The following is a 70,385-nucleotide window of genomic DNA, read 5'->3' as shown; positions in this document are numbered from 1 at the left end:
AGATCATGGCATCTGGCCCCATCACTTCATGACAAATAGATGGAGAAACAGTAGAAATAGTGGCAGACTTTATTTTGGGGGGCTCCAAAATTAATGCAGATGGTGACTGCAGCCATGAAATTAAAAGATGCTTACTCCTTGGCAGGAAAGTTATGACCAACCTAGACAGCATATTCAAAAGCAGACACATTACTTTGCCAACAAAGGTCCATCTAGTCAAGACTACGGTTTTTCCAGAAGCCATGTATGGATGTGAGAGTTGAACTATAAAGAAAGCTGAGCACCGAAGAATTGATGCTTTTGAACTGCGGTGTTGAAGAAGACTCTTGAGAATCCCTTTGACTGCAAGGAGATCAAATCAGCCAATCCTAAAGGAAATCAGTCCTGAATACTCATTGGAAGGATGGATGCTGAAGCTGAAACTCCAATACTTCGGCCATCTGATGAGCAGATGAAAAGACCCAGATGCTGGGAAAGATTGAAGGCAGGAAGTGAAGGGGACGACAGAGGATGGGATGGTTGGATGGCATCACTGACTCAATGGACATAAGTTTGGTTAAACTCCAGGAGTTGGTGATGGACAGGGAAGCCTGGTGTGCTATAGTCCATGGGGTCGCAAGGAGTCGGACATGACTGAGTGACTGAACTGAACTGAACTGAACTGATGCCTGATTAAATGAACATGAAAAAAATTATGGAAACATACACACCACTTGGTTAAAGTAAATTACTCGACATGGTGGGAGAAGAAAGAAAAAATGAGAAGAGGAGAGAGGAAAGGGACAAAAAGGCTGATTTTAGAAAGATGTTCATGGTACAGAGTGCACACAATTGAAGTCCCAGTGATGGGAGATGTATTGGGTTGGCCAAGAATTTCCTTCAAGTTTTTCCGTAACAATTTATGGGAACGCCCATCCCAAAGGCATCTGTTGATCTTCCTGAGCCAGAAGTGAGTGACAGGGAGAAGGCAGCGTGGCCAGGTCCTGCCCCTTGGTCCTTTATGTGTCTAGCTCATTCAGTCCTCATGACAACTCAGAGAAGTGGCATCTGTTAGTATCCACATTTGACAGAGAAGGAACAGAGGCATAGAAAGGTCAAGTACTTGCCCAGGACAGCAGCAGGGGCAGCACAAACCTTGGGAGTCTCGCTGTGGGGTCCACGATCTTCACTTCTGCCACTCTCCATAGTAGCTGTGGGACCCTGGGCAGCTCATCTGAACTGCTGGCCTTGAGCTGTGGGACCCTGGGCAGCTCATCTGAACTGTTGGCCTTCAGTTTCCTCATCCATAAAATACAGCTGAATATCCTGCCGTCCGACCCCCAGTGAGCGTGTGCGTCCTTGACTGAGCCCATAGACATTTCTTGTGGGTGTGTAATTGCTTTACAATATTGTGTTAGTTTCTGCTGTACAATGAAGCGCATCAGCTATATGTAAGCATTCACCCCTCCCTTCTGAGCCTCCCTCCCACCCCACCTCCACCCCCACCCCGCTAGGTCATCACAGAGCACCAAGCTGAGCCCCCTGTACTGTGCAGCAGCTTCCGGCCAGCTCTCTCTTTACACACAGTAGTGTGTATATATGCCAATCCTGCTCTCCCAATTTGTCTCACCCTCCTCTTCCCACCCTATGCCAGCGTATCCATTCTCTTCATCTGAGTCTCTATTCCGGGCCTGCAAACAGGCTCATCTGTACTATCTTTCTAGATTCCATACGTATGTTTTCATACATGATATTTGTCTTTCTCCTTCTGACTTACTTCCCTCTGTATGACAGATTCTAGGTCCATCCACATCACTACCAACAGCCCAATCTCCTTCCCTTTTATGGCTGAGCAATATTCCATCGGATCTATGTAGCGCATCTTCTTTGTCCATTCATCAGTCGATGGACATTTAGGGTGCTTCCATGTCCTGGCTATTGTAAATAGCAGCACACAGACTTGAGTCTCCTTGGCCCAGCCCTCTTCCTTCCTCTCCACCTGATCCTGCACCCCTGGACCTGGCTCAGAGTTGGACTATCTTGTGTTTGTTCCTATTGCAGTATGCAATCACACAGCCCAGAAAGACAAGGATACATAGGTACTAGTGTCAGGCTTGGCTGCAAATCTCCACTGTATCAGCAGTGCGCCTTGAACAAGTCGTTTATCCCCTTAACCTCAATTTCTTCATCTACAAAATGAGGACAGTAATCTCCCCTCTGCCACATTGAATGTGTTCATGGAAGTACTATTTGCTGTTTATTGACAGATGTAGGAACATGCCCCAGAGAAGTACTGAACAGAAGTCCCGAACAGAAGTGCTGCCTGGGATGGGGCTGGTTGGTGGGATAAGCTCCCAAGGGGTGTCCTCAGGCAGGAGTGAGTGTGGGATGATCTCTCAGGGATGACTCTGTCCAGCCTCCCTGCAGAGTCACCCAGGTTCCTGAGTCACGGCACCAAGGAACTCATGGGCCCTGCCCTAAAAGGCTTCTATTCAGCTGTCTGTCAAATGAACCCCGCATGTCACCCTGGACTGTGACACCTACTCTCTTTGTGACCTTAGGCAGGTTACATAACTTCCCAGGGGGGAAGGAGGAGGGCAGGCCAGTGGGAAATGGGGGCATTTGGCCAGGGAAGAGCTACCTGGGGGGACAGGAGCCCTGTCTGCTGATGGCTGAAGGTCTGCATGGGGGAGGCGGTTTGTGAAGATTATGTAGCACTGCAAGATGTATTTTTTCAACACTTTAACTTTTCAAAGATTTCAAATCTGACACCTGGCAGAGACTCCTGAGCACGCCTCCCCTCTTTCTGGTTTTGCCTCCAGAGGCTATTGCTTTGAACACTGTTGGGCATTTTTTCTGGTATTGACTTCAGCATTTCCAGAACAAACTTGTGATGCTATATTATGATTTAATGCATTAAACATCACATACTTAGTTTTTAAATGAGGTTCTATATCTCCTCACTTCTCATCAGTCTTCCCAAGATCAGTTCAGTTCAGTTCAGTCGCTCAGTTGTGTCCAACTCTTTGCGACCCCATGGACTGCAGCATGCCAGGCCTCCCTGTCCATCATCAACTCCTGGAGTCTACTCAAACACATGTCCATTGAGTCGGTGATGCCATCCAATCATCTCATCCTCTGTCGACCCCTTCTCCTCCCACATTCAATCTTTCCCAGCATCAGGGTCTTTTCAAATGAGTCAGTTCTGCGCATCAGGTGACCAAAGTTTTGGAGTTTCAGCTTCAACATCAGTCCTTCCAATGAACATTCAGGACTGATCTCTTTTAGGATGGACTGGTTGGATCTCCTTGCAGTCCAAGGGACTCTCAAGAGTCTTCTCCAACACCACAGTTCAAAAGCATCAATTCTTCTGCGCTCAGCTTTCTTTATATCCATACATGATTACTGGAAAAACCATAGCCCTGACTAGACTGACCTTAGTTGGCAAAGTAATGTCTCTGCTTTTGAATAAGCTGTCTAGGTTGGTCATAACTTTCCTGCCAAGGAGTAAGCGTCTTTTAATTTCATGGCTGCAATCACCATCTGCAGTGATTTTGGAGCCCATAAAAATAAAGTCAGCCACTGTTTCCACTGTTTCTCCATTTATTTGCCATGAAGTGAATATCTTCCCAAGATATTTTATCACGATTTTACTTAAATCAATCATTCCTTACTTTATCATGACTATATAAAATACTGTTTATTGTCTTTCATCTATTATCTTTGAAATTATTGGGAATACCTAGAGTTTCTTTTTGAATTAAAGAGATCAAGGGGATCTCAGTAGTCTGAACACCTATTTTTGTCCTGCAGAACCCATGATCAGCTGGCTGGAGCAAGGATTCCTGCAGACCTGACAATTCTGACCCCACTGGAGCCCTGCTGTCCATGATGGTAACCGTGTTGCCTCAGAGGCCAAGTGTTGCTACTTGACCTGTACCATTCCAGGTCCTCCCCGCCCCATCTCATCTTTCCCTTTGAAATCGGAAAATCCATTTCCACTGTGGAATTTCCCTCCTTTTTCTCTGGTTTAGAGAGTGGTTTTCAAAGATGCTAGTATTCCCTTTGCTGATGTGATTCTCAATGCATTTCTCAGTCCTTGGAGGTGGCATGGTCTTCTGAACCTCTATAAGAAACATAGTTAAGTTTTAGCTCAGCAGCTTGTGTGCTCCCCTAAATCTCTGGATTCCTTCCTTTGTATGAATTTGTGGCATTCAGCCTCATTTACCCTAGGCCACCGCAGAGTTCAGGTTCATCTAATCAACAGAGCAAACATTTGGAACCACTCCCAGAGGTAAAGCAAGCATCTTGATGGTTATTGCGGGTAAAGTAAACCCATATGGATTGTGTGCGTGCGTGTGTGTGTGTGTGTGTGTGTGTGTGTGTGTGTGTGTGTGTGTGTGTTAGCTGCTCAGTCATGTCTGACTCCTTGCGGCCCTGTGGACTGTAGCCTACCAGGCTCCTCTGTCCATGGAATTCTCCAGGCAAGAATACTGGAGTGGGTTGTCATTCCCTTCTCCAGGGGATCTTCCCGACCCAGGGATTGAACCCAGGTCTCCTGAATAGCAGGCGGATTCTTTACCATCTGAGGCAGCAGGGAAGCCCATGGATAAACTGGTCTGATCTAAAATTATGTTTCTCCCTTCTTGGTCTAATTCTCACACAGATTCTACTGGTTTTTGTGACTGTAAATTGGGTGAAAACTTTAGATTATTTTGGCTTGGCACTGTACCCCTTAAGGGTTTGACATTACTGGGGTGCCCTTGGGATGTGCTGCTAAAGAATCTGAAGCAATGAGGGGAGTGCATCAAGAGATAGAGAGTCAGAAACAGCCTGATCAGTGCCAGGGAAATGGGTTAACTGTGTTGACAAGGGAGGCTTGATATACTCTGCGGGGTTGGGGCACTTTGAGACATCTAACTCTCTGATATATCCTGATTACAATTCTTAGGGTGCATGCTTTCCAAGTCAATTCTTCAGCTTTTATATAAGACACCAGAGGCCTGATACAGCTATGAAAATTTTAATCTTAAGTGTACAACTGAATGAAGTCTTCCCAAGTGGCCCAGTGGTAAAGAATCTGCCTGCCAATGCAGGAGAAGAGAGTTCGATCCCTGGGTCCAGAAGATTCCCTGAAAAAGGAAATGGCAACCCACTCCAGTGTCCTTGCCTGGGAAATGCCATGGACAGAGGAGCCTGGTGGGGCTACAGTCCATGGGGTCACGAAAGAGTCAGACGTGACTTAGCAACTAAACAACAACTGAATGACTATATATATGTATACATAAATACACAGATTATGTACATGAACATATGCATACACATATATGCATATATATGAAGATGAATATATGTGCAGATGGTCCGCAGCTTGAGATGGTTTGACTTAAAAGCTTTTGACTTCATGGTGTGTGGAAGTGATACACATTCAATAGAAACCATACTTTGGATTTTGAATTTTGATCTTTGCCTGGACTAGTATATTCAGTACCATACTGTCTTGTGATGCTGAGCATGGCAGCCACTGCTGCTCCTGCTCAGCCATCAGTCACAAGGATAAACAACTGATATATTTACAGCCATTCTGTACCCACACAACCATTCTGCTTTTCACTTGCAGTACAATACTCAATGCATTATATGAGGTATTCAACACTTCATTATAAAGTAGGCTGTACGATATGATTTTGCCCAACTGTAGGCTAATGTTAGTGTTCCGAGCATATTTTAAGATGAAAAAGTGAAAATGAAAGTCACTCAGTTGTGTCCGACTATTTGCGACCCCAAGGACTATACAGTCCCTGCTGGAGTGTGTAGTCTTTCCCTTCTCCAGGGGATCTTCCCAACCCAAGGATTGAACCCAGGTTTCCCACATTGCAGGCAGATTCTTAACCAGCTGAGCCACAAGGGAAGCCCAAGAATACTAGAGTGGGTAGCCTGTCCCTTCTCCGGGAATCTTCCCGACACAGGAATCGAACCAGGGTCTCCTGCATTGCAAGCAAGTTCTTTACCAACTGAGCTATCAGGGAAGCTGATTTTAAGGTAGTCTTGGCTAAACCCTGTGGTTCAGTAGGTTAGTGTATTAGACACATTTTCAACTTGTGATGGATTTATTGGGACACATGTATGAATGTGAGAGTTGGACTGTGAAGAAAGCTGAGCGCTGAAGAATTGATGCTTTTGAACTGTGGTGTTGGAAAGACTCTTGAGAGTCCCTTGGACTGCAAGGAGATCCAACCAGTCCCTTCTGAAGGAGATCAACTCTGGGATTTCTTTGGAAGGAATGATGCTAAAGCTGAAGCTCCAGTACTTTGGCCACCTCATGCGAAGAGTTGACTCATTGGAAAAGATGCTGGGAGGGATTGGGGGCAGGAGGAGGAAGGGACGACCGAGGATGAGATGACTGGATAGCATCACGGACTCGATGGACGTGAGTCTGAGTGAACTCTGGGAGATGGTGATGGACAGGGAGGCCTGGCGTGCTGCGATTCATGGGGTCGCAAAGAGTCGGACACGACTGAGCGACTGAACTGAACTGAACTGAACCCCATTGTTAGTTAAGGAAGATCTGTATGTATATTCTGTATCACCACTGCTGTAAGATAGAGCACATTTCTAGGGGAACAGAAGGCTCTCTCGCACCCTTTCCCTGCCCATAGCTCCCTACCCAGAAGTAATGACTTGTCTGACTACTGTCAGCATAGATTAAGTTTGCATGTTTTTGAACTTCATATAAATAAAACCATAAAGTATGTACATATTGTTATTTTGGGCTTGCCTTTTTTTTTTCTCTGCATTAAGTCTGTGAGGGTCACTCATATTTTTACAATTAGCATGATTATTCTTTTTCATACTGTGTGGTGTTTCATGAAATATATGTGAATTTATTTATCAGTTCTATGATTGATTGACTTTTAGACTGCTTCCAGCTCAGAGATATTATAAGTAAACTTGCGTTCATGTCTTTTGGTGGACATATTTCTATTGAGTGTTTCTTGTTTCTTTTGGGTATATACTCAGAATTGGAATTGCTGGGTTATAGGACAGGTGCATATTTAGGGTTAGTAGTTGTGTGTGTGTGTTGGGGGCGGGGTGAGGTAAGGCTGCAAATTTAACTGGTGCAATATGGCAACTTGCATCCTCAGACTTTTATTTCCATTATTGATCTCTTTATCTCTTCAGCAGCAAGGGGTAAGAGACTCATCACAGTTTACTCGTATAAAGTTCCTGATCCTCTGGCCATGTCTGTGCCAATAATGTCTCTGAGCTTGCCATATTATTTTCCTAAATTCTCCAGGACAGGTAGAAGTTACTCCACCCCAAATCCTTGTATTCCTCCTGCCTCTTTTTTGCCCCCCACCTTTTTTTTTTTTTTGCACTAGACATTTGGTCCCTAGAGCCTTACTTTCGATGGGAACTTCATTCCAGTTGACAACAGGCAATAATTTAATTAGCCACTGCTTCATCACTACACACTGTGGCTGCTCGAGTCTCTTTGGTAATGCTTGCCAGTCCTCATTGCCTTCAGTTCAGTTTGACGGGGCCCAGGGCAGATTTCACACATTCTGGCTGTAAGGGGCCCTGGGAAAGTTGGTTTCTTGCTTTGGCAATGGAGAGATGGGACTTCCAGAAAGGATGCTCAAAGTTGGTGGGCATCCACAAGGCAAGAGAAATATTCACTTTAGGATTCATATTTAATTTTTAAGACAGAATGTTTAAAATCTCTGGTTCAGATGATCTCTAAAGGCCCTTATCACGCCAGCATTATTATCAGGATCATAAACTACAGTTTGAGGACTTAACCAGTGTCAGGAAGGCACTATTCTGGGCTTCACATGCATTACCTCATTTGTTCTCCATGATCCTATTAAGTAGATTTATCATTATTCTGCCTCTCCCTGCCTTGGTTTCATCATCTACAAAATGGGGATAATAATTGTAGCTACATCCATAAGATGTTTTAAGTATCAAATAATTTTATACCTGGCAGGTTGCTTGGCAGTGAGCACTAGATAAATAATGACATTATCTGTGCCTCCCCCATCACCATCATCTCCATTTGGCACATTAAATTCTCTGTGTTTCATCACTGAGTTATGCTGCCTTTCATTCCTGGGAACAAAGGCTCGAAGTTCAGCAGATCTGGGTTCAAATTCCTGCTCAGTCTTACCAGCTGCATGGCCCTGAGCAAGTCTCTTCACCTCTTTTAGTCTAAATACAATGGGATTTTTTTGATGATGGTCATTCTGACTGGTGTTAAGTGATACCTCATTATAGTTTTGATTCACATTTCTCTAATAATTAATGACGCTGTGTGTCTTTTCATGTGCCTCTTGGCCATCTGTGTATTTTCTTTAGAGAGATGTCTGTTTAGATCTTTCACCCTGAAAATCTTTAGATTTTCTGATTACTTTTTGATGTTGAGCTCCACATGCTGCTTGTATATTTTGGAGAGTAATCCTTTGTCCGTTGCTTCATTTGCAAGTATTTTCTTCCATTCTAGTGGGTTGTCTTTTTGTCTGATTTATAGTTTCCTTTGCTGTGCAAAAGCTTTTAAGTTTAAGTAGGTCCTATTTGTTTGTTTTTATTTTCATTCCTCAAGGAGGTGGGTCAAAAAAGATCCTACCATGGTTTATGTCAAAGAGTGTTTTTCCTATAAGAGTTTTTATAGAGTCTGGGCTTACCTTTATGGCTTTAAAGCAACTATACTCAGATTTAAACAACAACAACAATGGGAATGCTAAGTCCTCCATTCTGGTCTCTGGTTGCTTACATATTCATAGCTCCCACAACACTGGGGACTGCTTGTGAAAAGAGAGCCTGTTTCTCCATCTTTCTTCTCTTCCTGGGACTGGCATAGGCTTGCCTCGTGGCTCAGATGGTAAAGAATCTGCCTGCCATGTAGGAGATCTGGGTTCAATCCCTGGGTTGGGAAAATCCCCTGGAGAAGGGAATGACAACCCATTCCAGTGCTCTTGCCTGGAGAATTCCATGGACAGAGAATCCTGGTTGGCTATAGTCCATGGGGTCGCAAAGAGTCAGACACGACTGAGCGATTAACCCTTGGGACTGGCATAATTGTTGGATGTTGGTGGATTATTTTAATTATGCCTCAGAGAGACTCAGGACGTTAACAGGATCAGGGAGGCCAAATGAGTTGGAGGCTCAGCCTTGATGCTGGGTGCTGTGTTAGTCTTGATGCCTCTCTAACCAATCCTGTACTCATCCCCAAACTAGGAGCCAACATACAAAACTTAGTCAGAATCCCAGAGAAGAGCCATGGCTGATATAGTCTGCCATCTCTCATAGGAGCGCTGGGTAGATAGGCTGGGTCCCCCAACTCCCCATGTGATCTCTCACTTCCTGGGTTACTTGCAGTGAATCTCTCTGGACCTTTGCTTCTGCCCTGGGATAACCACAGAGTCAGACTAGAAGGAAATCAGAGTAAGAGTGTCTGACCCAGAAAAGGACAGACTCAAGGACATATTAATACAAATTTCAGGTCACTGAAGGGGTTCTGTAGCCCCAAAGGGAGGAGATAGGACCCATAAGTGTCAACCAGGAGGAGACAGTGTTGAAAGAAAGGCCTTGTCATCAATCAGAGTTGTTCAAGAGCAAAGCTGGCTCTCTCAGGAAGGGGGTGAGCCCCCTGTCCTGGGGTGTATGTAAAACAATCCAGTGGGATGACCACTTATTTAGAAGTTGGAAAAAGGATTTCTATACCGAGAGACAGAGAGGTTTGACTACATATCTTTTCAGGTCTGAGATGTTTGATTCAAAGATTCTGGCAATCTAGGAGTGTGCATTGAAAGGACTTTGCTGATGGCTTAGTGGTGAAGAATCCACCTGCCAACGCAGAGGATAGAGGTTCGATCCCTGGTCTGGGATGATTCCACAAGGCCACGTGCCACAACCGCCGAAGTTGGCGCACCCTAGAGCCTATGATCCACAACAAGAGAAGCCAGCTAGCTGCGATGAGAAGCTCATGAACTGCAGCTAGGGAAAGCCTATGCGCAGCAACGAAGACCCTGTGCAGTTATTAAAAAAAAGAATCTGTGCGTTTAAGAACCTACCTAATAGATGTTTCTTAATGTACCCTTTCTTCGGATGAGAATCCTGAGGCTTATAGGAGATAAATAGCTTTCTAGATTTCTGGATTTGATTCAAACTCAGACTGGCAGGTTTCGAGATCTATGTTCTGTCTGCTTCACCCAGGGTGGGACTGAGACCCACTTTGTAGGTTAGTGATATTGTGGTGTCTCTGTAAGTGAAGATTCTTTTCTAAAATCTATGTTGAAATATGCACATACCAAACATTTCACCCATGTAAAGTGTACAGGTCTATGGGGTTTTTTTTTTTGGATCTTCAATGAGTTGTGCAACCACTGCTACAGTCTAACATTTAAATGTTTTTGTCACCCCCAAATGAAATCCTGTGTTCATGAACAGTCTCTCCCCTTATCTGAGAAACCATTGCCTAATCCAAGGTCATGAATGTACTCTTGTCTTCTAAGAGTTTTATAGTTTTAACTCTTCTACTGGGGTCTCTTATCCATTTTGAGTTAACATTTATGTACGATATGAAGTAGAAATCCACTTCATCCTTTTATGTGTGGATACCCTGTGGTTCTAGCATCAAATAAGTGTTCCTTAAATATCTGTTTAACATTCAGAAGAAGTTGTGCAGAGGGAGGGGAGAAGCATGAACCTACTGCTAACAGGAGGCTCTGCGGGTGACTCTGCCTCTCCTTTCTGTCTTCAGCAATTCAGCTCTGCCCAAACTTGCACCTTTCTTGCAAAACAAAATCTGTGCGGCTTACCAGATCTGCTGCTCCTGGAGCCAAGGTGATCACGGGTAGTTACTGCACGAGCATCGCATCAACCCTGTGATCTGCCAAAGGCTGACTTTCAATCTCATACTGAGTTTTGGTGACACTCAGTTTTCTTCTCTGGCTTTGATTCTTTCATTTCCTGGGTGTTTTGGCACCTCAGCAGCTGAGCTGACTCACTCTTGAAACTGACCCCAACCAAATGATTTCTTAAGCAAAGGAAAGCATGATTTAAACACGTGATGGAAGAGTGTTCCTAGCAAAGAGAACATACATGCTAAGAAAGCAAGCCTGGCAGCTGTGGAGGGAGAGGGCAGGACATAACCTGGGTAGTGTGTGTGTAGCTGGAGCGGCTGGGAAATGGACAAAAGGCATCCCTTGGAGTTGTGTACTGGGCGTGTGCTAAGTCGCCTCAGTCGTGTCTGACTCGGCAAGCCTATGAGCTGTAGTCTGCCAAGCTCCTCTGTCCATGGGGTTCTCTGGGTAAGAATATTGGAGTGGGTTGCCATAATCCTCCAGGGGATCTTCCTGACCCAAGGATCAAACCTGCGTCTCTTATTTCTCCTGCACTGGCAGGCAGGTTCTTTACCACTAGCACCGCCTGGCAAGCCCTTGGAATTGTGCATGCTGGGGGAAAGGGGAAGCTGGTACAGAACAGAGGCCCTCTCCAAGTGTCTAGCTTGCTCGAGATCAGATCGAGATTTGAGATCCTTCTACTAGAAGGATTCTTGGTACTCTGGATGTCATGCTTTGTACCCCTCCCTCACCATTTTCGTATCTGTGATAGCAGGCTAATACTTGACTTCTACTATACATCAGCTTTGAAGTCGGCAAATTTCCACCCTTTTTCTTCCACCATTGCATTCTTTTCTATACTTGGGGTCCAGGCTTGTTCCCATCCTGAGCCTTTGCACCAGATGTTACCAACACCTGGAATACTCGTCCCAGTATTGGCCTGGCTGGTACCTTCTCACCCTCGAGGGCTCAGGTAAATGTCTCTACCTCTAGAAGACTCCGACCACCTGTGTTCATCCAGGCTCTGCCTACCCCACTCCCCATCTGTCCCTCCCTGACTCTGTCCCATCTTCCAGAGTGGGCTGGCTTCCCGCAGGGGTCAGCCACTGGGGGCCGCTGGCAGGAGGCTGGGAGGCCGCCGGAGAAACCAGGCCATGTGTCCCCCGCCTCTCTGTCCCAGCTAGTTTCCTAGGCAGGGGCTGTGGCTCTACGGCTCCAGCTTCCACTGAGGGACCTCAGACTGCAGTTTGGGAAACATCACTTTTCCCTTTGCCCCTCCAGTCCGGGCATAGAAACAGCTTCCTGCCGGGATCCAGGGTGCTTCACTGTTTCCTGTTTGGCCCTCAGCTGCTCCATAGCCTGTGGATACAGTCCTCTACATTAAACTGTCTCTGTTGTGAAGAGCTGAAGTGGTTTGATTTTCCTGGTGAGACCCTAAATGATCTCCCTCCCAAGCGAAATTGTGTCTCCTTCAATTCAAGGGACACAGCACCTCCCTCCTCAATCTGCCCCAGGGGTAGGACCCCAGGAAGGCCCAGGTTCGGTATTCCTGAGGTCTTTAGTGCCTCCCCTACCCAGGCATGCACTGAGCAGCCATCAAGAGGGGCCCAGGGACCACACAGAGTGGGTCTAGGCTGAAGGAGGAGGGGCTGCCCGAGCAGGTGGAGGCAGGTGGGAGGATGGAGCGATGGAGTGGGCCCTGGCTGCCTGCATGAGGTAGAGAGACAAGGAGAAGAGAGGCCCAGGTGGCCGGGGGCAAAGATGGGGGAGTAGAAGGACCCACCCAGGATCTGCAGTGTGGGCTGGTGGCCTGAAGACCTTCAGGTCTCTTAGCTTTCCACCTATAGAATGGAAGAAGAGGTTGCGGAGCCTCCTTGTTCTGACACGTCTCTGATGGTCACACATTAGCAGGGGTCTGAGCTTCACCCATATACCTGTCATTGTGGGCAGACCAGGGGGTAGGAGAGTTACCTTGGCTTGGCGGGGACAAGGGTTTTCAATTGTGCTTCCCTGCTTCATGGGGATCTGAGCTGGGCCCATAGGGATTTGCCTGGAGCCAGGGGTCAGGCATGTTGCACCACAGGTCTCAGCACAGGGCAAGGGGGCAGCTGTCCTCACCCCAGGCTGGCAACGCCCTGTGCATTGGGCAGGCCACTCATCAGGAACATCTTATCCACCATTAATCCAGGTACTGAGCCTGTCCTGGTGCTGAGGTTGATACCCGCTGGGATCTGCCCATCTGACATAGACTGCATATCTGGCTCTGGGTGGAACTTGCCTCATGAGCTCCATGACTTACCACATAAAGTACTTGGCATAATGCCTGACACTTACCTAGGGCTGAGTAATATTGGCTGTTCTTGGAGTTATTATCATGATCACTGCTATATGCTAGCACTTGGCTAAACTCTTTGTAGGTGTTACACCGTGTCATTGCATTTAATCCTCACGAGCACCCTGTTGGCCCATGTGGATGTTATCCTCATCTTGAGGCCCCCAGATGTGAGATCTTTACGTATCCATGAAGTAGAGTTAGAAGTCAGTTCTACCCGAATTAGTCTGGGGTGAGGGTAGGTGGGGATCTCTATAAAAGCTTGAACTTTATTATCTTTTTCTTTTTAGTTTTTAAATTAATTGATTTAGTTTTGGCTGCGCTGGGTCTTTGTTGCTGCTCATGGGCTTCCTCTAGTCGCCGTGAGCCGGGGCCACTCGCTGGTCCCTAGGGCGGGCAGCCTTCATTAGCTGTGGCACACGGGCTTAGTTGCTCTGAGGCCTGTGGAACCTTCCTGGACCAGAGATGAAACCTGTGTCCCCTAAACTGGCAGGTGCATTCTTAACCACTGGACCACCAGGGAAGTCCTGGACTTTATTATCTTGTTTGGAATCACAGATGGAATTAATGAGATTTGCTACAGAGAGTCTCTCCCTCCAATCCAGGCTCTACCTGTTGCCCCTTCCTAGATGTTTAAGCCCCCAGAGCCTGAAGATGGTGGGGGGTTGGGAGGCACTGACTCCTGGTGGGAGGGAATAAGGTTGGAGGCCTCAAGTGAGCAGAAGGTCAAGCAAGGCTGGCAGAAGAGAAGAATCAGGTCAGGAGCAGGCTCTCGGCTGTACTTCCTGGAACAGGTACAGGAGGCTTTGGTCAGAACACAGAGGTGAGATTAAGTGCAGCAAGTGACAGCTGACATCCTAGAGGCAAGGCAGCTCCAGGGTGACGGCTTTAGCCTGGAGGGCCTGCAGGTCACAGAGACCTCAGCAGCTCACATGGAGAGAGGGGTGGGGCCAGGGAGGGAGAAGGTGACTGGACCTGAGTGACGAACAGCCTCACTTTTCCGTTCGGAGAAACTTCCAGCAAGGTATTTAAATCTGCCGTGGAGGGCAGAGACACAGTACCGGGAGAGACCAGCTCTCGCTCCGAGGCAGTGGAACCCGCCTGTGGTTAGAGTCAGGTCCTGATTCTGCTCCCAGACCTCCTCCAGGTTTGCTGAGTCCTCTGGAGACCTCTGGGCCCCTCGGTGTTTCCATCTATGAAGTGGGAAGGGTGGATGCAGGGTTCCCAGGGTCCCTTGACTGATTGTCACTGACATTCCCTTATAACTGGAGTCTGACTTCACCATGGGCTTCCCTGATAGCTCAGTTAGTAAAGAATCCACCTGCAATGCAGGAGACCCCAGTTCGATCCCTGGGTTGGGAAGATCCGCTGGAGAAGGGAAAGGGAACCCACTTGAGTATTCTGGTCTGGAGAATCCCATGGACTGTATAGTCCACGGGGTCTCAAACAGTCCATGTCATCCTGTCATGTGGGTGATGAAAGAGTGTTAGTTCTCGGGGCCTGGGAGGTCTGGGCTGAGGAGGCAGGGCCGGCCGGCTGAGGTCTGTAGGGACCTGGGTGGTGCTTGCCCTGGTCCCTGCGATCTGGGCTGAGTTCTGCTTTTCCCATGGGATTTACCCCAAGCCCAGACACCACAGATCCCAGCTCCCTAGTTTGAGCCTGAGCAAGCAGGTCACCGCAGGCAGCAGGTGAGTCTGCATGTGGTGTGGGGGTACAGGTCAAGCCCCAGCTGCCAGAACAGAAGGCCCCTGGCTGCAGACCACCTTCACTTTGGTCTCAGGGATGCCTGGCTGGCGGCAGGTCCACTTCTGGTCTACAGACCCCAGGTGCCAGTCCCAGCTCTGCCACTGACCATTTGGTGACCTCGATCAAGTCCCTTCCTCTCTCTGGGCCTCTCATTCCTGTGTGTAGAATGGGGACCCTGGACCTGGATCATCTCCTGGGCCCTGGCTCTGAACACTACAATCTGAAGATCCTGAAACCCTGCACTTACCCTTCCCAGCCTCAGTTTTCCCATCTGTGAATGGGAACATCTGTGTGGAGGAGCCTGGAGGAGGATGCCTAGCCTCTGTTCCTTGTGCACAGCCTGTGTGTCTTGCTTGGTCCCTTACGAGGTCTCTGAAGCAGACTGGGCCCGACCAGTGGCCCATTTTAAAGATGGGAAAATTCACGAGGGCTCTATGGAGCTGCGGTAGCTGAAAGGAACGGCTGAGAAGTTACAGCCTGAGAACTCTGGCTCTGGGGCCAGTGGGGAGCTGGGAGGAGGGAAGAGGTCCTATCTCAGTGCCAGCCCTTTTTAGGATGTCGAAACCGCGCCTGGCCGAGGGTTTGGTTGGAGCATCGGGGGTCAGCATTCCCATCGGGAACTCAAAGGAGAGTAAAGAAAGCCCTGGAAGCACATGGCCAAAGGATATCATTGCCCTGGAGCCTGGAGAAACTGCCTGGGATGTGGTCCTGAAGAAGATCAAGGAGCTCTCTGATTCAGTAGAGAAGGAGGGAGACGGGAGAGGGGAAGTAAGGAAGGATGAGGCTGTCTCAGTGCCTGCTTTGGGGGGCAAGAAATAAGACTTTCTGTTTTCTGGTTTTATGTCAGTTTCCTAGGTCTTATTTCAAAGCTCTGCTCTGCTGGGGTGATAGAATCATTCTGTCCCCTTCTAGCTCCCTCCCCATGCTACCACTTGGGGGTTTTACCCAGTGCCAAGCTGCCTGGTTGAGGGTTGGAGCTGTCTTTCCCCTTTCTTGATCTACAAAGACTGTTTCCCTCTTGTCCCCCTATTTTAAGAGTTAGAAGTTGTGGTTGTTCAGTTGCTAAGTCATGTCCAATTCTTTGTCACCCATGGACAGTAGCACACCGGGCTTCCTTGTCCTTCACTGGCTCCCAGAGTTCGCTCAGATTCGTGTCCATTGAGCTGGTGGTGCTGTCCAACCATCTCGCTCTCTGCCAGCCCCTTCTCCTTTTGCTTTCAATCTTTCCCAGCATCAGGGTCCTTTCCAGTGAGTTGGTTCTTCGCGTCAGGTAGCCGAAGAATTAGGGCTTCAGCATCAGTCCTTCCAATGAAATTCAGGGTTGATTTCCTTTAGGATTTAACTGCTTTAATCTCCTTGCAGTTCAAGGGACTCTCAAGAGTATTCTCCAGCACCACAAAAGTATCAGTTCTTCAGCTCTCAGCCTTCTTTATGGTCCAAATCTCCCATCCATACATGACTACTGGAAAAAAGAGTTAGAAGACCTGGTATCAAACTCTATCCTAGCCATGCACTTTCTCTGTGACCTTGAGCCAGTGACTTCTTTCTGAACCTTTTTTTTCCCAAATCTGAAACGACAACAGCAATAGTACTTACTGCATGGTGTTGTTTTGAGGATCAGGTGAGATAACCCTCTACCCAGCCTTCTGTTTCTCTTTCACTGTCCCGGCAGGACTGCCGAGATGCTTTCATGGTGGCTGACCTGGGCGTGCTGGCCAACCGCCACCAGGTCTTCTGCCAGGCCCTGCCGCGGGTCTCACCCTTCTACGCGGTAAAGTGCAACAGCAGCCCCTGGATGCTGCGTATCCTGGCCGCCCTGGGCACCAGCTTCGACTGTGCCAGCCAGGTGAGCCTGGGCCAGCTGACTCATTCACAAGCCCAACACTTCCTGGGGAAAAAAGGCGGGTTGCCGGGGGTCCTGGAGTGGAGACTGCAGCTCCTCAACAGGGGCTGACTCTCCTAGTCCTCAACTGTTTGGGAAAGGATAAATGAGTGCCCTGCGGGGGATCAGTCTCCCATTGGTCCCTGTGACTAAGGCAGACAGCTTGAGCGAATGAGGGGAAGCACAAGCTTGAAGATACAGATGCTGTCCCTGTCCTAGCACAGCCTGATCATTTGGAAGATTCTAGGAACCTAAAGGGCACAGTCATGTTCAGCACACTGCACAATAGGGGTTCAGTTAAGGGCAGTCCTTTTGGCTCATGCCCAGGGTTCCCATCCCCAGAGAATAGAGGGGCATCAGGGTAGCTCCCCACTCTGGCTCTCACCCATGCCAGGGCGAGCTGGAGCAGGTGCTGGCCCTGGGCGTGGCTCCCTCACGCATCATCTATGCCAACCCCTGCAAGCCTGTCTCCCACATCCGCTGTGCTGCCCTCCACGGGGTGAAGCTCCTGGTGTTCGACAGCGAGGAGGAGCTAATCAAGGTGGCCCAGCATCATCCTGGGGCCAGGTGAGACCAGTAGGGAGTGGGTGCAAACAAGTAGAGACAGGTGGAAAAAGGGACCTTAAAGCTGGGACCCCGGCTGTTGGAACTGGCTGCAGGAATCAGATGCAGGAAGACTCATGTGGTGACTGGCACAGGCCAAAGCAGCAAAGTACAAGAATTTGGGCCAGTGGCCTGATGCCTTCGCTGGTGTCCATTGATGCCAAATAAACAATGCCTGTGTCCGCATGGACACTGGGCAGAGCCTAGCACTAGGTGGTCCGGCGTTAGCTGACCTTGTGGAAAAGACACTCGTATCAGAGTCAGGGAGGCCAGGGATCACACTTCAGATTGGTTTGTCACACGCTGTGTGATCTTAGGAAAGTTATTTAACATCTCTGATCCTGTAATGTGGAGGCCTATGGAAGGTGTATTTATAATTTTATCATTTTCCTGCTTTTTCTTGCCTGGACAGAAGCCTGTAGGTAGTGAGTGTGTTCACTCTTTGGGTCTCCATGGCTAGACAGTCCAGACGAGCTAGGCAGAAGTGGGTGGGAAGCTGGAGGGAGGTAGGATGGGGGGCCTTGGGGCTCATGTGCCTAAGAAATTCTGATACCCTTTGCACCCCTCTCCCAGGCTGGTCCTCCGGCTGTGGACCCAGGACAGTGGCAGCCTCTTTCCCCTGAGCTCTAAGTTTGGGGCCAGGCTGGAGGTATGTGAACATCTGCTCAAGTCTGCCAGGGACCTGGGGTTGGCTGTGGTTGGAACCAGGTGAGTGCACTGGCTTTCCCTGCCTGGAAAGGAGGAGCCAGGAGTCTTGGTTTCCACTGTCCATTGTTGTTGTAATTCAGTTGCTAAGTCGTGTCTGCCTCTTTTGTGACCCTGTGGACTGCAGCACACCAGGCTTCCCTGTCCATCACTATCTCCTGGAGTTTGCTCAAACTCACGTCCATTGAGCCAGTTGTCATCCAACTATCTCATCAGGTTGCCCCCTTCTCCTGCCTTCAATCCTTCCCAGCATCAGGGTCTTTTCTAAGGAGTCAGCTCTTCACATCGGGTGGCCAAAGTATTGGAGTTTCAGCTTCAGCATCAGTCCTTCCAATGAAAATTCAGGGTTTATTTTTTTTAGGATTGACTGGTTTGATATCCTTGCAGTCCAAGGGACTCTTAAGAGTCTTCTCAAGCATCGCAATTTGAAAGCATCAATTCTTCAGCTTTCTTTATGGTCCAACTCTCACATCCACACATGACTACTGGAAAAACCATAGCTTTGACTAGTCATACAGACCTTTGTCGGCAAACTGATGTCTCTGCTTTTTAATACACTGTCTAGGTTTGTCATAGCTTTTCTTCCAAGGAGCAAGCGCCTTTTAATTTCAAGACTGCAGTCACCATTCAAAGTGATTTTGGAGCCCAAGAAAATAATGTCTGTCACTGCTTCCACTTTTCCCCCTTCTATTTGCCATGAAGTGATGGGACTGGATACCATGATCTTAGTTTTTGAATGTTGAGTTTTAAGCCAGCTTTTCCACTCTCCCTTTTCACCCTCATCAAGAGGCTCTTTAGTTCCTCTTCACTTACTGCCAATAAATGGTATCATCTACATATCTGAGGTTGTTGATATTTCTTCTGGCAATCTTGATTTCAGCTTGTGATACATCCAGTCCAACATTTCAAATGATGTTTTCTGCATATAAGTTAAATAATCAGGGTGACAATATACAACCTTCTCATACTCCTTTCCCAATTTTGAACCAGTCAATTTTTCCATGTCCTGTTCTAACTGTTGCTTCTTAACCTGCGTACAGGTTTCTCAGGAGGCAGGTAAGGTGGTCTGGTATTCCCATCTCTTGAAGAATTTTCCACAGTTTGTTGTGATCCACACTGTCAAAGGCTTTAACAAAGTCAATGAAGCAGATGTAGATGCTTTCCTTGAATTCCCTTGCTTTCTCTATGATCCAACGGATGTCGACAATCTGATCTCTAATTCCTCTGCCTTTTCTAAACCCAGCTTGTACATCTGGAAGTTCTTGGCTCACATACTGCTGAAGCCTACCTTGAAGGATTTTGAGCATGGCCTTGCTAGCATGTGAAATGAGTACAATTGTGTGGTAGCTCAAACATTCTTTGGCACTGCCCTTCTTTGGGATTGAAATGAAAACAGACCTTTTGCAGTCCTGTGGCCACTGCTGAATTTTCCAAATTTACTGGCATATTGAGTACAGAACTTTAATAGCATCATCTTTTATGATTTGAAATAGCTCAGCTGGAATTCCATCAATTCCACTAGCTGTGTTCATAGTAATGCTTCTTAAGGCCCACTTAACTTCACCCTCCAGGATGTCTGGCTCTGGATAAGTGACCGCACTATCGTGGCTATCTGGGGCACTAAGACACTTTTGGTATAGTTCTTCTGTGTGTTCTTGCCACCTCTTAATCTGTTCTGCTTCTGTTAGGTCCTAACTATTTCTGTCCTTTATCATGCCCATCCTTGTACGAAATGTTCCCTTGATGTCTCCAATTTTCTTGAAGAGATTTCTAGTCTTTCCCATTCTGTTGTTTTCCTCTGTTTCTTTGCATTGTTTGCTTAGGAAGGCTTTCTTTTCTTTCCTTGCTACACTCTGGAACTCTGCATTCAGTTGGGTACATCTTTCCTTTTCTGCTTTGCTTTTCACTTCTTTTTTTATCTCAGCTATTTGCAAGGCCTCCTCAGACAATCACTTTGCCTTTTTGTATTTCTTTTTCTTGTTTTCTAAGAAGAGGCAGTCTTCTTACTGTCTCCTGTATGATTTCACAAACCTCTGTCCACAGTTCTTCAGGCACTCTGTCTATCTAATCCCTTGAATCTATTTGTCACTGCTACTGTATAACCATCAGGGATTTGATTTAGGTCATACCTGAATGGCCTAGTGGTTTTCCCTACTTTCTTCAATTTAAGCCTGAATTTTGCTATAAGCTCAGATCTGAGCCATAGCCAGGTCCAGGCCTTGCTTTTGCTAAACATATAGAGATTCTCCATTTTCAGCTGCAGAGAATATAATCAATCCAATTTCACTATTGACTATCTGGTGATGTCCATGTGTAGCATCATCTCATGTTGTTGGAAGAAGAGTGTTTGCTATGACCAGTGTGTTCTCTTGACAAAATTTCCACTGTCTACCTCCAGCCTTTGGCTTCCTGGCTACGCTCTGGTCAGCCGAAGCCCTTCTGGGCCTCATGATGCTTCTCTCTTCTCAGCGAAGAAGCTGGATGTTATCTGGGATTAGGGTGGGGCAAAGGAGGCAAAGGTCTTGGGTGCAAAATTTAAGGGGATGTTAAAAAAGTTAGTACTCTAGCTAAAGAATATTTTAGCGACTGAACTGAACTGAATACAATATTTGAAAAAATGAAAAATAATGCAAAAAAATCATGATGAGAAAAATATTAAAACTTGAAAGACAAGATTGGCATTTCTCATTTTTCCTTTTGCTTCAGGGTTCAACTACTGTTACCACTTTTGTATATATAAAGCACCTTTTTATTTTTAATGTTTATTTAATCTGGCTTTGTTGGGCCTTAGTTGTGTCACGTGGGGTCTTTGGTTTCAGAGCACGGGCTCTCCAGCTGTGGCGTGTGGACTTGGTAGCTGCAGCACACGGGCCTCGTTGCTCCCTGGCACGTGGAATCTTAGTTCCCCATCAGGGGTCGAACCTGGGTCCCCTGTATGGCAAGGTGGATTCTTAACCCCCAGACCACCAGGGAAGTCCCTACTGTTACTAATCTTGTCTTTATTTACATTTTAGTATTTTCATCATTGTAGATGTTTCTAAATCAGTTTTGCTCTTTACAACAATTACATTAAATATTCTTTATCTTGATAATTTAGTATTGTGGCACCCCCTTGAACTTTTGCTCTGGCCTCATCCAACCTGGCCCTCCTCACAGGCATGGGGATCCGGGTTCTGAGCACACGCCTTCCAAGGGGGAGAAGAAGGGAGGCCCCTGCAATGAGGCACTTGGAAGGGGCTGCTAAGAGAGGTGACCACCACACAGTCTCGAGTGCTCCAACTCAAGGATGACCATGCTTCGGTGTTTCTGCCCATGTCTCTCTTCCTACTGACCTTTGCTTTTTCACGGGTGTTTCTCTACATGTCACTTGATGTGTGTTCAGCTTCCATGTGGGCTCAAGATGCCAGACACCCCGTAACTTCATGAAGGCCATCACCGACTGCCGGCGCGTGTTTGAGATGGGCAGCAGGATCGGGCATGACATGAGGCTCCTGGACATCGGAGGGGGCTTCCCCGGAGAGGAAGGCTCCGACCCTGAGTTCGAGGAGGTGACGGGGAGGATGAGGGGGAGCCGGGTGCTCCAGCTTGGGTTCAGGAGGCTGAGTGTTTGTTTGCGTATGAGGAGGTCATGGAACTGTGAGTCGCATGCCTGTGTGTAACTGAGGTTTGTCTTTGTTGAGAGGTCTTTGTCTGACTACACTTGCACGGCCTGTGTACATATATGAGCCCTTGTGTATCTGGCTCCGTGTCTTTCTTTAGACGTGTTAGTTGCTATCCCCCCTTAAGCTACAGTCAGGTAGAAGTTTGCTATCCTTGAGACCTGGGGAACATTTTCTCTTTGCTGACTGTGTTTAAGTGGTCCCAAATTCAGACATCTCAGGGTGCTATGTGACCTTGGACAAGCTGCTTCCCCACCATGGGCCACAGCATCGACCTGTTTCCTCCCTAGTAAAATGGAGATAACGACTCCCCACACAGCTCTCAAGGGAATGAAGGGATAGTGTACAGGTAAAGCCTCCTCAGATGGACTGGCCATGTTAAAGTCTGGGTCTGTCCCTGCACGTGGCAGGAGTGATCAACGCCGCCCTGGCCCAGGACTTCCCCGAGGGGAGTGGCATCGAGATCATCGCAGAGCCCGGACGCTTCTATGCAACATCTGTCTGCATGACCGCTATCAACAACATTGCCAAGAAGGCTGTGCTAGAGCCCGGTGGGTGGGCAGGCCACTGTCCAGGCATTCCTGGGCCCTGGAGTGGAGGATGGGTAGAGGGTCTGGGCTCCAGCCCCGAATGCCTAATTAGCAGTAAACAAGCTTTGAATTGGATATGAGAATGAACCTGTTAGTATCACTATTTTATTGTTCTCAGACTGGGAGGTGAGAAGCAAGATGAAAGGTCTTCATTTTTCCTAAGTAGCCAATGGGTTTATACGGCATTTATGGAGGTAAAGTCACAGAATATAGCCCATGAGGTTCAAGGACAAAATCGTGCTGCTGTGCACCTTAAATTCATCCAGCAAGCATTATCTAACAGGTGCAGGTTCCGGTGCCAAAAATATAGTGAGTAAATGCAAACTCTTACAATACATATAAGAAGGCACCATTGTCGTCATGGCCTGAAGGTTAAGGGTGACATCTGTAGGGTAATGGTAAACCTTTGGCAGTCGAGGTCAACCACCGTAGGAGCTCTTTTAGACTGTTATTTTTGCAGCTTTTGGTTTTCACACAAAGTGAGCTAACCAGAAACTCCATTTCACGATAAGATGGAGAACATGAATAGATCTTCCCCACTGGCTTAGTGCTTTTATTCTTTGCCGCTTTATGATAACTGACATATAAATATTTATAAGCTGCTTTAATCTCCTCCCTTATCCTTTTGACAAATGATTGGCCCACAGGTTTGTAATCCCAAGAAACTTGTGTCAGCTGATTGCGCTTCTTCACAAAACGTCTGATTAAAGGATATTGTGATAGGAAGCCTATGATTTCAAGTCATCATTTAACAAAACTCTAAGTATTAAGGGCTTATTTTTTAAATTTGCATCTTTACTATGGTAAGGGGTAATTTTTGTATGTGTGTTGCTTTTTTTCTTGGCCACCCCATGGGGCATGTGGTATCTCAGCTCCCTGACCAGGGATTGAACCCATGCTCCCTTCAGTGGAAGCACAGTATTAATCTGGAGCACCAGGGAAGTCCTTAGGGACTCATTATTTTTATTCCCATAATAACAAGTGTTGCCAATTATTAAATATCTATCATGTGTGAAATATGCATTTTCTCTCCTTTCTGCTCAACAGTTTGTGAGTAGAACTTGGGGTGAAGTAATTTGGGTTCATTCCCATTTTACAGGCAGAGATAGTGAGGCTTAGAGAGAGGAAGGAACTTGTCCGAGGCATCACAGCTAGTCAGAGATACAACTGGACCTGGTCTGCCTGACGCACACCTTTGCACTTGGATTTGCACCACATGCCAAGTAGACCTGAGCTCTTGACATTAGCAGTGTCTTGACTACCTCTCATGACTAAGTAGTTTAGGGACAACTGGGGCTGTGGCTTCAGTGATGGCAACTAAGAAAGAGGGGAGAGGATGGTAGGAAGTACATTGGGGTCAGTGGGGAGAGCAGAAAATCAGTATTCAGAAGGAGCTGGGCATCTAAATGCCCAAATATTATGAAATGCTTCAAATGCTAACAGAAATCAGCGCAAAATCCTGAGTTTAGATTCCAGAAAGCAATATTCTAAGAACAGATGAAGAGTGGTTGTGAAGACACTGCCTTGGTAGTAGGTCCTGTCCAAAGGGTCTGGGGGTCATAGGTGACCACTACTTCAATATGCATCAGAAGTATGATGGTGCTGGAGAGAAAGCTATCACATGCTTACATTGGCAACATCAACAGAGGCAGAGTGTTTAGATGGAGGGAAGTGACAACCGTGCTGTACCCATACTTGTCAGAGTAGGGCAACGTTTTTAAATGTGCTTTGTTGTTGTTCAGTTGCTAAGGTGTGTCTGATTTTGCGACAGCAGCACACCAGGCTTTCCTGTCCTTCGCTGTCTCCGAGAGCTTGCTCAAATTTACGTCCATTGAGTCGATGATGCTATCCAACTATCTGATTCTCTGTCGCTGCCTTTTCTCATCCTGCCCTCAGTTTTTCTCAGCATCAGGGTCTTTTCCAAGGAGTTGGCTCTTCCCATCGGGTGGCCAAAGTAGTGCAGCTTCAGTTTCAGCTTCAGTCCTTCCAGTGAATATTCAGGGTTGATTGCCTTTAGGATTGACTGGTTGGATCTCCTTGCTGTCCAAGGGATTCTCAAGAGTCTTCTCCAGCACCGCAGCTGGAAAGCATCAATTCTTTGGTGGTCAGCCAGCCTTATTTATGGTCCCACTCTCACATCCACACATGACTACTGGAAAAACCACAACTTTGACTATATGGTTCTTGGTTGGCAAAGAGATGTCTCTTCTTTTTAATACACTGTCTAGGTTTGTCATAGCTTTCCTTCCAAGGAGCAAGCATCTTTTAATTTCATGGCTACAGTCACCAACTGCAGTGATTTTGGAGCCCCAAGAAAGGAATGTCTGTCACTGTTTCCACTTTTCCCCCTTCTATTTGCTATGAAGAGATGGGACCATCTTTGGTGTTTGAATATTGAGCTTTATTTTTTTAATTGAAGGATAATTGCTTTATAGAATTGTATTTGTTTCTGCCAAACATCAACACAAATCAGCCATGTTGTGTTAGTTGCTCAGTCGTGCTCGACTCTTTACAGCCCCATGGACTGTAGCCCACCAGGCTCCTCTGTCCATGGGATTTTTCAAGCAAGGATACTGGAGTGGGTTGCCATTTCCTTCTCCAGGGGATCTTCCCAACCCAAGGATTGAACCCTGGTCTCTTGCACTACAGGCAGATTCTTTACTGATTGAGCTACCAAAGAAGCCACTAATAAAGTATGTGTCCCCTCTCTCTTGAACCTGCTTATCACCTCCCTCCCCAGAATGTTGAGTTCCAAGACAGCTGTTTCATTTTCCTCTCTCACCCTCATCAAGAGGCTCTTTAGTTCCTCTTCACTTTCTGCCATTAGAGTGGTATCATCTATATATCTGAGGTTGTTGATATTTCTCCTAGTAATGTTGATTCCAGCTTGACCTTCATCTAGCCCAGCATTTCACATAATGTACTCTGCATATAAGTTAAATAAGCAGGGTGATAATACCTGGGATGTGTTTTAATCAGTTTGTGTAAGACCTGGAAGTAACTGCCATAAAGCTTCCTCTGGAGAACCCAGAGGCAAGGCAGGCCACTCAGGGCCACAAGGGGAAGGACAGGATGGATCAGGAAGCAGAAGGACACGGGGGAACACTGGTCAGAGCCTCTGTTGTGGTTTTTGAGGAACAGAATGGGTGAATCAGGGTGAGTTGGACTGGCAGGTTTGGGATTGGCTAGTTTGAATAATTTCAGTGGGTTGTGGGGGGTAAGGACCTCCCTAGGAAGATTAGGCCAGAGGTAGTGCTTCAAGTTCTGTGAGTTCCATCCAGGAGGTGGTTTGCAGTACAGACACTGGATTGGTTGGCTTGCACGGGCAAGGCATACTTGCAAGGCAGTTATTTGCTGTCTCTAGAAATTAACCAGCCCGGGGAGGAGCAGTCTCGCTGGGTCAGCAAGGCCCCGGATGCTGGAGCATCGAGAATATAGACAAAAGAAAAAAGAATATAGAACATAAGAAAATGTAGTTTAGACAGGTACCCCTTTGAGGAAGGAAATTGATAAATTAGCACATCACTAAGGACCAAGCATGATGGAATCAAGTCATGAAAAGACTGTTTGCTCCCAGTTTGATTCATGCAGCAGGTGCTCAGGGCACCTGGTCTAAGGGGAGGGCAGAGAACATGAGGCCTGAGATCTGGGGGCAAATCCCAGCCCTGCCACAGTCCCCTACATGACTGCTGACAAGACTGTTTTCTCAACCATAAAGCAGGCTCACTGAACCCGCTCAGAGGGTAGTTAGGATTAAATAGTTGAATACATGTAGGGAACTGAGAACAATGCCTGAGTTATATGGCATGTTAGATTGTTCTCTTGTTTATTTATTGGCTGTGCTGGGTCTTCGTTGCTGCGTGCAGGCTGTCTCCAGTTTTGGCACTTGGGGGCTGTTCTCTAGTTGTGGTGCACCGGCTTCTCATCGCGGGGACCTCTCTAGCTCTACAGCTCGGGCTGTAGGCACAGGCCTTCTGTTGCTGCGGCTCGCAGGCCCTAGCGCGGGCTCAGTAGTCGTGGCACACAGGCTTAGTTGCTCCACGGCACATGGGTTCTTCCCAGACCAGGGATCGAACCTGTATTCCCTGAATCGGCAGGTGGATTCTTAACCACTGGACCACTAAGGAGGTCTAGTTAGATTATTCTTATTTGGAAGAGGAAGATGAAGAGGAGAAGAGGGGAACACTGAAAGGTGGAGGGCAGAGGCGGAGGGGCAATGGGGGTGCAGAGGACAGGCCCCAACTGTCCATGGGCTAGGAGAAGACTCTTGGAGCAGGGAACAGGGGGTATCCAGTGCTGGGCAGAGGGTCAGGGCTCCCCCACAGGTGCTGGGCTCGGGTGTTGAGGGTCGGCCCTGGTTGAGCACAGCTCAATGCTGCCCTCTGCCCGCCCTCAGGAGGCCGCCGGAAGCTGCTGTACTATCTCAATGATGGCCACTACGGCACATTCCGCATCTTTTCCAGGGAGTCTGAACCCAGGATGCCCATTGTGGTGAAGGTAAGGAGAAGGTTTCATGGCTCTGGCACCTCCTAGAACTCACCTGGTCCAGCCCCCTTGGGCAGGAGTCCCTGCTACCAGTGGGAGAGGCGAAGGGGCTCAGATTACTGGTGGCTTAGTGGGTTGTCACGCCCTCTGCGTGTGCCAGGATGTGCAAGTGTGTCTGTGCGTATTGGCACGTGCACTTCTGTGTGGGCCTGGCGATTCACACCTATGCGGGAAGATGGGTGTCTAGGTCCATTGGTCTGTGGAGGGGTGTATGCTTCTCTTTGGCTATCTGTCTTTCTGTCTGTTTGTTGTTCTGGAGTCCCTGAATCTTGGAGATGCAGGAGACTTAGGAAGTAGAGATTCTCAAACTTTGCTTCACACCAGAATCAACTGGGAAATTTTAATACTTCTCTGCCTGGACCAGGCCCCACACCACTGATATCGGAATTTCTCATGGGTTGGGACCCTGGCATGATCCTCTATGAAAACTCCTCAAGCACTTTCAGTGAAGCTAGGTTTGAGGCCCAGCATTTTGAGTGATTATTAAATAAAATCTTCCCACTTTATAGATGGGAAAGCTGAGGTCCCATCTGTGTCTGCACTTGTGAATTGGCAGGGCTGGAGTCAGTCTCTAGAGCATAAGCTCCGTGAGGGCGGGTTAAGAGCAATGCCTGGCACACAGGGACCATTCAGGAATTGGTCAGTGTTGGTGGATGATAGTGTCCTTTCTGCTGGTGCCCTGGGGCATGTGCTGCTTGATGAGGAGTGGGTAGGGGTGTGTGTGTGCGGGGGGTCTTCTCTGATTCCCCACCCCTGTGTCCCTGCAGGAGCTCAGCCCCAAGCTGCCGCTCTTCCCCTGCACCCTCTTTGGCCCCACGTGTGATGCCTTTGACAAGCTCTTCTTGAAGGAGGTGCAGCTGCCGGAGCTGGATGTGGGCGACTGGCTGGTCTTCCAGTTCATGGGCGCCTACACATCTGTCATGAGCTCCACCTTCAATGGCTTCTCTCCCACCTCCATCTGCTATGCCGTGGGACCTGAGCTCAGGTGTCCGGGGGAGGAGGAAAGGGGGTGGGCAGTGAGTGGCTCTCACCAAGATCTGACCTTGTTAAGAGGAGTTGGTGGCTGACCCTGGGATCCCAGGCCCTGGATACCCTAGTCCCCCCACTGGCCCCAGCAAAGCCCAAGATGTCTGGTTGACCTTTGACACTAGCCTCTGCCTATGGGATTGACCCTGTTACAACCTCTCCCCAGGTAAGCCCAAGTTAGCCCACCTGGGCATCTCTGAAAGTCCTGACAGGTAGATGCCATTGTGGGCAGAATCAGGCAGCCCTGTGGCCCCAGCTGACCCTCGGTTCCACGGCCAAGGTCCCAACTATCGGGCCCCACTCTTCTCTGACCATTTACAGCTGCTCCCCAGTTCCCTCCTCAGGTATCCCTTCCCCATCAACTCCAGGCTCCCTCACAGCTCCTGACCCAGGATCTCCTCTGGGTCCAACCTGGGGTTTGCCTCCTGAGGTAGTGGAAGGGGCTCTGGAACGCCCCTTTACTGGCGCATTCCTTCCACAGGAGCCTGCTGGAGATCACACTGTAGGCCAGACGTGGTCAGAATGGAAAGGCTTCGTCACCTCGGGGCGCTCGTGAGGGATGCTTGGGGGCAGGAATTGGTGGGGAGGAGTAGCGTGGAGGAAACAGAGGTTAGTTTCTAACCTTCTAACAGAGGTTAGAAACAGGCCAGTACCAGTCCGTGGCCTGTTAGGACCCTGGCTGCAGAACAGGAGGTGAGAGGGGGGCGAGCGAGAGAAACTTTAACTCTATTTACAGCCAGTTCCCATCGCTCACGTTACTGCCTCAGCCCCGCCTCCTGTCAGAGCAGTGGCGGGGTTAGAGTCTCATAGGAGCGCGGACCCTGTGCGCCGATCATGAACCGCGCATGCGCTCTCCTTTTACGATGCTAACGCCTGACGTTCCGAGATGGAGCTGACTGAGGTGGTGATGCGGTCAATGGAATGTGGTTGAATCATCTGAAACCATTCCCCCACTCCCGGTCCGTGGAAGAATCGTCTCCCAGGAAACCAGTCCTTAATGCCACAAATGTTGGGGGACTGCCGGGTTAGGGTGCCTCTGAAATGAGGCAACATCTAAGGTTCAAAACTGTCCTCTGCGGAGAAGGAAATGGCAACCCACTCCAGTACTGTTGCCTGTAAAATCACATGGACAGAGAAGCCTGGTGGGCTTCAGTTCATGGGGTCTCAAAAGAGCCTGATATGACTTAGCGACTGAACAGCAACAATCACGAACTAGGTTTAACGCTATTTTCTCTACTCCTCTGCCAATGACAGAGCAAATGAAGATAAAACATGATTGCCCAGAACTCTAAAGCGCTCTGCTCCTGGTTTTCTAAAATCCAAAAACAAACACACTTTCTGAGTAATTAAAACAAAACAAAACTAAACAAAACTGTCCTCTGTCTGCAGTGGGCCTGAAGCCTCAGTTAGCTCTTCCTGGCAGCATACCGTGCCCCGTCTTGACCCTGGAGTGAGGCAGTGTAAGGAAACTGCGCTACTACAAGAGAGCCCCCTGGAGGTCATGCCCTGGAATATGCAACAACGTGCTTTCACCAGAACCTTGAGATGCTTTTGTCCTTCCTTTCAATCTGTTAGTGATCCCTGCCGTTGTTCCAGAAACATACATATGAACCACAGGCACCTGATCTAGCGGAGAGAGCCCTGGCATTGTAGTCAGACAAGCCTGGAGGGGATCCAGGCTCCACCACATCCTGGCAGTGTGGTCAGAGCTTCAGTTTTCTCATCTGTGAAGTGAGGGTGCTCTTAGTATTCCCCTTGCAGGATTGTTGAGAGGATTAAGTGAGATAATGCAAATTCTCATTCAAGGTCAGTTCACGTCCACTTGTTGCTGGCTGGCCCTGATCCTGAGTCTGATCACTCTTGCCCCCACAGGTCTGGGTATCCTCAGCGAATATGTACAGCATCTAGCCACATAGCTAATGAACCATGTGGGTGCCTCAGACCTGGCTTTGGCCTTAAGAAACACCCAGGTTTGGAGCTTGAATGGACCAGGTGTGAATACAGCCAACTCAGAAACAGAGCAAATGCTACTGCATGTTCCCCCAGCAGGCTAAAACTTGAAAAACAACATTTGAGGAGTTCTGAGCTCAAAAAAAGAATGCATCCTGCAGGGAAGGAAGATGATAGAGTCACTTCAGAATGATTGGTCACATTCTTGTAGGAAGGAAAGGGAGAGAAGACCCCAGAAGCCAAAGCCACTCATGTCCTGTGTCCTCTCACAGCTTCGCCTGATAAAACAAGACAGTCTCTGATCTCCAGCTTCTGCAGAGGGTCCTCCCCCTCTGCCAGAATCAGCCTTATCAATCTTACTGCAGCCTCCACGGCTCATGCACCCTTGGGCTACAGATATTTCTCCTGCAAACATCTCAGGAGGAGGGAATGAATCTGCGGATGTCACCCAAGGAAGGTAGCAGGTTCAGACAGCCTTTGGATAATGTGTCTCCTCCCAGAGACTGAAAATTCTGAATGGGAACATCTACCCTTACGTCCCCAGTGGTGTCTGGAAGTACAAATGTGAGTGGGCTTTAGGGAAAAAATAAAGTTTTATTCAGATGCAAGAGATTTTGATGTGTTCTGTGTTTTGCCCTTTGGGCATTTTACTGTGTGATTGTGGATATCTATCCATCCACCCATCCACCCATCTATCCCTCCATCCACCCATCCATCCATCTATCCATCCACCCACCCATCTATCCATCCATTCATTCATCTATCCATCCACCCATCTATCCCTCCATCCACCCATCCATCCATCCACCCATCCATTCATTCATCTATCCATCCACCCATCTATCCACCCATCCATCCACCCACCCATCTATCCTTCCATCCACCCATCCATCCATCCACCCATCCATTCATTCATCTATCCATCCACCCATCCATCCACCCATCCATTCATCCATCTATCCATCCATCCACCCATCTATCCATCCATCCATCCACCCACCCATCTATCCATCCATCCATCCATCCACCCACCCATCTATCCATCCATCCATCCATCCACCCATCCACCCATCCATTCATTCATCTATCCATCCACCCATCTATCCACCCATCCATCCACCCACCCATCTATCCATCCATCCATCCATCCACCCACCCATCTATCCATCCATCCACCCATCCATCCATCCACCCATCCATTCATTCATCCATCCATCCACCCATCCATCCATCCACCCATCCATTCATTCATCTATCCATCCACCCATCCATTCATTCATCTATTCATCCACCCATCTATCCACCCATCCATCCACCCACCCATCTATCCTTCCATCCACCCATCCATCCATCCACCCATCCACCCATCCATTCATTCATCTATCCATCCACCCATCTATCCACCCATCCATCCACCCACCCATCTATCCATCCATCCATCCATCCACCCACCCATCTATCCATCCATCCACCCACCCATCTATCCATCCATCCATCCACCCACCCATCTATTCATCCATCCACCCTTCTATCCATTCATTTATCCATCCACCTATCCATCCATCCACCCATCCACCCATCTATCCATCCACCCACCCATCTAGCCATCATCCATCCACCCATCCATTGATTCATCTATCCATCCACCCACCTATCTATTCATCCATCCACCCTTCCATCCATTCATTTATCCATCTATCTATCTATCCATTCATCTATCCATCCCTCCATCCACCCATCCATCCATCTATCCATCCATTTATCTATCCATTTACCCATCTATCCATCCATCCACCCACCCACCCATCCATCCAACCATCTCTCCATCCATCCACCCATCTATCCATCCATCCGTCCACCCATCTGTCCATCCACCCATCTATGCATCTATCCATCCATCCACCTATCTATCCATCTATCCACCTATCGATCCATCCATCCGTCCACCCATCTGTCCATCCACCCATCTATGCATCTATCCATCCATCCACCTATCTATCCATCTATCCACCTATCTATCCATCCATCCATCTATCCACCCTTCCACCAATCCATCTATCCATCCATCCATTCACCCATTGATCTATCTACTCATTCATCCATCCATAAAATAAAATGCAAGAGCCTAGACCTTGCCTGGCACTGTTCTAGGTACAGGTGACACATGATGGACAAGAATCTAAGCTCATGGAGCTAACTTTTTAGTTGGAAAAAGAGCATAAACAAACCCCTAAATCTAATAAAATGAAGTGGAAGCAATAAGGGCTGTGAAGAAAAATAAAGCAAGCAAGGGGCCAGTGAGTGATAAAAGACAGTGCTATTTTAGATAGAGGGGTCTGGGGAGGCCTCTCCGAGGACATAGCAGGTGAGCAGAGACCTGAAGGGAGCTTGTGCTTACCTGAGTCAGAGAGTTCCAGGCATTGGAAACAGCAAGTCCAAGGCCAGGGACAGACAGTGTTCCCTCACAGGCAAGAAGCCCGTGTGGGTGAGCAGAGTGAGTGAGGGGAGGTGTTGGGAGTTGAGGCAGGAGGAGGATTGGGGGCTGATCTCATCAAGCTTCAGGTGGGTCAGGGATCTGACTTAGCTCTGAGGCAAAAAAGGTGGGGAAGGGGCTGGGGAGGCCCTGGCAGGTTTGGGCAGGTGAATAGTGTGACAGGATGCAGAGAGAAGTTAAGGGGCTCCTGCCAGTCCTGGGAAATGACAGTGGTCACAGTACAGGTGGTGAGCTGCACCAGGTTCAGCATGGACTGCAAAGGTCAAGAGCAGAGAACTTTCTGAAGGGGTCAGAGGTGGGTAAGAGGCAAAGAGAGGAGTCCAGGACAACTCCAGGGCTTTGGGCTGTGGCTGTGGTATACAGATGGGGATGCAGGGCAGGAGGAGAAGCGGGTTAGGAGGGATTAAAATGGAGAGTTCTGTTTTGGAAAAGGCACGTATGAAAAGCCGATCCAACATCCAAATGGAGTCAGGTACAAGCATCAGATTTCAGGGCAGAGGTCGGAAGGGCAGAGGTCGGGAGGGCAGATATGACCGTCCATGGGGCGCGGTCCACACTGGTTGGACTTTCCATCCCTGGGGCTTGCCAGCTCAGCCAGGAAGTAAATAAGCAGAGGGATGACACAAGTCCTGGGAACTGAGAGGAGAAATATTCCAGGACGGCAGCCCACAGCTCTGTGCCCAGGACTCCCCCCAGAGTGGGTGAGGTGAGGGCTGAGAACGACGTCGGAGAGCGGAGGTCATCGGTGATCTTAACCAGCGGGTTTTAACGCCTAGGAAGGTTGGTGGAAGTGGGGTCCAGAGAGGATGGGGTGTGGGCACCTCTTCCAGGAAGTTAGTTGTGCTGTAAGAGGAGCAGGAAATGGGAGAGTTGCTGGAAGAGGCGCCTGTGTAGGTCAAGGAAGGTTTAAGATGAGAGATATTACAGCTTGTTTGTAGGCTCACAGGGATGACTGACAGAAGGCAAGATAACTAAGACGCAGAAAGAGAGGCGACAGTGGCAAAGCAACGTCCTTGGGTTGGTGGGAGCGGTTGGCGTCCTGTGCTCTGGGGCGGGGTTGGGGAACTGAGGTGGGGTGCGCCCAGATGGGAACTCCTCCAGTGCCTCCACAGGGACAGGCAGGTCACTGGGAGAACATGGAACTCTACTGTTTCTTTCTTAGCGGAATAAGAAGCAAGAACATGGTGGGAACGAGGAGGCAGAAGGTCCTGGTGTTCTCAGGAGAGGGGCGGAGTGGAAAAGGGACAAGAAGTGTGGAAGGATGAATGGGCCAGTGAAATGGGTGGCAATGCCAGCGCAGGTGCACACTCAAGGTTTGTGGGGGTCCATGTAGAGTGAACCCCGCCATGCAGTGTGTTTTGTATTCAGCACGTGGGCACCTGCTCTGTGGGTGCAGAATGAGTGGGGGTCACTGGGGAGGAAGAGAGCGAGGCAGGTGGAGACAGCTTAGAGAATGAGGTGCTCCTGAGGGGGACTCTCTGCAGGTCCAGGCTCCTCCTGCAGTCCTCAAAGCCTTTTCCTGAGCCCACATGCTGCCTTCCACAGCCTTTACCTGCTGGAGACTCATAATGACCCAGTGAGCAAATAACACCCCCTCTTTAGAGACGTGAACCTGCGGGTCACCTGGCTGGTAAATGGCAGAACTGAGATTTGACTTCAAAGCAGTTCAGTGTTTTTCCTTTAGGGCTGCAGGGGTGAGCACACTATGTTTAAGAAAGTCTTGCTTCTCAAATATATATATATGTATATATATGTGTGTGTGTGTGTGTGTGTGTGTGTGTGTGCTTCTCAAATATACATATATATATATATATATATATAATATATATAACGGGCTTGGCTGTTGGGAGATTAAATTTCAGGTGTTCTGAGCACCAAGTGGCCCAGGCTTTGTCGTTGTTCAGCCACAGTGATTTGCTTCCACCCACTGGCCACAATCAGTGCTGCAGCTGACCAGAAACCAACAAGGCGTTTGCTCATCTAAGGATTCGGTTTATGGGACTAACAATGCCTTTTTGAAAAGGGCTGCAGAGGAGTTCCCTTCCCCCTTTGACAAACGAGAAACGAGAGAGAAATCCAGAGAGGTGGCTTTAAAAAGCTGTCTGAACCTGTCTACTCCATGGAGTCAATAGTATTCACTGAACACCTCCTCTGTGCCAGGCACTGTTCTAGAGTCTGGGAATTGAGCAGAGATGATTGCTCTTGTAGACCTGACATTCCATGGAGGGTGGAGGTGAGGAAGGGGGAGGACAGGAACCAAACAAATAAATAAAGCAATGCTAGACTCTGGAGGATGGTGAGAAGGAATTAAAGGAGAGTGACTGGAGAGGGTGGTGGGAGGTGACGTTTGAAGAGAGACCCAGTGACTGGGGCAGTTCGGGAAAGATGCTCCAGGAAGAAGGAACAGCTCTGCAAAGGCTCGGAGGCTGTGGAAGGTGTGGGCAGTCCAGAACAGGTGGAGCCTACCAACGCCCCAGCCCAGCTATCTGTGTAGAATGTCCAGAGGTCAGAGCAGGACTTTCTAGTAGGAGGTGCATGCCACTGACCTTCCCTCAGGCAGTTCACAGCCTTGATCAGCACCCATCTGACTCACACAGCTGTCCCCTCCCTCCTGGAAACTCTCTCCTCTCTTGGGTTGTATGATACTAACTGCTGGTGGTAGGAAAATCTATGACTATTCTGTGGAAATCAAAGCTTAGCAATCAACATACAGAAGTTTCTTGTTTGAAGGAACCCACTGACATGTCAGACTTCCCTGGTGGCTCAGAGAGTAAAGCATCTGCCTACAATGCGGGAGACTCGGGTTCAGTCTCTGGGTTGGGAAGATCTCCTGGAGAAGGAAATGGCAACCCACTCCAATATTCTTGCCTGGAAAATCCCGTGGACGGAGGAGCCTGGTAGCTACAGTCCATGGGGTTGCAAAGAGTTGGACACGACTGAGCGACTTCACTGTCACTGACTTGTTAAAAGTTAGAGCAGGGAATACTGACACTCAGAGTCAAAGGTCAAGATCAACATTTCTGGGATCTGGAACAGGAGCATGTAGGAGAGAACTGGTGATGTCATCAGTTTTGCACGTAGCTTTTGCCATGTTATAAGTATGTGTTTGTGGACCTGTCTGCTGCTAATCTGTGAGCCATTCTTGCAAATAAAATGAATATTTATGTTTATATATATATTATATGAGTAAGCTTTATTCAAATCCTATGATTAGTGTTCCAACAAATAAGTTTTAGAAGCAAAGTGAAGTGAAAGTCATTCAGTCGTGTCCAACTCTTTGCGACATCCATGGAATTCTCCAGGCCAGAATACTGAAGTGGGTAGCCTATCTCTTCTCCAGCGGATCTTCCCAACCCAGGAATCAAACCAGGGTCTCCTGCATTGCAGGCTGATTCTTTACCAACTGAGCTATCTGGGAAGAAGTCCCTAATTTGGTAATTCCGCCATGTTATTCTAATACTACCCAATTATGGGGTTGCAAAGAGTCAGACATGACTGGCCAACTGAACTGAACTGTACTGAACCCAATTATGTCAGCTGATATTTTCCAGTGTTTGAATATTTGCTCTAGGCTATAGTTCTTTGTAAAGCAAAATAGTGCATCCTTAAAAACAGGAAAGTTATAGGAAGAAACATGTACCTAATACCCAACATGAGGCAAGACACTCAATTCAACCAACATCAGTGCAAATGAAATCAGTTCTTCCACACCAGGAATATTTATCATGAAAACAAAGATCAAGGGCAATTAATACTGTATTTAAAATTGTCAAGACTCTTTTATTTTTTGTCTTTTATTTATTTTTACTTATTTATTTAAGTATAGAGTATTTACAATGTTGTGTTAGTTTCTGGTGTACAGCCAAGTGATTCAGTTGTACATATACATACCACTTTTCATTATATTATAATGAATACAGTTCCCTGTGCTATGCAGTAGGACCTTATTGTTTATCTATTTATTATTATTTTTAAAATTAATTTATTTACTTTGTTGGGGGATAATTATAATACTGTGATGGTTTTTGCCACAAATCAACAAACATTTGTGATATCACTCAGTTTTTAAAATGACCTTTATTTGGCATTTATGTTGAGTTAATGTTTCCCCCTTTTTAATGTTTTTTTAAATGATCAAGTGTCTATATGTGGTAGAGGTCACCGTTACATGTTTTTGAATACAGTAGTCTCCCTTATCCAAGGGGGTGATAGGTTCCAAGACCCCCAGTGGACGCCTGAAACTACAGAGGGTGCTGTGTTTTTCCATATACATACATACCTAAGCTAAAGTTCATTTTATAAAATAAGAACAGTAGATTAATACCAACTAAATAAAGCAATTATAATTACACACTGTAATGAAAGTTATGTGAATGTGGTCTCTCTCTTTCTCAAAACATCTTATTGCTCAACTTTAATGCCTTTTCCATCTTAACTTACCTTGCACTGTGGCCGTAACTTTTGCACTTGGAGGCAAGACAGCAATACTAGCATGAATTTCTTTTATCTTCCTCACCATTTCATGAATAGAAAATTTATTCTTACCATAGATCTTAGCAACCTCCGCACTTTTTCTATAAGTTTAGAACTTTTACTTAAAGGAAGCACTTGATGGCTTCTGTTTGGTATATCTGAATTGCCAGCATCACTGCTCTTGGGCTTTGTGGCCCTTATTAAATAAAATAAAGGTTATTTGAACACAAACACCCAGATACCAAGACCGTCAGTCTGGTAACTAATGGCTACTGAATGACTCACAGGCAGGATTATGCTGACAAAGGGATGATTCATGTCTCTGTTGGGATGGAGTGGATGGCTAGAGATTTCATCACACTCCTCAGAATGGCACTCAGTTTAAAACATAAAACACTGGACTTCCCTGGTGACCAGTGCTTAAGATGCTATGCTGCCGATACAGGGGACATGGGCTTGATCCTGCCCGGGAACTAAGGTCCTACATGCCATGTGGTGAAGACAAAAATTAATTAAATACATAAATGCATGTAATAGTTTAGAAACTTATGAACTGTTTCCAATATTTTCTATTTAATATTTTTGGACCATGGTTGACTATGGGTAACAGAAACTATGAAAAGCAAAACCATAGATAAGGGAGGAGGGGGATTACTATACACCATCCTGTCATGTACTGGCTCATAATAATAATAAACCATGCATCTGCAATCATGATTTTTTAAACAGAAAATCTCTGAATTTTTATTTTTGGCTGCTGTGCCAGGCTTGTGGGACTCTTAGTTCTTTGACCAGGGGTTGAACCCAAACTCTCAGCCCTCAGCAGTGAAGGCACAGAGTCTTAACCACGGCACTGCCAGGGGTTTTCCTGAAATGTTTAGTATAACAATCTCTCAAGAAAATTTTCACTATTTTTTATTATGGTCAATCATTATTCTTCCAAAACACATGATGTGTTGGGGAAAATACAGAATAATGTATGATTCCTGGAATTCCTGAGAATTACCTGGGATTCTAGAAAAAGTCAGTTTCATTCCAATCCCAAAGAAGGACACTGCCAAAGAATAGTCAGACTACCATACAATTGCAATCATTCCATGCTAGCAAAGTAATACTCAAAGTTCTCCAAGCCAGGTTTCAGCAGTACATGAACCGAGAACTTCCAGATGTTCAAGCTGGATTCAGAAAAGGCAGAGGAACCAGGAACCAAATTGCCAACATCTGTTAAATCATAGAAATAGCAAGAGAATTCCAGAAAAATATCTACTTCTGCTTCACTGACTACTCTAAAGCCTTTGACTGTGTATCACAACAAATTGTGGAAAATTCTTAAAGAGATGGGAATACCAGACCACCTTAGATACCACGCCTTCTGAGAAATCTGTATGCAGGTCAAGAAGAAACAGAACCAGATGTGGAACAATGAAAGAGTTCAAAATTGGGAACCATATACGTCAAGGCTATATATTGTCACCCTGCTTATTTAACTTATATGCAGAGTACATCATGTGAAATGCCAGGCTGGATGAATTACAAGCTGGAATCAAGACTGCCAGGAGAACTATCAATAACCTCAGATATGCAGATGATACCACCCTCATAGCAGAAAGCAAAGAGGAACTAAAGAGCCTCTTGATGAAAGTGATGGAGGAGAATGAAAAAGCTGGCTTAAAACTCAGTATTCAAAAAACTAAGATTATAGTATCTGGTCCTATCACTTCATGGCAAATAGATGGGAAAAAAATGGAAACAGTGGCAGATTTAATTTTCTTGGGCTCCCAAATCACTGCAGATGGTGACTGCAGCCATGAAGTTAAAAGACATTTGCTCCTTGGAAGAAAAGCTATGACAAACCTAGACAGCAGAGATTAAAAAGCAGAGACATCACTTTGCCAACAAAGGTCCGTATAGTCAAAGCTATGGTTTTTCCAGTAGTCATGTATGTGAGAGTTGGACCATAAAGAAAGCTGAGCACCAAAGAATTTATGCTTTTGAACTGTGGTGTTGGAGAAGACTCTTGAGAGACTCTTGGATAGCAAGGAGATCCAACCAGTCAATTCTAAAGGAAATCAGTCCTGAATATTCATTGGAAGAACTGATGCTGAGGCTGAAACTCCAATACTTTGGCCACCTGATGTGAAGAGTTGGTTCATTGGAAAACATCCTGATGCTGGGAAAGATTGAAGCAGGAGGAGAAGGGGAGAACAGAGGATGAGATGATTGGATGGCATCACCAACACGGTGGACATGAATTTGAGCAAGCTCTGGGAGTTGGTGATGGACAGGGAGGCCAGGCGTGCTGCAGTCCATGGGGTCTAAAAGAGTGGGACATGACTGAGCGACTGAACTGAAGAATTTGGAAATGCTTTTTGAAGTTCTACCTCTGGAACATTTCTCAACTCTACATCCAGTCCCATCTTCAAAGGCCACTGCTCTGATTGCCAGAACTTTGCCATCACTTCCGACATTGTGAGTCAGACTCCAGACTCCTCCAGCCCATACTCCATGTGGCAAAGGGATCTTTCTAAAGCAAAAACTCAGCTTGTTCTGCTGTGAAATCCGTCCCTGGCTCCCCAGTTCCTTCACCAATGTTCCTTAAAATGCATCTTGGAATGCTGGTTACATAAAAACATCTGAAGCTTTCTAATAGGTGGTGGTTTAGGAAGCTTCATTCAGAGATTCAGAATCTCTGGAGTTGAAGCCTAAAAACCTGCACCCACATCTCCTGAATGATTTTCTTAAATCTTTTTTTTAATGGCAAAATACAACATGAATACAAAAAAAAAAAAAACACATAAAACAAATGTACAGATTCAGTTCAGTCGCTCAGTCATGTCCGACTCTTTGCGACCCCATGAATCGCAGCACGCCAGGCCTCCCTGTCCATCACCATCTCCCGGAGTTCACTCAGACTCACGTCCATCGAGTCAGTGATGCCATCCAGCCATCTCATCCTCAGTCGTCCTCTTCTCCTGCCCCCAATCCCTCCCAGTATCAGCGTCTTTTCCAATGAGTCAACTCTTCGCATGAGGGGACCAAAGTACTGGAGTTTCTGCTTTAGCATCATTTCTTCCAAAGAAATCCCAGAGCTGATCTCCTTCAGAATGGACTGGTTTGATCTCCTTGCAGTCCAAGGGACTCTCAAGAGTCTTCTCCAACACCACAGTTCAAAAGCATCAATTCTTCAGCGCTCAGCCTTCTTCACAGTCCAACTCTCACATCCATACAGGCAAACTCCTGTATGATCACCACCCCTGTCTGAAGGCAAAATTTTGCCCCCGACCCCAGAACTCTCCACACATCGCCTCCCTAGCTATCACTTCCCATCCCCACCCCCAGCAGCCTTTCACTTTGCCTTTTTATTTTAATGTGTCATTAATTTTTTTAATCCTTGGTTCTCTTTCCATCTTTTTCTTCTTCCTGTGATTCATTTACTAATGAAACCAGATTATTTGTCTTATAGAGTTTCCTGCAATCATTGCTGATTACATTTCCATGGTGGAGGTAGCACATTCCTCTTTTCTTGGAATTTCCTGTTAATTGGTCATTGGATCCAGAGACTAATCAGATTTGCATTTCTATTTCTGACAAGCCTGCTTTTACAGGTGATGTGTGTTCATCATCAGGGGCTCATGACTGTGTTTCTCTCATCTTGTTCATTTCCCACCCTAGATCTGAAATCAGCTCCGATATCTTGGGTGACTATTAATAGCTAGGATTTTCTAAGAAGCTATTAAACAGTCTTCTAAAGTGGTGAACTTATTCACACTCTCATCAGCAATGTATGAAAGTTCTAGTTGCTCTGAATCCTCAGCAGGATTTAGTACTTGGATCTTATTTTAGCCCTTCAAGTGGTATAAAATGTTGTTTCATTGTGGTTTCAGTTTGGAGTTTCCTAACAATCAATGATGTTGAACACATTTTCATGTGCTCTTCGGCCATTGGTATATCTTCTTTCGTGAAATGCATTCTGCATAAATATTCTATGCCTCAACTGAATCAAACTGGTGAACTACTTTGAATCATCTGTACCATTGCTGATTTTTTTTTTTTTTGATTGAGCTTCTGAAAAAAGTATTTTGAAATCTCCAGCTGCGGTTGTATGTTTGTCTAGTTCTCTTTTAGTCTCAACAATTTTTATGTATTTTTCTAACTAATTAATTTGGCTGTACCAGGTCTTAGTTACAGCATTTGAGATCTCTGATCTTCGTTGCGGTATGCAGAATCTTTTAGTTGCAGCCTGGGGGATCTAGTTTCCTGACCAGGGATAGAACCCAGGCCCCCTGTATTCAGAGCTCAGAGTCTTAGCCACTGGACCACCAGGGAAGTCTCTGCTTTATATATTTTTAACCTGTGTTATTTGGTGCATACAAATTTAGAATTGTTATATCTTCCTATTGAATTGGACTTTTAAAAATAATTTTCTTTATTTATCTGTTTACTTATGGCTGTGCTGGGTCTTTGTTGCTGCTCATGCAGGCTTTTCTCTAGCTGCGGCTAGTGGGGGCTACCCCTTAGCTGCAGTGCACAGGCTGCTCATTGCAGTGGCTTTTGTTGCGGAGTGCAGGCTCTGGGAGGTGTGGGCTTCAGCAGCTGCAGCACGTGGACTTGGTAGTCGCAGCTCCAGAGCACAGGCTGAATAGCTGTGGTGTATTGGCAGGCAAATTCTTTACCACTGAACCACCAGGGAAGCTTCTAATTGGACTTTTATTGTTATAAAATGTCTGTCTTTATCTCTATCTTTTGTCTTAAGCTTATTTTATCTGGTATTAATATAGTGACACTACTTTTTTAAAAAGTAGTGTTTGAATGGTATATCATTTTTGACCCTCTTGTTTCTGTGTTTTTATATTTTAAAAGTGTCTCTTATAAATGAAACACAATAGGGCTTTTAAAAACTCCACTCTAATGTTCTATGTCTTTTAGTCAGTTTGTTTTAACCCTGTGTATTTCATGTAATTACTGATATAGTTGGATTTAGGTCTACCATTTGCTGTTCATTTTTCTATCTCATCTGTTCCTTGTCCATGTTCTCATCCACTATTTTCTTCTTTTGGATAATCATCTAGCTTTTATTATTTCATGTTTTTCCTTTATTAGGTTCTAGCTACACAGTTTTACAAAATCCTTGCAGTAGTTACTTTAGAGATTTAAATATGCATCTTTGACATATTATTATATGTCTTAGTTCAAGCTCAACCTACTCCAGTACTCTTGCCTGGAAAATCCCATGGACAGAGGAGCCTGGTAGGCTGCAGTCCATGGGGTCGCGAAGTCAGGCATGACTGAGCGACTTCACACTCACTTTTCACTTTCATGCATTGGAGAAGGAAGTGGCAACCCACTCCAGTGTTCTTGCCTGGAGAATCCCAGAGACGGGGGAGCCTGGTGGGCTGCCATCTATGGGGTCGCAGAGAGTTGGACACGACTGGAGTGACTTAGCAGTAGTTCAAACTATTGTAACAAGATACTATAAATGGATGGACGTGAACAATAGAAATGTATTTCTCACAGTTCAGGTGGCTGGAAAGACCCAGGTCAGGACCCCAGATGATTAGGGTCTGGTGAGAGCCCTTTTCCTGGTTTGCACAGGGCGGTCTTCCTTCTTTGTCTTAACACGGTAAGAGAGGAACCAAGCTCTCTCACCCCTCTTCTCATAGGGGCACTAATCCCATGAGGACTCTATCCTCATAACCCAACTACTTCCTAAAGGCCACATCTCCAAATACCACCACTTTGGAGATTAAAGTTTCATTGTATGAATGGGAGGAGGTGGGGAGGGAGAGACACATTCAGCCCATATCACAATATTGCAGGCTCATTGGAGTATTAAATAAATATATTTACCACTGTTTTAACAATGCAAGAAACTTACAACAGCTCAGCTCCTTTAACCCCCTTCTAGCTTTTGAGCTATGTTGCGTGTTTCACTTCTGTAAACACTATAAGCCCTACAAGACCTTTCTATCACTGTTTCGTCAGTGTTTTAATGTTTACCCGCACATTTCTCCTTGCCAGTGCCCTGCATTACTTTCTGAAGGTCTGCTCTTTCATCTGGAGTCATTTTACTTCAGCCTGAAATTTTTCTTTTAATATTTCTTGTGGTACAATTTGGTCAGCAACACATTTTCTCAACTTTTCTTTGTACCAGTGTCTTTGGTTCCTGTTAATTCTTAAAAAAATGATCCCTCCTTGGTATGGAATTCTAGGTTAGCAGTGTTGGCTTTATTATTATTATTCCATTTCTGACCTTTTAAAATGTCATTCCATTTTCTTCTGGATTTATAGTTTCTGTTGAAATGTAGGCATCAGTCTTATTGTTGGGCTTTAAAGATAGTGTCTTTTATTTAGCTGCTTTTGTGTCTTTGTCTCAGTTTTCAGCTGTTGAACACGTCTAAGTGTGGCTTTCTTTAGTGAAAGAAAGGGTTTTACTAAGCTTCTTGAATTTGTGGGTTGATGTCTTCCAACAGTTTTGGAAAAATAATAAGTCACTTGAAGTAATCGTCAAATATTGCTTCTGTCCCAAATCTCTTTTCTTCTGTTCTGGGATTCTAATTATACAAATGTTAGAATTTGTTTTTTCTGTTTCAGCTTGGATGTTTTCTACTGAATTGTTTTCAAGTTTTCTAAGCTTGTCTTTTATCCTTCTGCTGTACTCTTTTTCATATCAAATAAATTCTTGATTTCATGTGTTGTATATCTGTTTTAGAATATTCAGTTTTAAAAAATACATTCTACTTCTCTATTGACAATCTTTATTTTATATCCACTTTTTCAATCTTTTTTTCTTCATGTTATCTGGCATATTATCGAAGTTATTTTAAAGTTTTAAAGTTTTATTAACTCTGGTATATGGATCATTGTGGTTCTGACACTATTTCCTATTTTTTCTCTTGACTACCAGTCATATTTTCCTGCCTCTGTATATCTAGTAATCTCCAATATATGATATTGTTCAAATTGTAACTTATCCCAATGTGATATTATCCCATTATAAGCGTGTAGTATCATCTTATTGTGGTCTTAATTTGCATGTTTAGATTATGTGTAAGGATGAGCACTTTTTCATATTATCAATCATTTGGTTTTCTCTTTTGTGGAATGCCTGTTCAGTTTATTTGCCAGCGTTCTTTAGTATTTGTAGAGTGGTCCCCTCTATTCCTAATAGTACGTCTTTTTTTCTATTGAAGTACAGTTGCTTTACCATGCTGTGTTAGTTTCAGGTATATAGCACAGTGATTCAGATGTTCTTTTATATTCAGATACATTCAGATTCTTATGCCTTATAGGTTATTAAAAATCTCGAGTATAGTTCCCTGTGCTGCACAGTAGATCCTTATTGATTATCTATTTTATATACAATAGTGCATGCATGCTCGGTTGCTCAGCTGTGTCTGACTCTTTGCAACCCCATGGACTGTTGCTCCTCTGTCCACGGAATTTTCCAGGCAAGAATACTGGAGTAAGAGTAGGTTGCCATTTCCTACTCCAGGGGATCTTCCCAGCCCAAGGATCAAACTCATGTCTATTGCATCTCTATGTCAGTAGGTCTATTTCTGTTTTATAAAAAAGTTCGCTTGTATTTTTTAGATTCCCTGAGTAAATGATATCATATGAGACTTGTCTTTCTCTGTCTGGTGTGCTTCACTTAATGTGGTAATCTCCAGGTCCATCTGCGTTGCCGCAAATGGCATTATTTCACTCTTTTTTATGGCGGGTAATATTCCATTGTATACATGTACCACAGCTTCAGTGGGCATTTTGGTTGCCTCCATGTCTGGCTATTTTAAGTAGTGCTGCAATGAACATTAGGATGCATGTATCTTTTCAAATTATAGTTTTCTCTGGATATATGCCCAGGAGTGGAACTGGAGGAGCATATGGCAACTCTTGGGCTTCCCTTGTGGCTCAGCTGGTAAAGGATCCTCCTGCAATGTGGGAGACCCCAGTTCAATTCCTGGGTCAGGAAGATCCGCTGGAGAAGGGGATAGGTTACTCACACCAGCATTCATGAGCTTCCCTGTGGCTCAGCTGGTAAAGACTCTGCCTGGGTTCGATCCCTAGGTTGGGAAGATCCCCTAGAGAAGGGAAAACTACCCATTCCAGTATTCTGGCCTGGAGAATTCCATGGACTGTATAGTCCATGGGGTCACAAAGAGTTGAACATGACTGAGCAACTTTCACGGCAACTCTATTTTTAGTTTTTTAAGGAACTTCCATACTGTTTTCCATAGTAGCTGTACCAATTTACATTCCCACCAATAGCGTAGGAGAGTTCCTTTCTCTCCACAGCCTCTCCAGCATTTATTATTTATAGATTTTAAAATAATTTTATTTACTTTTTTGTTAACTGTTGGCTGTGCTGGGTCTCCGTCGCTGCACGGGCTTTCCTCTAGCTGTGGTGAGCGAGGGCTACTCTCTAGCTGCGGTGCATGGGCAGCTCCCTGTGATGGCGTCTCTTGCTGTGGAGCATGGGGTCTAGGTCTTGCGCCTTCCGTAGCTGTGGCTTTCCGGCTCTAGAGCACAGGCTCAGTAGTTGTGGAACACAGGCTCAGTTGCTCTGTGACATACGGGATCCTTCTGGACTGGGCATTGAACCTGTGTCTCCTGCATTGGAAAGCATACTCTTCACAATTTAGCCCCCAGGGAAGCCGATTATTTGTAGACTTTTTGATGAAAGCCATTCTGACTGATGTGAAGTGATACCTCATTGTAGTTTTGATTTGCATTTCTCTAATAATTAGCGATGTTGGGCATCTTTGCATGTTCCTGTTAGCCACCTGTCTGTCTTCTTTGGAGAAATGTCTGTTTATATCTTCTGTCCATTTTTCTTTTTTGACCGGGTTGTTTGTTTGTTTTGATATTGAGTTGTGTCCTAATAGTACTTCTTGCCTTAAAGCCCACACTCTGTCTGATGTTAATCTGCCCAGGTATTTGGTCAGTAGACCTGCACCCAGAGGGGACTCCACTTCCCTAAACTGACCTGGAAATTGTGCTGTCTTTATTGTTTTACTGTTTATCCTAGAGGTTATAATCTACACGCTTAACTCCTTCAAGTCTAGATTTAATCAACCCTCTCTCCAAACAAGATCTTTACTTGCTTCCCTGGTGGCTCAGAGGATAAAGTATCTGCCTGCAATGCAGGAGACCTGGGTGCAATCCCTGGGTTGGGAAGATCTCCTGGAGAAGGAAATGGCAACCCACTCCAGTATTCTTGCCTGGAGAATCCCATGGACAGAAAAGCCTGGAGGGCTACAGTCCACAGGGTCGCAAAGAGTCGGACACAACTGAGCGACTTCACTTACTCACTTAGAATCAGTCTACCTCAATCTACGTTCAAGACTTCATCATCCAACACATATGAACTGGGGCTGCAAGTCTGCACTAGGGCTGACTTCCTTCTAGGAGCACGGCTTTGGGGATTCCCAGCGTGTTGTGGGGAAGGTTTTCTATACGATCTTTCACTATGTACTCTAACTTTATTTGTGCCCCTGGCCCAAGAGAGTCAGCTAAACAACAGTCCAGACTGGCCAGAATCAGGAAAACAGACTTTTTCTGTTTGGTTTCTCTCTCAAAGTCTTTGTTTTCCCTTCAGTGTGTTTTCTGGTAACTCTGTAACCCTCTGGTTACACTAATTTACCAGCAGTTTTCATTGTTTCCAAGGGGAGAGTTGATCTGGGTGACTTAGCCTGACATGACCATAAAGGGAATTCTGCCAGGCCCCAGACTCCATTTGACAGAGACGGAGACTGTGGGTCAGTGGGGTAGGGCCACTTTCCTGGGATCTTACAACCAGTGAGAAGTGGAGCCAGCCTACAGACTTTACCAAGTCTGGCAATCTCTCCACCCATGACCTAGCAGTACTTTCTTGGATACTCGGTTTCTCTGTATGTAATGGAGAAGTCAGACCAGATGGTCTCTGAGAGCCTACTGGACTCAGAACAGAATGCCATAGTTTTTCAATCCTCTGAGACCCACTCAGCCGCCTCTCCACCCTCAGTTAGTGAATTGGCTCAGCTTAGATCTGACACCTGAGGCTAGTCACGGAGAGTTCCCAGATCAGCCACAAGGGGGCAGTTGTGTGCAGAGAGCGCTCAGGTTCTGAGATGACATCATGGCCAGGGGTTTCTTCTTGGAGGTCTTTGCTTCTCACCATCAAAAGGGAAAATGATTTTGCCTGGGATCCAAAGCCATGTGTCCTTTCTGCTTGGTTTCATTTGACAAACTCTGGCTGGTGCACAGAGATAAGTCATCCCCTGCCTCTACCCTGGAGGACTTCATGGTTCACTAAATCCTTCTCTCCAGGCTAGATTTCAGGCTGATTTTTCCACCTCCCTGTTTGGCTCCTGCTGTTCTCCTTCCCCCAATGCTGCCATTTCTCCTCATTTTTAATGCTCAACTCAGATGCCAGCTCTTCCCTGGAGCCTCCTAAACACTCCCACCAGAATCCCCCTCCCCTCCCCTGTGCCTACAGCCTTGGTTCTGCATCTTGAATCCTGGTCTGGCCGTGTGCTCATCTCACTTCTCAGACAGGGCAGCGGCCGCCTCAACCCTGGGCCCCCTGTGCCAGCCCAGGACACAGGAGCACTGGAGGGAGGCAGGTGAAGGGTCTACTGGCTGAGACTTCTGGCAGAGCTGAAGGGGATCGGAGCCCAGCACCTAGCGGGCTCCACTGGCAACTCAAGTGCCTTTCAGGATCCAGCTTGGTGCTCTCCGCTGAGAAAATGACAAGAAAAGCTTCCAGTTCCATGAACCCATGGATACATTATGAAACCATAAAAACGGCAGAAGAAAACACAGAAGGGTTTCTGATTAACTTTGGAGTTTGAAAGACCTTTTTATGACGCAAAACCACAAGCCATTAGCAAATAAGAAACGTAAATGACTTTTAAGCTTTTGAAGAAATCCTCAACCTTATTGATGCGAAGACTACCAGAGATTAAAAATACACTGAGATTCCATTTTCACCCATCAGATTGGCAGAAATCCCCAAGTTTGATATCATTGTTTAGGTGACACTGTGGAAAAGCAGGAACACTCATCACTGCTGGGGGAGGGACAACCCGTGGGGGACAAGATGGCATTATCTATCCAGGGTATTTTGCAAATACCCTGGTGTTAGACTGGATTCTAAGGTGATCCTTCTCGGCTTTCAACTTTGTGTGATCCTTTGCATGTGAGCAGAATCTGTAAATATGATAAAAATATGGACTCAATGATTACGTTCCTTTATATGGCAAAAGAGATTTTGCAGGGATTTTCCTGACCATCCAGTGGTTAAGACTTTGCCTTTCAGTGCAGAGGGGTGGGTTCGACCCCTGGTCAGGGAGCCAAGCACCCACATGCCTGATTACGGAAAAACCAAATCATAAAACAGAAGCAATATTGTAGCAAATTCAATAAAGACTTTAAAAAACATGGTCTACATTTTAAAAACTCTTTAAAAAAATAAATATAGATTTTTTTAAAACAGAGATTTTGCAGACGTTAGTAAGGTCCCAAGTCAGTGGAGGGGGCTCAGGATGGAATCAAGGTATTGGTAAGGTTTAGTTCTCATTTGGGGGCAAATCAACTTCCTCGAGCACTCCTGTCATTGGCAGAACTTTCTCCCTAGGGGGCTGGACCTGATCAGCTGAACCTGTTAAATGCAGAAAGTTTTCTCCAGCTGGTCTCAGAAGAAGAAGTCCGACATTTGAAGCATGAGAAGGATGCATTGTGCCCTTTGGAGAAAGCCACATGGCAGAGTATGTAGGTATCCTCTAGGAGCTGAGGAGCGCCCTCAGCTGTTTGCGGCAAGAAACCAGAGACCACAAGGAAGCAAGTTCGCCCAATGACTGGAGTGAGCGTGGAAGCGGATCTGCCTCCTAAGGCTCCAAATGAGAACTAAGCCTTGCCAACACCTTGATTCCTTCCTGAGCAGGAGACCCAGCTACATCATGCAGGACTGACCTACAGATTCTCAGGGTGTTATTTTAAGCTGCTGAGTTTGTGATACTTTGGGAATTAATTCTGCAAATACACTTGCACATATGTTGAACAAAGTATGTACTTGATTATTCATCACAGCCTTATCGTAATACCAAAAAAAGAGAGAGAAATTAGAAAGGACTCAAACTGATTAAATGGATTATTTCAATCTACAGTAGATATCAGGCAGTGATAAAAAGAACAGGGAAGCTCTACTGGCTGATTAAAATCTCTAAGATGTGTGGCTAGTGGGAAAAGGCACAACCTGGCATATGTAGTTTGTTATGTTTTAAGCAGAAAGGGTGTTATGAACATATATTCATTTTTGTAGGTGCATAAAGTAACTGTGCTGGAGTAGGAAATGGCAACTCCTCTCCAGTACTCTTGCCTGGAGAATCCCATGGACAGAGGAGCCTGGCCAGCTACTTTCCATAGGGTCGCAGAGTTGGACACGACTGAAGTGACTTAACACAGCATAACAAAGAACTCTGCAAGAAAACCTCAGATACTATAAAAAGTGGTGACCTGTAGGGGTGGGGACGAGGAATCAGAACAGGGCAAATGAGGCACATGTGTCCAAAGGAGACTTTTGTTAGTGATAGAACATTTTTTTAAGTTTATTTTAAAATTATTTATTTATTTCTATTTGGCTGCACTGAGCAGCATGTGGGATCTTAGGTCCCCAACCCAGGATCAAACTGTTGCCCACCTCACATTGGAAGTGTGAAGTAAGCTGGACTAACCATTGGACCACCAGGGAAGTCCCCAAGTGAGATTTTTACTGTATGCTTTTTATACACATTTTTGGAACCATGAGGATGTATTAATGAAAAATCAAATAAAACTAATTGCCTTAAAATGAGCCAGAGAGGGAATTACCTGGCTGTCCAGTGGTTAGAGCTCTACACTCTCACTGCTGAGGGCCCAGGCTCAGTCCTTGATCAGGGAACTAAGATCCCACAAGCTGCACAGTGTGGCCAAATAAATAAATAAAATGAGTCAGTAGGGTGCCACCCTCCCCCCAGCTTCTTTGTGGGCCTGAGCCTGCTCCCTTCCTTTGCCCCCAAAAGTTGATTCTGGGGCATGTCCTCCACAACACCCTTGACCTCTGACATAGGGTCCTCATTCTCCCTTCTGCCCTAGGGGAACTAGAGACGGGGATTCAAATAGCTGTGTCTGTGCAAGTCATGTTTCTGGGATTCAGTTTTCCCATCTGTAAAATGGGGATGAGCATACCTCAGAGGGCTGTTGGAGGATTACATAAAATAAACCACATCAAGTGACCCCCACCCCACCCCGTACTCCCGCCCCTTAGAAGGTGCTCTTGGCAGTTGTGCTGGCTGGAAAGGGCATTCCTTGCAGAAGGAGTTTATTGAGCACATAGTAAGTAGCCCCGATCACTCACCGTGTAACTGTGGCTCAGTTCCTCTGTCTAGTCTCCATATCTTCAGTTGCAAGTGGGAAGTTTGGACTGAATGCATCCTCTCTCTCTTTTGCATGAGTTTAGGGACCTCAGTTACTATGGAGGGTTCTCTCTCAGATATGGGTTAGTAAGTCACAGACAGAGTGGCGACTTGTTCAAGGTCACAGAGCATGTCAGAGGCAGAACCAGGACTGGGACCCAAGGCCCCTGACTCTCACCGCACCCTAGAGCTCTCTCTGCCCAAGCCCCTCTGTGTCCAAGCAGCCATGTCATCCCATGGAGACTTCTTGGGGTCTCTCCTTATCTCCTCTGCTTGTTAACTACAGAAGGGCTGCTGCTCACCCAGCCTTGAGTTTCAAGGCTCCAGCTCCCCAGATCCCCACCCAGGAGTCTCCCCAGCCCCTCCCCAGCATCTGCCCCCTCCAGCAGGAGACACAGTGACTAACAGGAGAGAGCACCCTTGGGGTGGTGTGGAGCCAGTGAAGGCCCCTGTGACCACAGCGTGAGGACCCACAGAGGCCTTGAAGTTTGATCTCTCGCCTGAAACTCTCTTCCTCCCCAGGGTCTCCCTCCCTCATCCTGTGGCTCACTAGGTCCTGAGGGAGTTACCTCCCCTTCCTGAGCCAGGGAGAGAGTGGCCTTGGCTTCTGACAACCTTCTAGGTCTCCGTGGACTCTGACTATATTTCTTGTCCCTGAGTTTCCCTAGGGATCTGGGGGCAAGCTACCCCGTCTCTTGTCTAAGTCACATGAGGTTGGTTCCTAACATCTGAGGCTTGGCCTCTAAGAAGTCACGTGAGTGTTTCTTTTAGCACCTGCTGGTCATGCTTCCAACAGGGAACTATGTCTTGGTGTCTCTTAGATAGTCTCTGCCTGAGCATCACTCTCACGTGTGGGGCTGTTTGTCACCGTCTAAGCTGGCGCAGAGAACAGAGATCCCCTCACGTATGCAAACACGTGTGCAGATTTCAGACCACTGTAATGCTGTTTGACTCCTTTCATCTGGTTTTCCTATGGCTTGACCCAAGAGGTTGGAGCAGGTTTATGGTAGTTTCAGCTGGTTTGACTCACTTTACATCGGCATAGGCGCGTTTGCATCTATTTGTCTGTTCTGAGCTCATCTGTGGCTGTCTGGATTTGGGTTATCATAATAATAGCAGACACTCTTCTCACACTTGTGATAAGTCAGCATGGTCGATTAAAAGGCCTTTACATGAAGTCATAATTGTCACAACTTCTATGCAGGTGGGGACTGTTATTAGTGTTCTTCTTTCTTTTTTTGGAACACATCTGCTTATTTATTTTTATTTTTGCTGCACTGGGTCTTCGTCGCTGCCTGCAGGCTTTTTCTCCAGTTGCAGCATCCAGGCTCTCTAGTTGTGGTATGTGGGCTTAGTTGCCCTGAGGCATGTTCCCAAACCAGGGATCAAACTCATGTCCCTGCACCGAAGGGGAATTCTTAACCTCTGTTTCATCAGGAAAGTCCCCAGTGTCCTCATTTCACACGTGGAGAAATTGAGGCACAGAGAACTTCAGAAACCTGCCCCAGGTTTGCAGCTCACTGAGAGGCAGAACCAGGATTTGAACCTATTCCTTCTGGCTGCCAAGTCTGTGCTCTGAACCTTGACGTTACACTCTATCACTGCCAATGAGCATTTGAGCCATTTCTTGATAAACGTCGATGCCGTCTGAGCCAGTTTGTTCTGCTTTTGCCAACACAAGCTGCTTGGTGCTGGCTCCATCTGCAAACAGCCCTGAATTTGGCACGTTCAGATTGACACACCATCTCAGGCCTCACAGAGCCTAGACCACTGCATTAGTTTCCTAATGCTGCTGGCACAAACTGCCGCAGATTTGACTGCTTAAAACAGAAATGTAATTTCTCACAGTCTGGAGGCCAGAAGTTCAAAATCAAGGTTTTGGCTGAGCTAGTCTCTCTCTGGAGGCTCAGGGGGAGAATATGCTTCTTGCCTCCTCCAGCTTCTGGATGCTTTTGGACTGTGGTGTTGGAGAAGACTCTTTAGAGTCCCTTGGACTGCAAGAAGATCAAACCAGGCCATCCTAAAGGAAATCAGTCCTGAATATTCATTGGAAGGACTGATGCTGAAGCTGAAGCTCCAATACTTTGGCCACCTGATGTGAAGAGCTGACTCATTTGAAAAGACCCTGATGCTGGGAAAGATTGAGGGGAGGAGGAAAAGGTGACGACAGAGGATGAGGTGGTCAGATGGCATCATCGACTCAATGAGCATGAGTGTGAGCAAGCTCTGGGAGTTGGTGATGGACAGGGAAGCTTGGCGTGCTACAGTCTGTGCGGTCACAAAGAGTCGGACACGACTGAGAGACTGAACTGAACTGGGCTTCGGGGAGCGCCAGGTGTCTCTTGACTTGTGGCCCCTTCACGCCAACCTCTGCACCCATGGTCTCATTACTTCCTGCTCTTCCTCTGAGTGTTTCTTATAAGGAGATTGTCAGTGGATTTAGCACACCCCAACCCCTCTAGACATTCAGGCTTATCTATCCCAAGATCTTTAATTTATCTGAAAAGACTTTTTTCAAGTAAGTTTCCAGCCACAGGTTTCAGGGTTTAGGATTTGGGCATATCTTTGTGTGTGTGGGGGGGGTGGGGGCGGGGGGGCTCCATTCAACCCACTGCAATCACTAGGGTCACATCACAGTATTTCCCCCTGAGAACCTAGCTCTTAAGAGGGACTCTAATAGATTGGTTCTTAACTCAGCCTTTAGGATTTTATTACTTTCTGCTGAGGAATTAAAAGGTAGAAGTATTCAATGTGCTTGCAGCCACGGAAGAACCTCTTGTACTTTTCAAGACTCTTTTGTTGCTCTTCCTGGCTGGGAAGATCAGGAATTCCTGGAAACACCAAGCAAGGTGTGGGAATGTTTCCGTAAATAGGCACGGGAAGACAGAACCTGCTTTCTAAGATGTTTGCTGGTGATAACACCAAGTTTACTGTTCCCCAGGGAGCTCTCTTTAGTGAAAGTAATGCTGAATCGAAGGAGGGCAGATGATTAGCAGATGAGGGGGAGCAGTCAGCCCCAAATATCTCTGCACTCCTGGCCTAGAGTTGAAAGAAGCTTGTCATTTAGATAGAGAGAGAGGTGACGAAATGGTGTCCTTACTCAGCAGGAAGCAGCACTCAGGGCGCTTTGTACTCAACTGACCCCAAGCACCAGTTCACAGAAATATTACACAAAAGGGAAAGCTGTTTCTCTTTTCTGCATTTCCCCACTTGCAGCCACAAGTGATGACTATGAACGCCACCGGATGTGAGAGTCAGCTTAGTCCTTAGACCATTTTGGCCTCTGCAGAGGCTCCAGGGATTGGGCTCAAGGTCCTGCTCTGCCCCTACCAGCTGTGTGACCTTGGGCAAGCCAGAAAGGCTTTCTGAGTCTTGATTTTCCCATCTGCCAGTTGATTTAATAGGGTTACCTGGGAAAAGGCCCACATTTGGCACACGCCGTGCATGGCGGAACACATAGTAGCGAATAGACGGGCTGGCCAGTCACTACAAATGCATGGCCAGCAACTTCGAGTGGCCACTGCGCACTGCCGGAAATCCCACTCTGTGTCTCCAGGGGGCTTGATTGTGAGGACTGTTTCATGTCTATTCCTCTTTTCCAGTCTCGCTTTGGCTGCAACTTGCTTGCACCCCATTGGCAAACCATCAGCGGAGGGTCCCTCGGCTTCACATGGCTGATTGTACAAACGCACCTCCTCTTCTTCTGCCTCTCAGATGACTGTCCCTGCTCCTAAGTTCTGTCCGCTTGGGCTCTAGGTGTCCTCTCTCTTACTTTAGCAAGGACTCTGATCCTGGGTAATCCCCTCTCTCTGGAACACCAGTTCCTCCCCAGTTCCTTGCCATCAGCACAGAGACACGGTATGACAGTCTCCGTATTTGGACAGAACTCTCCCTTCACCCTCCCTATTTTCTTCCAGCCAAAGCCCCATTTCTCGACTTCCCCTTGCAGTAAAACAGTCTAAAAAGTTGCCAGTGGTTGTTCTCTTCGGTTCATTTGCTCCGATTTGCTGTTCCACTCCTGCCAGTCGGCTTTCACTGAGATTGCTCCATCAAGGTTGCCCTGGCGTCCTTGCTGTGGACACGTCTCTGTCCTCAGCTTCCTCAGCCTTCACGGGGAGCTCCCGCTCCTGGGTCTTGAAACACCCTCTGCCCTTGGCTTCCTCACCTTGGCCCTCCTCTTCCTCCCCGACAGCTTCTGCTCAGTCCACTGCACTCTCTCCTCTTCTCTGCCCAGCTTCTGCCTAGGAGTGTCCTTGGACTCTGTCTTCCTCCCACTTTTCCAGTCTGAGCTGGAAACCAGCCTAGGTCACACAGTCTCTGTGGGTCCAAGCCATCGCCCAGCCTGCCCAGACTCCCAGGACGGGAACGGTAGAGAAATTGCCCACCAGGCTAGGAACCCAGAAGTCCTCAATTCCTCCTCTCTCACCCATCTCATCTGACCCTCCAGCAAGTTCTGTCACTTCCACCTCCAGAAGAGGTCTCCAACACGCCCTCTTCTCAGGATCTCCACAGCCACCAGCCTTATTCAAGCCTTAGCATCTCTAGCCTGGGCCACACCATCGCTTCCTCCTTGGGCCCCCTGATTTCACTCTTACCTTGTACTCATCTCTTCTCTAAAGAGCAGGTGGAGTGGGGTTTTACATGCGTGAATCAGATTATTTCACTGCCCCGTTGAGATCTCTTTCGTGCTCAGAAGACAGTTCAAGCTCCCTACTACAGCCTGAGGGTCCGAGGTGATGGGCCGTACATACCACCTCCCAGCCTCATCTTGTTCCTCCGCCCCGGTCTTCGCTATAGCACGGCCACTCTGGGCTTCCTTCTGTGTCTCAAACTGACTCACTTGTGCCACTTCAGGACTGCTGCTCATGCTGGTCTGGCTTCCTGGAACACCCTCCCCCGGGTTCCAGGACTTGCTGCCTCCTTCTCATCCTTCAGTTTCAGATCAAATGCCATCTCCTTTCTGACACTGTCAACAATCACAGCACTCGAGGTCCCATGTCATGGGCAGTTTCATAGCCCTTTACATGGTAGAATGAATATATGTGTGTGTGTGTCTGTGTGTTTGCTTGCTTGTCTCTTTTCCCATTAGCTTGAAGACGTTGCAACAGTAGAACATTTGGTTCAATCCTGAACACTCAGCGTCTAGCACAGAGCCTGGCGCATAGTAGATGCTCAACAAACATTTGTGGAATGAATGAGAACATCAAGCAGGAACACCTTCCTCTGGCCCCGAATCTTATCTCCCACAAGCTTCAGCATGCCACGAAAGCACAACCTTCTGCCACACAGCCCCGTGAACAGTGCTTCAATAACACAGTCCAGCAGGCCTCAAAAAGCCCAACATGTTCAGGACAAGACTCAGCATGGACCATATTAGGCCTGCCCTGGATTTCAGACACTGCTTCAAGCTCTGGGCCTGCCCAGCTGACCACAGGGGTTCCCAAGGGACCTCCCAGCCCTGGATGTAGTGCCATTTGGGATCCATACATCTGAGATTGCAGGCCTCAAGTAGCGGGTCCTCAGCCACAGACCTGGGTTGAGCAGAGCACAATGGGTCACTGTCTTCCCAGGAGGCCCCGCTCAACCTCCAGAGGAGAATGGTCCCTGCTGAGCACCCTGAGCAGCTGAGGAACCCGAAAGGGGAGGGAGTGGTGCCGGATTCTGGGGAGAGGAAAGGAGGCCCAGGCCTCTGCTCTGCTGTGTGACCTTAGGTGGGTCACTGCCTCTTTTTAGCTTCACCTCCTTTTGGAGAAGGGCTTCCCAGGTGGCGTAGTGGTAAAGAATCTGCCTGCCAGTGCAGGAAGCACAAGAGATGTAGGTTTGATCCCTGGGTTGGAGTAGGAAATGGCAACTCACTCCAGTATTCTTGCCTGCAAAATCCCATGGACAGAGGAGCCTGGCAGGCTTAAGTTTCATGGGGTCACAAAAGAGTGGGACATGAGTGAGCGCACACACACACACACACACACACACCCTTTGCAGAAAGAAAAGAGCACCTAAGAGCCTCTAGGGAGTATCAGGGTACAGATGGGAAACCAAGGCCCCGAGAGGGGCAGGGTCTGCCCGGGGGAAAAGTGAGGAAGGACAGAATCACTGTGGAGCCCCAGGCCACCTGCCTCCTGAGAGGCCACAGGGCTCAGAGGGCAAAGCCTGCTGCCATCTCCTCACCTGTTGCTCTGCCCTAGGCCCTCGGACAAGAATAAAGGCAGAGAGCGAGTCACCAGGAAGGAGAGGAGCTGCGGAAAAGGAAAGTGGGGTTCCAGCCCCTCTCCCAGAGCCCTGCCCTTTTCCTCTCCTCCCTGGCCAAGGAACCAAATGAGTCACAAGATTCCACTGGGGCGGGCTCGGTGCCAAGCTCAGTGATGACGAGGGACCTCGGAGCCATGCTCTTGGCTCCGATCTCTTTCCTCACTCTGCGTTCCTGTCTCCTGTGCATGGGCAGACAGGCAGGCAAGAACAGGCAGACAGCTAAAACCCCTGAAGAGACACAAACAGACACCTACCCAGATACACAGACACCTCGTAGACAGGCAGACACAGACAGGGACAGTCACGCAGCTATGCACACCGACGCAGGAGCCAACAAGCACACAAATACAAGCAAGCAGTACACTGACGTATGGACAGGCCCATGACTGCACAGAGGCAACAGCCAGACACACCGGCACGTGACAGATAGGCAACAGAGATACAGGCAGACTCAGACACACTCAAACAGAAACCGCTCACAAACCCAGATACGCGCATGACACAGACTCACATGGAGGGCCTGCAGGGGGTGATCTGGGGCAAAGGACGGGCCAGATGCCCCGGGGCCAGTCCTCAGCCCCAGAACCACACTGAAATGGATTCATGAAAGTGGATTCTCTGGGCACGAGCTCTTCTGAAGGCAGCCTCCATCTCCTTCCCAGTACGAGGGGCCGGCTTTGCAGTAAGACAAATGGAGGCTAGACATAGAAAGGGACTTCCCTACAGGGAGGGTGTTGAGACCTGCGAAGGGGGTGACTAAGGATGGCTGGGGGAAAGGAGTGGAGTGTTGGCAGGTAGCGAGCCTGCCTTTTGGCTGTGTGACCTTGGGCAAGTCTGTTCTGAGCCTCAAGGGTCTCATCTGGTTCTGTCCTCCCAGGTCCCTGCAAGGAGCAGATGGCCAGCTCCTGAGTGTTCGCACCAATGCTAGGGCTCCAGGACCTTACTCCTCTAACCCCCACACCCCTCCTCAGGGCAGGATTCCCTTCTTGACTCCCTGCCCAGTACCCCCAGGCAGGGGGTAACTCAGTCAACTCAACCACAGATGCCCGTTGTCCAGGTCCCTCCCCTCCCCCAGGGGCCAGCCAGCTGAGATGCCCCAAGACTGGAGGAGGGCGGCAGGGAGGTCAGAGCAAGGGCAAAGGGAATTCCCAGTGCTTGCATTTTCCATCCAGGGGCGACTGTGAGGCTCAGGCCCAGGATGAGGGGTTGTCTGTCCAGGTGGAATCTCTTTCATCCTCCCGCTGTTAAGAGTCCTCTGGCCCCGGGCCCAACCTTTGGAAGACAGGGGATTGCGCAATGGGGAGGTAAAAGGTGATGGCGGGCCTGGCGGGACAGAAGCCCCATTGTTTGGGGCCCAGGCCAGCCTGGGCAAAGGAAAGTTTTAAGCCTGGGGCAGGAAGGAGGGAGGCTCTGCAGGGGGTGCCAGCTGGCAGGGCTCTTGCCTTGGGACCCTGGAGGGGCACAGGTGCCGAGCAGGACCACCCCCACCCCACCAAGGGGTGGATTTGATAGAAGGGGCAGTGTTTGGTGAGATGCCTGGGCTGATGGGGAGGGCAGACCCAAAGAGGGATCTTAGGGCAGGCAGGCAGCACCCCCCCCACCACACCCACTCCATCTTCCCCGAAATCCCCCCAGGGAGGATGAGTCTCCCAAGGCATCTGCAGGGTCCTAAACTATCCTCCTGCAGATTCCAGTCATTCCTGGAAACCGAGACGGCTTGGGGCAGCTCCAAGGCTTGGGAGGAGGGGGGCGGTGCCCAGTGAAGAGGGTGCCCAAGACTGTATTTATTACTGAGGGGTCGCAGGGAGGCTTAGTCATTTTTGCCGCCCACACTCTCCGCATCATTTCTCTAACTTAGGTTCCAAATTCGGAACTCCGCCGCCCCCTAATCTTCCTTTGTCGGCGCAAGCCCCTCGGCCCCACCGCGAAGCCCACCGGGCAGTCCTTCCCAGGGTCAGCAGACCACTAAACGTTTCTGCCTCGGTTGGAGCTGGCCCCCTAAGGGAACGGCTTCCACCCGAGACCCGGCAAGGTGAGTCGCGTGCTCAGGATCCCTCTCCCCAAGTCCCGGCGTCGGGGGTTACGGCGGGGCGATTCCAGGTGCGAACCCGCTGGGGCCCCTCCCTTCCTCCGCCGGCCAGGGCGGCGCGCCCCGCGGGGCGGTACAAAAAGCGATCCCGCCCAGCTTTCCTCACTTGACTTTGAGTGTCCCGCGGCGGTCGCGGGGAGCGGGGAGGCGGAGGCGAGAGAGGCAGCGGGGCTCAGCCCACACCCCTCACCAGGTAGGGCCTCTCTCCTGCTCGGAGGGGGAGAGACAGTTGTAGACCGAAGGAGCAGAGAGGAGGAGGGGCAGGCGGAGGGGCCGAGACAGGTGGCAGAGAGGGAAAGTAGACGGGGGCAGAGGGGCACAGCGCGAGGGACACGTGAGGGGACAAAGTCAGGGCCCCCATCAAGGACCGAGGCTGGGCAGGGATCCAGGATTGAAGGAGACCTGGAGTTCGAAGCCTGGGTGTGGCCATCGTCCCCACCTCCCATTCCCTGAGGGTCCCCTGGCAGGTCAGAGAGGGGCTCCACTTCTTGCCCAAGCTCCCTCCCCGCCCTGTAAACCAGGGCACATAGACTGTGGCTCCTCGCCCCTGTCCTGCCAGGGGACGCAGGAGTCAAGGGTCCTTGTTGGATCCCCGCAGACTCGCAGCCCCAGGAAGAAGGGGAGAGCGGTCACCGGGGGTGCCAGGGAATCGTTGCTGCTCGCCACTTCTAACACCTGACCTCTGTCCTCCCTGGGCCCAGGAGGCACCATGTGGCGCCGTCAACTGGGGCTGCTGCTGCTGCTGTTGCTGCTGCTGACCGGCGAGTTGGGCGTGGGCGCCCGGCGGGGTCGTAGGCGCCGGGAGCTAGCACCGGCTCTGCACCAGCGTGGCATTCGGGACGCGGGGGGCCGGTACTGCCAGGAGCAGGACCTCTGCTGCCGTGGCCGCGCGGATGACTGCGCCCTGCCCTACCTGGGTGTGACCTGTTACTGTGACCTCTTCTGCAACCGCACCGTCTCCGACTGCTGCCCTGACTTCTGGGACTTCTGCCTTGGCGTGCCACCCCCCTTCCCCCCCATCCAAGGTGGGCACCAGACGGCCAGGGGTGGGTCATGTTGTCAAGCCCAAAACTCATCAAGGCTCAGGAGCAAGGCTGATGCATTGACGTTTCCAGGGGAGGCTTCAGGGTAGCATCTGGAAAGAGACCCTGCCCCTCTCTCTTTACACTCTGGTCTAACTTGAATCTCTCCTGTAAGATTGAAAAAGCGCCTCGGTCAGTGGGATTTTCATTTGGCCCAGGAGAAGGGCAGCCACCTGCCCTTTCTCCCAGTCCTTCCTGTCTCTGTATTCCGGACTGAGAAGGTGCTGGCCCCACCTGCTGACTCACTCTCAGGCTGATAAAGCGCACAAGCCTCGGTCAGCGTCATTCTAGCAGTTCCTTTGCTTCTGCTCAGGATTCCTTATCCCTGAGATGGCTGGTCACCCCTGGGAGGTGGGTCAAGTCTGTTCCTACCTTCAGCCCTTACCACCATCCACCCACCCCAATCCAAGAGGAGACTCACTTGACTTCCTTCCTTCAATTCCACAGGGCTGCAGGTGTGCCTGGGTTGTCATCCCGAAGTCCCGTGTTATCTCAAGGGAGTCATGTACCTTCTTTTAGCTTTGGCTTTCCTATATTCGTCCCACTCCCCATCTCCAAACACCAGCTCATTTAACTGGCATAGGATCTAAGGAATGTTGTGGCTGGCTTCCAAGTGAAGCAAGAGGGATTTGGGTTAGAGTCAGTGAAGAACTTCCAAGTAGTGGGAAGTTGATATGGAGACTCTCAGGAGATGTCTTAAGTTGTAGCTTGGCTTGGCTTTCAGTGAGGGCTGGTGTGTGTCTGGGAGGATTCAGGACACCAGACCTCTGAGGATCTGACCATCTCAGCCCATCGTCCCTGGTCTTAGTTCCGCTTCTCTTCCTGTCTTCCCTTCCACCAGGATGTATGCACAAGGGTCGCGTCTATCCAGTCTTGGGAACCTACTGGGACAACTGTAACCGCTGGTGAGTATTTGGGACTTGGAGGGGGCTTGCCTGGTGGGCTTTGTGGCAACAGACTTGTTTCACATCCTATCCCTGTCACTCATTTGCTGGGGGCAAGGCCTCAGTTTCCTCATCTGTAACATGGGAATTTTTACCCGGACCATGTCAGCTTCTACACCAGCATTCCAACAGCAGTCCCCAGGAGTAGTTAACCGTGGATGCCTGGCTTCAGGTGCAGCTCCTCCTGTCTGGGGCCGGGCTACTTCCCCTCCTAGCCTTTCTCACTGTCACGGGAGAGTCCAAGAAGGGGGCGCCAGGAAGGAAACCTCTGACTGCAGCATCCGCTGACCTGGACCGGATGAGGGTCAGGGATGGCTGAACTGGCAGCCAGCCAGAGTGTAGTGGGGCCTTCCCTGGAATGTGGCCCCTCCTCCCTCCCCCACCCCTCCCCACACTTCCCAGCAAGAGGATGAAGGGGTTGGGGTACGCCACTACCCTAATCGAGGGCCTGAGATGTGAGGGGGGAAGGCTTGAGTGCTTTAATGAAAATAAGGGGGACCCTAAGACTTAGAGCAGGAGGCCCTGCACCCACTCCACCCCCTGCTCTGGGACTGAGAGGGCCTCTGGGGGGAGGAAACTTTTAGGAATGCGTGATGTGTAAGTGATTTCCGTTGCCTCACTGGTGTGAGGGATGCCTGGGTCGCAGTGAGAGTGAGGATGTATGCGTTTCGGCATGTGTCAGGGTGAGTGCAGATGCACTCACACGTGCAGGCTTTGAGTGTGTGTGACCCGTGGGTGTGTTTCAAAAGATGGAGCATGCCTGCATGATTCTGCTGGCGCCGATAGGATGGACATGAAGGGGTTAACACTCTGTCCCTTCCCTCTGCCTGGCCACCCAGGCCCCCTCTGGAATGCTGGGACCTGCTGCCACCAGCCCTGCCTAGACCTGCTCGGACGGCCCCGGGGGCAAAGAGGGAGGCAGCAAGAGAGGCCTGACCAAGCCACTTCCCTGCCAGTCCAGCTCTGGCTGTGTTCCCTGCACTTGACACCTGAGGGAGGGTTTGGGGCAGTGTCTGGGGGCCTCTCAGACTCTGGGAGCCCTCCAGGGATGTTTTGAGAGCCAGAGGGGGAAGGGAAAGACAAGAACCTTCCTGAACATGCCTGCAGCTCCTGGGGCTGGAGAGCCCAGCCATACTGGGTCTTGTCCCCTTGAGGCTCCTTAAAAGGCAACATTGGAGGCGGGAGCCTCGGGCAGGCTCAGAAGGACGAAGTTCAGCATCTTGTCATAGCAGAGTTATGAGCTTGGCACAGCACTGTAGAATTCACAGGATTCAGCTGTTCAGTTGACACCTATTAGAGACCTACTATGTGCCCAGCGTGGTGCTGGGTCAAGGAGATGCAGCCAGTATGCGGCAGACAGTCCTTGTCTCTGCACGAGAGCCTAGGTGACACAAATCATAAACCTGTCATTACAACCTGTTCCAGGTGTGACGGTGGGACAGAGGTCAACAGGGGATCCTAGCTCTGAGTGGGGTGGGGGCGAGGGAAGTCCACTTGGGAAGGGACGTTTATGCAGATACCAGGGAGATGAGAGCGTCAGTGGCCCAGGCCCAGGAGGAGGGAACAAGGGGGGCGATGGCTGGTGGAAAGGCCAGGAGGTGGGGACAAGCTCATTGCAACTGGAGCTGTGAAATGGGGAGAGACGCCTGGGGAGGTGCAGGCCATGTCCCCTGAGTCTCATACACTGTGCCTAGGATGTTGCATTTTGTTCCAAGTGTTGTGGGAAGCCACTTAGGGAGCACACACTGATGTGTGTTGCTCAAAGATCTCATTGGCTTTAAGAGTGGGATGTGTGTACTGGGGGAAGGGGATTATAAAGTGTTAGAGAGCCTGGTAAGGAAGCCACTGCCGTGGTCCCGGGACCAGAGTAGGGTGATAGTGGTGGAGGGGTAAGAGGCAAGTGGGTTCCGAGTCTTTCATGATGCTGGGTCTGCTAATAGGGGAGGCATGTGGCAGAAAGCAATCTTCAACATGATGTGGGTGGTGGGGGCAGGGGTGAGTAATGGTGGAGACGTCACAGACCACACGGAGTTCTGGCTTGAACAGCCCAGTAGATAAGGTGGTGTTGTCTGAGTTGAGGATGTTGTTAGGGGGAGGAACAGGTTTGGGGGAGATAGTTTAGCCATTTTGAGATGCTACTCACATACCCAGAGGAGATGTCAGGAGGCCAGTTGGATCTGAATCTGAAACTCAAGGGGGCGGGGAGTCGGGGTTCCTGTACTGAGAACAATAATAGGAGATGACAATTTCTAAGCACATAACATGGGCCAGACCTTGGGCTTTGCAAACTTGCCTTTTAATCCCTGGAAGTTGGCACTATTATTGTCCTCATTTTACAGATGACATTGAGGGAGAGTTTTAAATAACCTACCTAAGGTCACACGGGCTTCCCTGGTGACTCAGTGGTAAAGAATCTGCCTGCCAATGCAGGAGCTGCAGGTTCGATCCCTGGGTCGGGAAGATTCCCCAGAGAAGGAAATGGCAAACCACTCCAGTATTCTTACCTGGAAATCCCATGGACAGAGGAGCCTGATGGACTACAGTCTGCTGCTGCATAGCTGCTTCAGTCATCTCTGACTCTGTGCGACCCTGTAGACTGTAGCCCACCAGGCTCCTCTGTCCATGGGATTCTCCAGGCAAGGGTACTGGAGCAGGTTGCCATGTCCTCCCCCAGGGGATCTTCCCAACCCAGGAATTGAACCCAGGTCTCCCACATTGCAGGGGGATATTTTTTTTTACCACTGAGCCACCAGGGAAGCTCCGGGCTACAGTGTATGGGATCACAAAAGAGTCAGATATGATGCAGCAACTAAACAGCAAAGAACAGAAAGGCCGCTAGTCAGCTAAAATCAGAACCCTCGATTCGATTCGGAATCCATGGTCTTAATCATTTCACTATATTGCCCCGTTCATTCATTCATTCATTCAACAAATATTTATTAGGTCCCTACCATGTGTTAGATTTTGTTTGGGGACACTGATGATATCAAATAATACCTGCCCTCAAGGACATTAGATCCTATGAGGAAATAGGTATAAAGAGTATAAATAACTAAAGCTATAATACGTCAGATAGTGATGACAGGCTGAGGAGAAAATAAAGCAGGAAAGCAGGGTAGGAAGGGTGGAGGATGCTGAGATAGGGTGTTCAGGGCAAGCCGCCCTGAGAAGGTGACATCTGAAGAAGTGAGAGGGGGCCATGAGGATGCTTCCTCCTAGGAAGGAGAGCTCAAAGGCCCAGAGGCAGGAGCACGACTCGTGTCGACCGTCAGGGGACCAGCTGGTTGTGGCCTTAGGAACCAGGTCTTAGAGGAGGGGGCCAGAGAGAAGACAGATCGTGCGAGGCCTTGTTGGCATGGAAGGACTTTGGCTCTTATCCTGTCATGTGAAGCCAATGGCGAGTTTTGGGCAGGAGAATGGCATGATGTGATTTGGGTTTAACAGGATCACTGTGTTAAAAATATACTGAAGGGGTGGGGCCCAGGGCCGAAAAGCGAGAACAGTGAGGAGGCTGCAGCCTAATCCAGGTGAAAGGTGATTGCACCACGGTGGCTGCAGGAAAGAATGAGATGCGGTTTGGATTCTGGATGTGTTTTTAAGGTAAAGTCAACAGATCTGCCAATGAATCAGGTCAGCACGTGAGAGAAAGAGTCAAGGGTGCCTCCCAGGCTTTTGGCCTGCACTCCAGGAAGGATGGAGTGGCTGTTTTCGAGGACTGTGGCAGGTGCAGGCCTGGGAGTAGGAGAGGGGAGAGCAGGTTTGAGATGTGAGATGTGAGGAGTGTAACCTATCAGACGCCCGGGAGGTGAGGCTGTGTAGCAGCCAAGATCCTGGAATCTGGAGTTCAGGGAGAGAACTGAGGAGCAGATGTAAACTTGAGAATCATGAACTTGAAACTGACATTTAAAGCCACCGGGCTGCATGGGATCACCTGGGGGGTCCTCTCGTAGGTGCTGATGTGGAATTTCAGGCCCACATGTTCAGACCTCCAAGGCCTCCTCCCTTCCAAGGATGCCCAGCCTTACCTCACTTCTTCCTTCCCTCCTGTTTTTCCAGTACCTGCCATGAGAAAGAGCAGTGGGAGTGTGACCAGGAACCATGCCTGGTGGATGAAGACATGATCAAGGCCATCAACCAAGGCAACTACGGGTGAGAGGCCTGAAGCATGACCCCAGTGGGCACACGTGCACGCACGTACACGGGTACTTTCTGCCCGAGAGGCGCGTCCTGCCAGGGGCGCCCACACTCAGGTCTTATTCGTGCGCACACTCAGCCAGTAGGCGTCTCTCCCACTCACATGCGCATTCCTCCAGGACCTCCAGCCTTGGCAGGCCTGTGATCTCCACCCCCTCTCTTTCAGCTGGCGGGCTGGGAACCACAGTGCCTTCTGGGGCATGACCCTGGATGAGGGCATTCGCTACCGCCTAGGCACTGTCCGCCCATCTTCCTCCGTCACCAATATGAATGAGATTCACGTAAGTGCACCCCTGCCTACAATCCTGCCATCTCCCTTTGGCCTATGGCCCCAGGGACCCTGGCCCGTGTGCCCTGTTTCTCCAAGGGCCCAGGCCCACTGATAGGCTGTGTGTTGTGGCCAAGTGACTCCCCTTCTCTGGGCCTTAAGTTTCTGCCTATAACTCGATAGACTGCACTGTAAGAACTGGTGCTCAGATTCAGAGTTTTGTGGTCCCGGCATCTTACCCTCCCTGGGTGAGCCTCCCCAGCTTGGGAAAAATGTCATTGGTCCCAGTATGATGGGGTCAGGGCCCTAAAGGGCCAGGAGGTCACCTTGGTATTTTGGGAAGGAAGGGACAGGCACTCCCCCAGTTTTGGCCAGAGAGCAGCAATTCTCGGAAGCAAATGCCATCTCAGCAGAACCTCAAGGGAGGAGGGGGTTTCTCCCTTCCCACCAATGGGACCCTCTAGAGGGAGAAATGGGAACCAGAGCCAGGACAGTTCCAAGGGTGAGGAAGGGGCGCTTCAGTGGGACAGGGCTGGGCCATATGCCGGAGGCTCTGTCAATGGCGGGCAAGGAGGGACTGGTGTTTGGCTGGTGTGGCCAGCCCTGCAGAGGGAGTTCAGCTCAAGGCTGGGGTGACCAGACCCTGCCCCTGCCCTCACTCCCTGGGGCCTCTGGCTATTTTCTGCCTCCTGCTGTTTGCTTTGGCAGCCTGCCCAGTCACGGGACCTTACTGCTTCTTCCCTCCCCTGCCCTTTGGGGCCCGAATCCCAAGGTCCTGTTGGAAAGAAGGATGTAAGTGGATCAGAAGGTGCAGAGCAGGAAAGAAGCCAGAATGGAAGGTGGCCCAGTCACTTACCTGTTCCTGGCTTCAACTGCTTCACCTGTAAACAGGACTAGTCACTCCCCAGCTGACGCTAGGGAGGCACTAAATGGTGCCTGCGTCTCCCTCTAGGTCAAGGTAGAGGTTGCTGGAATCTCTCAGATCAAATCTCTCAAATCTTGGCGGGCTCAAGATCAAATTGCTGAAGGTTCTGGACTCTTGGGAAACCTCCCATGCCTAGGGCCCCGGAGGGTCAGACTGGGGCAGAGGCAGGAGACAGACAAGAGTGGCCTTTACCTTGCAGACAGTGCTGGGTCCAGGGGAGGTGCTGCCCAGAACCTTCGAGGCCTCTGAGAAGTGGCCCAACTTGATCCACGACCCTCTAGACCAGGGCAACTGTGCAGGCTCCTGGGCCTTCTCCACAGCAGGTAGGTTCAAGGGCAGGGGCTTGCCAGGCGGGAAAGAGGGGCCAAGGCCTGACCCCCTGACAGCCCCTCTACCTCCCTTCCCAGCTGTGGCATCCGATCGAGTCTCAATCCATTCTCTGGGGCACATGTCACCTGTCCTGTCGCCCCAGAACCTGCTGTCTTGTGACACGCACAACCAGCAGGGTTGCCATGGTGGGCGACTGGATGGTGCCTGGTGGTTCCTGCGCCGACGAGGGTGAGCAGCAGGGGGCATGGACAGGGAAGAGGGCATAAGCTGGGGTCTCAGGAAGCGAAAGCCTGCAGGAAGGGCTGGGCCATGCTGCCCCATGCTCATTCTTGTTCCCGCTCCCTCCTGCTGCCCCTGCAGAGTTGTGTCTGACCACTGCTACCCATTCTCCGGCCATGGGCGGGACGAGGCTGTCCCCGCACCCCCCTGCATGATGCACAGCCGGGCCATGGGTCGGGGCAAACGCCAGGCCACCGCGCGCTGCCCCAATAGCTATGTCCATGCCAATGACATCTACCAGGTCACTCCTGCCTACCGCCTCGGCTCCAACGTAAGTCTGCACTTGAGTGAGGGGCAAAGGCAGGAGAGAGCTGGAAGCCTGACCAAAGGCTGGAGCCTCACGCCTGATGCATCCTCTCCTCCTCACCCCCTCACCCTCCAGGAGAAAGAGATCATGAAGGAGCTGATGGAGAATGGCCCTGTCCAAGGTAAATGCCCCTCATCCTGCCCCGTGATGTCAGAAGCTTGTGCCTGCTTGAGACTGGGCATCGTGGCACAGGTGGTCCCTACAGCCCTGAGCAGCAAGTCCACTGGGGCCAGGAGTGGGGGACTGTGTCCCCTCCTCAGGGGTGGCACCTGGAGGGGCCACTTAGAGCCTTGGTACCAGAGGCTCTGGGACCTGGGCATGTATCTCCAGGTTTAGGCATCAGTGCCTGTGCTGATGGGCTGAGCCACCTCCTCTGACCTCTGCCCACAGCCCTCATGGAGGTGCATGAGGACTTCTTCCTATATCAGAGCGGTATCTACAGCCACACACCAGTGAGCCTCGGGAGGCCGGAGCGATACCGCCGGCATGGGACCCATTCGGTTAAGATCACAGGGTAAGCAGCTTGGTGGGCAAGGGGGCTGGGGGCAGCTAGGGGCTCTAAACCTCCCTTGAATCCTTGCCACCTCTCTGCAAAGCTCCATTTCAAAGAGGAGGAAACTGAGACTCAGAAAGAGGAAGTACTTGCCTCAGGGCACACCAAGAATTAGAGGCCTTTCAAAGTGTTCTAGAACAGTTCCTTACACACCAGGAGAAATCACTCCAAATCAAATACAGACAAGGATCCAAGGGTTGCTCCAGCTCTCTGCAGCTCAGCGCCTGTCCCAGCTTTGCCTGACTCACTGACTCATACCTCCAGCCCTCAGTTTACCCCACTGATGTAACAGGAGATGCCAGAGTCATTGATTTCAATAGTCTAATCGATAAAATATACTTCGTACCCACCTCCACCCCCTCAACCAGCCAGGTAAGGATGGAGGACAGGCAGATGTGTGCCCCCTCCCCGATGTGGGTTTCTGGAAGGTATAGGCTTTTCTGCTCCCCCTTGCAGATGTCCCTTTGTGCCCCGTGGGGGACTTAGAGATGTGGAGACTGAGGGAGGTGCAGAGAGGGACAGTGGTGTGCCGTCCTAAGTCGCTTCAGTCTTTTCCGACTCTTTGTGACCCTCTGGACGGTAGCCCACCAGGTTCCCCTGTCCCTGAGATTCTCCAGGCAAGAATACTGGAGTGGGTAGCCATCCACTTCTCCTGGGGGTCTTCCCCACCCAGGGATTCTTTCCGCTCGCACCACCTGGGGAGCCTGGTGCGACTTGGGCAAAGAGGGACAGAGAACTGCCCAAGTCCTGCTGCTGCTGCTAAGTTGCTTCAGTCGTGTCCGACTCTGTGCGACCCCGTAGACGGCAGCCCACCAGGCTCCCCCGTCCCTGGGATTCTCCAGGCAAGAACACTGGAGTGGGTCGCCATTTCCTTCTCCAATGCATGAAAGTGAAAAGTCAAAGTGAAGTTGTTCAGTCGTGTCCGACCGACTCTGACTCTTTGGGATCCCATGGACTGCAGCCTTCCAGGCTCCTCCAGCCATGGGATTTTCCAGGCAAGGGTACTGGAGTGGGGTGCCATTGCCTTCTCCGGCCCAAGTCCTGAGGGGACACCAAGTCACCAAAGGCAGCAGGGGCCTAGCTAGGGAAGGCCGCAGTGGGCAGGAGCCCCTGAAAGTAGGTGAATCAGCGCCCTTGTGGCTCTGCCCGGCAGGTGGGGCGAGGAGACACTGCCTGACGGGAGGACCGTCAAGTACTGGGTGAGTCCCGGCACTGCGTGCCCTGCGGCCACTGTCACCTTCCCCTGGCCCTCCTGCCCTTCTCCCCCACTGCGATTCCCCTCTTCACAGCCCACTCTGCGTTCCCAGACGGCGGCCAACTCATGGGGCCCGGCCTGGGGCGAGAGGGGCCACTTTCGTATCGTGCGCGGCGCCAACGAGTGCGACATCGAGAGCTTCGTGCTGGGCGTCTGGGGCCGCGTGGGAATGGAGGACATGGGACACCACTGAGGCCACGGGCACCACACCGGGAAGAGCCCCGCTCGTGGGGCGGCAGCCCCCCGCCCCGCCTGCCCGTCCGCCCGACGGGACTCCAGGCGCCAGAGGTCTAATCCCTGCGCGGTTCCGCTGACGCAGCGCCCAGCCTGGGAGCCACGGGCTGGCCGGAGCCCCCAGACCTCCCAGCGAGGCCAGGCAGGGGCTGGCCTGGGAGAAGCGAGACCCCTACGCAAGATCACTGAAGCCAGGACACCGGCCCCCCGCCCCAGTCTCCAGCCCATGACCTCACCCCACCCTTGTACTTTTATTCTTCAAAGATATTTATTTTTCTTTTCACTGTTTTAAAATAAAAAATACAAAGTATTGATAACTATGGTATCTTGAAATTTCTGGGCGTGGAAATCCAGGCCAGAGTTGGAGTGGCATATGGGGGGACTGCAGAACGGACTGCCTGAGGCTTTGCTGGTTGGCAGGGGTGGGGGTCGGGGACCAGAAATCTTAGCCTCCATTCAGCCCGAATTTCAGTGACCTTGGACACTGATCCACTGGGGTGGGACATGGATGGCGCGGCCTTTGGCCCCCAGAGAGATGCGGGCCCGTGGGAATCACCTCTCAGACGCTGAGTCAGCGCTGCCTGGGGTGGGGGGCAGTCCAACCCACCAATCAGCAGAGCTGGCGCCAGTGCCCAGCAGGCAAGGGGGGCATAGCCCCATAGAAGCTGGAGCCTCTGTCTCTGCAGATCAGCTTCTCCAAGCCACCCAGGCGAAGGGACCCCCCCCCCCCACCTCTACCCCTAGGCCAGATTGGGCCTGCCTCTGTGAGCCCTCTCTCTATCCCATGTCCCCAGGCTATCAGTGCCAGCGGAATGAAGTCCAGACCTCACTTGCATTCAAGGCCGTCAGGACCTCACCAGCTCCTTCACCCACTGCCCAGGCGACCCCAGAGTCCTCCCTGCTCCCTAACGTCAGCACACACGCAGACCACTGGGCATTTGCACATGCTGTTTTCTCTCAGTCCAGATGCCCTTCCATGCCACCTACCCCTGTCGCACTGCTGTTCCCAACCCAGCTCCAAGGCTTCTTCACTCAGACAGTATCGGGGGAGAGCAAGGAATGTGCCAGGTGCTGTGCAAGGGAGCCATGGTTCCCCAAACCACCCCAACCCCTCTTGACATGGCTTAGACACCCCCTCCCTGAACTCAACTGCATCCTGCCCTTTCACCGGTATTTCACTATCTTCCTTATGCTGGCAGTTCCTTGAGAAACAGAGACTGGGTCTGGCTCACTAATGAGTCCTGGTACCCAGACCTGTCCCCTGGATAAGGTGGCGTTGCAGTTTGTGGGATGGTTGAATAACCCGACCCATTCTTTCCTCTCCATTCCCTTCCCAAGCCTCTAGGCACAGAAGTCAGTGTGGAGCCCTGTCTTTCCAGAGGCTCAGGGAGGCTGTGCCTGGGCATAGTCCTCCCCCG

General features: G+C 49.0%; 2 protein-coding genes across 5 annotated transcripts; both read left to right on the top strand.

Moving 5' to 3' along the window:
• Window positions 1–14,207: 14,207 nt before the first annotated feature.
• LOC101107259 (antizyme inhibitor 2-like) lies at window positions 14,208–30,469 on the top strand. Its single transcript, XM_042245025.2, has 7 exons — window positions 14,208–16,747; window positions 17,178–17,350; window positions 17,960–18,094; window positions 21,474–21,661; window positions 22,161–22,301; window positions 26,737–26,837; window positions 27,653–30,469. The coding sequence occupies exons 1-7, from the start codon at window positions 16,592–16,594 to the stop codon at window positions 27,950–27,952; spliced, it is 1,194 nt and encodes a 397-aa protein (XP_042100959.1). The 5' UTR covers window positions 14,208–16,591; the 3' UTR covers window positions 27,953–30,469.
• Window positions 30,470–32,963: 2,494 nt separating this feature from the next.
• On the top strand, window positions 32,964–69,284 carry TINAGL1 (tubulointerstitial nephritis antigen like 1). Of its 4 annotated transcripts, none has more exons than XM_042245021.1 (14): window positions 32,964–33,135; window positions 57,680–57,811; window positions 58,366–58,539; window positions 59,298–59,621; window positions 60,520–60,583; window positions 64,679–64,771; window positions 64,983–65,097; window positions 66,209–66,332; window positions 66,417–66,567; window positions 66,700–66,889; window positions 67,001–67,046; window positions 67,316–67,439; window positions 68,632–68,677; window positions 68,786–69,284. In XM_042245021.1, exons 2-14 carry the CDS (start codon window positions 57,706–57,708, stop codon window positions 68,924–68,926), a joined length of 1,698 nt encoding a protein of 565 aa, XP_042100955.1. In that variant the 5' UTR covers window positions 32,964–33,135; window positions 57,680–57,705; the 3' UTR covers window positions 68,927–69,284. The 4 variants fall into 4 exon arrangements, with proteins under 4 accessions (XP_042100955.1, XP_042100957.1, XP_042100958.1 ...); XM_042245023.1 differs by lacking the exon at window positions 57,680–57,811 and adding an exon at window positions 56,444–57,189; XM_042245024.1 differs by lacking the exon at window positions 57,680–57,811.
• The last annotated feature ends 1,101 nt before the right edge of the window (window positions 69,285–70,385 follow it).

Source organism: Ovis aries, chromosome 2, assembly GCF_016772045.2.
Source record: "Ovis aries strain OAR_USU_Benz2616 breed Rambouillet chromosome 2, ARS-UI_Ramb_v3.0, whole genome shotgun sequence".
Taxonomy (NCBI): domain Eukaryota; kingdom Metazoa; phylum Chordata; class Mammalia; order Artiodactyla; family Bovidae; genus Ovis; species Ovis aries.
The sequence above is the reverse complement of the archived record's forward strand: the minus strand, read 5'-3'. Positions and strand labels throughout refer to the sequence as shown.

Excerpts from the sequence above, each read along its gene's own strand:
- LOC101107259 (XM_042245025.2), top strand. The coding sequence starts at position 16,592 with ATGGTGGCTGACCTGGGCGTGCTGGCCAACCGCCACCAGGTCTTCTGC. Across the intron at positions 16,748-17,177 it reads GCTTCGACTGTGCCAGCCAG|GGCGAGCTGGAGCAGGTGCT; the intron begins GTGAGCCTGGGC and ends CACCCATGCCAG. Across the intron at positions 21,662-22,160 it reads GACGGGGAGGATGAGGGGGA|GAGTGATCAACGCCGCCCTG; the intron begins GCCGGGTGCTCC and ends TGCACGTGGCAG.
- TINAGL1 (XM_042245021.1), top strand. The coding sequence starts at position 57,706 with ATGAGGGGTTGTCTGTCCAGGTGGAATCTCTTTCATCCTCCCGCTGTT. Across the intron at positions 66,568-66,699 it reads TGGTTCCTGCGCCGACGAGG|AGTTGTGTCTGACCACTGCT; the intron begins GTGAGCAGCAGG and ends CTGCCCCTGCAG. Across the intron at positions 68,678-68,785 it reads GGAGGACCGTCAAGTACTGG|ACGGCGGCCAACTCATGGGG; the intron begins GTGAGTCCCGGC and ends CTGCGTTCCCAG.